A 72,089-nucleotide genomic window follows, 5' to 3' on the forward strand; every position below is an offset into this window, starting at 1 on the left:
CCTACGTGTCAACTGCTTGCATCCTTGAAGGGCTTGTGATGTGTGACATTGGTATGTTAGCCTTACAATGGGTAACCCATTATGACACTGTAATTGATAATACAAAGTTCCAAATCATAGACTGACTCCAGATTTTTTGGACTTTCAAGGGTGTTTATTTAAGTGCAAAAAAAATCAAGGAAGGTTGTAAAATGGGGATGGTTGATGGTGGAGGAATGTCCATGGCAGAGTCCAGTCTATTAGTCTCACAGGTGCACTGCCCATCTGGGCATTGGAAGTGGAGCTGGGGCAGTTCCAATCTGGACAGGGTGACAAAGTGGGACAGTGGGGGGACAATCAGGGTGGTCTCATTTCCTGGCGGTGGTCTTGCCATCTTGCTCTGTCCTGTTCCTGGATCTCAGGGCCCGCTTGCGTGGTGGTTGTCCATCTGCAGGGGGTGGGGTGCTGGTGTGTTGGTCCTGTGGCGGGGCGTCCTGTCCACTAGCGCCGGCGGAGGTGGTGGACAGTTCATCGTCCTGGCTAGTGTCAGGGGCCCCTTGGAGTGCGACGGTGTCCCTCAGGGTCTTTTGTATGTCCGTCAGCACCCCTACGATTTTGCCCAGGGTGGATCTGATGGTCCTGAGCTCCTCCCTGAACCCCAAATACAGTTCGTCCTGCAGACGCAGGGTCTCCTGCAACTTGTCCAGGACCGTGGCCATTGTCTCCTGGGAGTGGTGGTATGCTCCCATGATGGAGGAGAGGGCCTCGTGGAGAGTTGGTTCCCTTGGCCTGTCCTCCCTCTGTCGCACAGCAGCCCTGCCAGTTCCCCTGTGTTCCTGTGCCTCCGTCCCCTGGACCGTGTGCCCACTACCACTGCCCCCAGGTCCCTGTTGTTGTTGGGGTGGTGGGTTAGCCTGGGTGCCCGGTAGTGGTGGACACAACGCTGATTGACCTGTCCTGTTTAGGGAGGTTTTGGGCCCGCTGGGTGGGTGCTGTGCTGGTGTTACCAGAGGGTGGCAGCTCGGTGTTGGGCTGTGGCTGGGCAAGGGGTACCGACTGTCCTGAGGCCCACGATGGTCCGGGCTGGTCATCAGGATCCAGTGGGGCAGAGCTGGTGTCGTCACTGTGGGCCTCTTCTGGGGGTGGAGTGGTGTTGTCTGGACCCTCTGGTGTGGTGACGGTCCTTCGGGTTCCTGCAGGGGTATAAGAACATGATTATTGCATGTGTGTGTGTAATGGTGTGCAATGGGTGGGTGTTTGTGTACCCCAGTGCAGGCATTCCTGTGTGGGGGCTTGTGTGATGATGGTTGGGGGGGTGTACTGGGTATGTGCAGTGGGCATGCTTTAGTGAGGGGTGCCCATGCTTAGTTTTGTCATGCAGGGCTTAGTGTTGGGATGGGTGGTTGGTGTCATGGGTAGATTAGTGAGGATTTGGGGTGATAGGGGAGGGTGTGAGGGTGGGGGTGTGTGATAGCATGCAGGTAGGGTGGGGGATGTGATAGTTAAGATTTGACTTACCAGTGTCCCATCCTCCACCGACTCCTCCGAGGCCCTCAGGATGCAAGATGGTCAGGACTTGCTCCTCCCATGTTGTTAGTTGTGGGGGAGGAGGTGGGGGTCCGCCGCCAGTCCGCGGCACTGCGATGTTGTGCCTGGAGACCGTGGAACGCACCTTCCCCCGTAGGTCATTCCACCTCTTCCTGATGTCCTCCCTATTTCTTGGGTGCTGTCCCACGGCGTTCACCCTGTCGACTATTCTGCGCCATAGCTCCATCTTCCTGGCTATTGATGTGTGCTGTACCTGTGAGCCAAATAGCTGTGGCTCTACCCGTACAATTTCCTCCACCATGACCCTGAGCTCCTCCTCGGAGAAGCGGGGGTGACTTTGGCGTGACATGGGGTGGTGTGTGTGATGTGTGGGGTGGTGTATGTGGTGATGAGTGTGGTGAATGTAGTGGTATGTGGTGTTTTGTGCGTGGATGTAGTGTGGGTGATGGTGTTGTGTGCCTCTGTGTGATGGGGTTGTCAATAGCTGTGCTGTCTCTCTTGCCTTCTCTCAGAATTTCAGGTTGTAGGGGTTTGTGGGTGATGTGTGTGTGTGTTTTATATTGTGTTGGGTGTGTCGGAGTGTTGTTTGTATGTGTATCAGGTGTGTGTATTTCAAAATGTCCAATGTGGCGGTGTTTTGTAGATGTGTGTGTATTTTGAGCGCGGCGGTGTGTACCGCCAATGGAATACCGCGGTTGAAAGACCGATGCGTGGATTCGTGGGTCGTAGTAGCATGGGCGTGTTTCTGTTGGAGTGGAGGTGGAGGATGTGTTTCCGCCAGTTTATCGCTGGCCTTTGGTGTGGCGGTATTGTGTGGGTGTCTGAATTTCGGCGGATTCCGTGATGTGTGTCATAATAGCTGTGGGGGTCTACCGCGGCCGCTGCGGTGTATTGGCGGTCTTCTGCACGGCGGTAAGCGCCTTATACCGCCAATGTTGTAATGACCCCCTTAGACTTTAGGCTCTTGGTTACTTGGGGCACCCAAGTAAGTGTATTTATAATTCTGGCCCATCGGTAATTAAACTTTTTAACCAGACCCAGGAATGTTCCCTCTAGCTTTACTATACCCCAAAATGTCCTGTGTGGGTTAAAAATAATAAATTTAATTTTGAATATGTTAACTTCCAATCCATATCTTTCACATGAGGACAAAAACTGATTGAGTAGGTTTTGGAGCCCCATTAGAGTTTTTGATTCCAATAAGGTATCATCAGAGAATAGCAGGGCTGGCACAATGTTATCGGCTAACCAGTAAATTGCCATGACATCCAATTTATGTATAGGGTAAACAGAGTCAGAGCCCATAAAAATCCTTTGCAGACTCCTCTGTTTACCCTTATATGTTCAGTCAACTCGCCATTCTTTCCTCATCTCACTTGGGCATAGGTGTTACTGTGAAGTCCCATTATAATCTACTATAAATTACCCCCATTTCTTCAAACATTTCCCACATTTCTTCCCTAGGGATGAGGTCAAAGGTAGCGCATCAATCTACAAACACTGCATATATATGTGTCCCTCTTGATAACTTCATATTTACACGGTGTTAGTAAAAACCAAAATATTTGATCCACAGTGCTTATGTTTTCTCTAAAACCCAGCTGTAATGGGGACAGAACCTGTTCCTCCTCCATCGAACATTGGATCCTCACTGATAACTGTCAGCAAAATAACTTTTTAGAAATGTTTATCAAACATAATTGGCCTAAAGTTAGCTGGATCCTCTTTATTGCAGTTCTTGTAAATTGGGACAACTTCTGCACCCAACCAGGAATCAGGTATTTCTGCACCTTTTTCTTTCACATTAAAAGTTTGGTTTAGGATATATCCCCATATTACTGTCTCTGTGGCAAAGAGACACCTGCCACTTGTAAAGTCCTTGTGCTTCGCCTTTCTTTTTGCTAATAAGAGCCGCCATTGTGTCATCCATGCTGAAGTTGATCGGGCATTCCTCCCTATCCACCCTACCTTTGGTTCTGACTACCCACTCACTTGCCCCAGAATCTATGTCACCCTATTTGGAGTAAAGGGTGCAACAGTGGTTCACCAATGTAGATGGTTGAACGTGGAAGTCCTTTTCCTTAACCTGTTTTTTTCTCCCTTTAGATATCAAATTCCAAAATTGTTTTCTATCCTTTAGGGTTGCAACTTCGGCCAGGTCTATCCACATTTTCTCTTCCTAATTTGTTTTAGCTTTCACTTGGAAAGCTTTATATTTTTCCTTTTCTCAGCTATAATACCCTAGATCGACCTTTAATGGCAATCATCAACCCTTCCCTTGCCGCCTTACCTTGTTGGTCATACCATAGAGCCCTGCTTGCACTTACTGCCTTACCCTTCCACTCTTCATAACAGAACAATTTAATCCTAGCTGTTAATTCTGTAAAATCCCTACAGCTGTTTGGGCTCATGCTCATACTTAGTGATGTCAGTTGTCAAATACACTGAATGGGTATATATCTGAGATAATGTGTTTTCATTATTTTCTATTGCAGGCCATTTGACCCTTCTCCTGTTGTTACTGAGAATGACTGGAATATCAATTTGTAGCTTTATTTGGCCACAGGAAAGGTAGGCGTTTGTACCAAATTTATTGCCAGGGCATTAGAGTCGCTATCTAATCTTCAGATTACTATCATGTCTATTAAATGAGGCCAAAGGGACACACCCAAAAGGATATAATCACTTCTGGTCCTTCTTTAAATGAATATCTTGCCCCTTTGTAAAATATTGCAACTATTACATGCTCTGAGGCTGTATTTTAATGTTAGGGATGCAACCTGAATTGCAGTCGTAGGGGCATATTTATACTCCGTTTGCGCCAAATTTGCATCGTTTTTTTCGACGCAAATTCGGCGCAAAATTAACGGCATATTTATACTTTGGCATTAGACGCGTCTAGCGTCAAAGTAGGAGGAAAGAGCGTCATTTTTTTGCGTGAACGCCTTCCTTGCGTTAATGAGATGCAAGGTAGGCGTTCCCGTCTAAAAAAATGACTGCGACGCAAATGCGTCGTATTTATACTCCCGGGCAAAAATCACGCCCGGGAGTGGGCGGGGCAAAAAAACCCGCATTTGCGCCTCTTTTTAACGCCTGGGTCAGGGCAGGCGTTAAGGGACCTGTGGGCTCAAAATGAGCCCACAGCTGCCCTCCCATGCCCCCAGGGACCCCCCCTGCCACCCTTGCCCACCCCAGGAGGACACCCAAGGATGGAGGGACCCATCCCAGGGACATTCAGGTAAGTTCAGGTAAGTATATATATATATTTTTTTAATAATTTTTTTTGGCATAGGGGGGCCTGATTTGTGCCCCCCTACATGCCACAATGCCCAATGACCATGCCCAGGGGACAGAAGTCCCCTGGGCATGGCCATTGGGCAAGGGGGCATGACTCCTGTCTTTACTAAGACAGGAGTCATGTAAATGGCGTCTGGGCGTCGTTAAAAATGGTGCAAATCGGGTGGAGGCGATTTTTTTGCGTCAACCTGACTTGCACCATTTTAAGACGCCCTAACGCCATTTTTCCCTACGCCGGCGCTGCCTGGTGTACGTGGTTTTTTTCCACGCACACCAGGCAGCGCCGGTCTGCTAGCGCCGGCTAACGCCATTCAATAAATACGGCGCCCGCATGGCGCTTCAGAATGGCGTTAGCCGGCGCTAAACTTTTTGACGCTAAACTGCGTTAGCGCAGTTTAGCGTCAAAAAGTATAAATACGGGCCTTAGTATATTTGACAAACAGAGTAAAACGTAGGCTGGGAATACTCCGCTCCTCATCCTCCTCTTCAATCAATTTGGACATCACTTCAAGAAACTCAAATATTGTATTTAGATCACCTGCCAGAAGTAAATAACTTGTATTGTTAACTTGTTCCAGATAATCATTTAAAGTAACTAGAGTAGGAGAGTCCTGATTCTGTGATGGAAACCTATCATAAATGTTAACCAATATAATTGATTGGTCTCCATTCTTTGATGTAAGTCTCAAACCTAGTATATCAGTTGTAGTAATATCGATTTTTTTGATGGTGCAATTCATGGATGTATTAACCCAGAAGATAAGACCTCAAGATGGATGCCCTGCTGGGGAGGGGGATGCTTCTGTGCTAGAGTTCATAAAACATGCTCTTTAGAACACTGTATTGGTCCATGTCTCCGGTAAGAGGCAGATGTGAAAATATCAATAACATTTCCCCACTCCACACTATTTAGTCTGACCCTCAGTCCTGCTATATTCCCCAAAAGCATCTTCAGCTTTGTGGGAGTCTTAACAACCCTCGGTGCTTGTGTTGCAAGAGATTTCCTCCCCTAATTTCTGATCTGTGTTAAATTACTATGTGGGTCAGAGTATTTGGGAGAACAAAGTCTTAAGCTAGCCTGCTCTAAGCCAGGCCTCAGAATTTGGAGTGAAAATCCCTCGTCCCATCATAACTACCCTCTGGAATCAACTTCAGCAGCATTCCAACGAATGGGAACCCCTTGTTCTACTTGCAACTGATGCCCGGGGGACCCATTAACTCTACCGTTTTCTATTCAACTTCTTCCTAGTAAACTGAACTTGAACTGAATTTTAGACCCGTTGGATGGTGAGGTATGCTGGTCCAAGTTTACCAGGCTGACTTCAAATTTGTCATCAGCTAATTCAAGAATGATATAGTCCCATTCCTCATTATACTAGCAACGCTTCACAGCTAAGATGTCTGATCTAATAATAATACAGCAGTTTCTAACATGCCTAATCCGGTGTATGACTTTGTTGGTTAGATCTCACTATTCTCTCTTACTGTGCTAGAATTTTTGGGACATTGACCATATATAGTGTGAAGCACGTACCCCTCTGCACTCTCTTGGGCCCTATTTGAAAAACATCTCATGTTAATGGAATCCACCCTCAAATCTCCCCTTCCAAAATGAGTATTTCATAGTTCCCGTCCACCACTTCTGTTGTGATGCAGCTGTTTGATAATATCATTTAGTTGATTAGATTCTTTAGGGCAGTTACAATCAGTACATGCTATATTTTCAATTTACATGGGACATTTCCTCAGTCTGAGTGCCTTGTTGAGTGAAGCTTTTTGCAAGGCCATCCTCATTTTCCATTTAGAACCACAGACTGTATTGATTCATACATACAATTGCAGGGGAAACAATCATTCCCGACGGGTTCCGAACTGAATCGCTTACTAAAACAAGACTTGACAAGTTAGTATCCTACAGACTGACCCCATCTCCAATACCTTCTTTTTGTGCAGAATCAACAACCACACAGGACTCAGGATCAGGTGAAATTATAAGTGTGTTCCTTATTTTGGTAGATGTAAACATTTTCTTCTTTTTGAAGATATCAGCTACCTTTGGGCCAGATTCAGAATGGTTAGACATGTTCCCTTTGAATATTAATGTTTCCACCTCTTGTACAGGAGTATCAACCTCATCAATCAGACAGTTCTAAGCTGCATGAGGTAATGCTTTTTTGGTAACCTTTGCCACCCCCTGGGGCTCCCTCTAGCCTTCCTTTTCCCCATTGTAACAGAAGGGTTTACCAAGGAAATTCCTTACCAAAAATGATACCAAATCAGCTTCCAGTTCATCCAAGGTATCCAAAGTTGTAAATGTAAGAGGAGTGGCACTACCCTGCCTCTTCATGTCTCAGGCAATGATAAGACGGCCTGTTTTGACCTGGTCTTTGCTCAAGCACATGTCTGGGCGTGCCCCACACTGCAGGAGAAGTTCAGAGCTTGTGGAGTGCTTCTGCAGATTGTGGCCACTCCTAGCCCCTGTGGAAGCTGTGGGATGACGTCCCACCCCAGCAATAGGTCTTAAGTAAAGTGGGGCATGTGGGTAAGAGAAACCGCCATTTTTCACGTCCCATGCTGCAGGAGCAGTACAACTCTTAAGAAGTGCATCTGCAGGTTGTGGCCCCTCCTAGCCCCTGTGGAACTGGGGGATTAAGTCCCACCCTAGCAACAGTATTTAAGTAAAGTGCAGTGTGTGGGCAAGGGAAACCATCATCTTTTGCATCCTCATCAGTGAGGACACAAAGCTTGCCATACTTTCTGCATTTACCCGTTTGCCTACACTAAAGAAGTGCTCCTGATCAGCCTCTCTAGATCACCTCCATGTTCCCCCTCAGCATTATTTTCTAAGTGGTTTGAAATCACAATTGACCTCTAGGGAGTCATGACCCCCATTTTCACAATACCCCAATACTTCTACCAGATACAACTTCACAATAAAGGTGGCTGACATTTTAAATAAAGCAGGCCTATTGGCTTTGTCAGGCGGTCACCACGTCAATATATAAGGCAAGCCTATTGACTTTGGCAAGAGGTCATTGCGTCAATATATATAAGGCAAGACGTTTTGCTTTGTCAAGGTGTCACCACATCAATATATAAGGCAAGCCTATTGGCTTTGTCAAGAGGTCACTATATCAATATACAAAACAAAACTATTGGCTTTGTCAAGGGATCATGACATCAGTATATCAAATCACGCCTATTTGGCTTTTTTAAGGGGTCACCCAATTAGTGAAAACAATAATCACATATTGGGAATTACCATTTAAACAATGGACATAATAATGATTGAAATGCAGCAATGAAAACATATACATTGCAATGTTGATCAACAAAATTGTCAATAAAGCATTTAAATACAAAATAATACTAAACATGTGTTAAAGTGTCTTTAAACCACAGGCTATATATTCCAGCCATAGACCTAACCACTAGAGGTCCCCGCAATTGCCACCTGAAGAGCACCAACTCAGGGATGCTTAAAATATGTTGAAAATTCTCCTCAGGTCATACATTCTAAGACTAGGGAGACATAAGATTAATTTCCTAAATCAGTCCTGGAGGGCTGCTGCATCTTCTGCAGTCACCCGAAATTCCTTTAAAAATATGTTAGTTGACACTCTCTCTCTCCTTGGTGCATCATAAAGAAACAGACAACACAACAAAGCCCTCACAGTGCCGGAGTAATAAATATGTAAGTAGCAAGTCTCCTGTCACTTTCTCTTTTAAAGTGGCCTTGCAGTGTGCATTTCTGTTTCCTTTTCCTTTGAAACTCCCAGGGTGCCCGTGCCCACTTGGCACCCAAGTTAAGGCAGTGGGGCAGCACAAGGAGCCCACTCCAGGGTACAGCAGCCAGCTCACCATCAGGCCAACATCCTCTAATGGCAGCACTGCAGTCAGTAAACTCTCTTACACGGTTAGGTCACTGCAGTGCAGAGCCTCCTTCCTACCCTCACAGGCAAGGGGAGTGGAGAGGCGGCATCTATTCTAGGCAGCAGGGTCTATGGGTCCTGGACCCTCTCCAAAGTTGCCCCAATCACTGGGGAGATGAGTCTCCCAGGGGCAACTCTTAACTGGAGGAAGGGGCACTAGGCATGCTGTCTCCCAATAACAAACTAATCAGATGTGTAGCCAAGGCAATGAGCAACCCCTCTTCTTTGGTCACTCTAAACCAGTTATGGGGCTGCTTCTCCTCGCACTGGGTTTGGTGCCAAGCTGGCTAACAGGACAATAGAGACAGGCAGTCTCAGGTGTCAGCTACATCTGCCCGTGACAGGGAATGCCCCATTGATTTTCATCAAGTTATTTGACACAACCACCAGGCCATCTTGCCAAGGAGAAACTCCCTCCACACACTATCACAGAGCTCACTACAGGGGAGCCATCAGCACTCATGTGACACTGAACACTGGCCAAAAGGGCTTTTGGTTTTTACAGGAAAATGAAGAAAACTAAAAAAGTGTAATTTCCAAAATAGTAAATTAAAATCTGCCTTGACCATTAAGGATTTTAAATTACTATTAAAAATAGTCCTTGAAATATTTCTCTAGATGCTACCAATCCAAAGCTAGCATTTAATAAATGTAACAAATTATCCCAATGTTTCCATATGGAAGCAACCAACCTTACTACAGTGATAATAGCTTTTAGGGTTATTTCACTGTAAGGATGTGTTCAATATCAATTTGTACATGTCCTACTTTTAAATAGCCTGTACCTTGCGTTTATAAGCAAAACGGCCTACTCAGGGGTGACATATTAATATTTAAAAGGAAGGTTTAGGCCTATCAAAAGACTTGATTTTGACAGGTCAAATTTGCCATTTAAAACTGTCACAGGCATGTTACCCGCAAGCAGCTACCAGGCTGCGCACAATAGCAGTTCTCATATGCACTCTGCACAGTTGCACTCATCCGTATGCACACATGTTCAACTCTAACCAGCCAGGTGCCCCTTATCCCAGCTGTGACATTGCAACCTTTTCTTAAAAAGTGGAACCTGGTAGATGTGCTGTCCAATGACTGCAATTACTGTGACTGAGACTGAGGTAGGAAGAATCATCTACAGTAAACAGCCACAAACCTGGTGACAAAAAGCAAAATATTCCAGAGGACTCAAAGGGAGGAACTCATTTGCAACAAATACCTTAATAGTCTTTGTATCTTAAAAGATAAATATATGTGTATATATCCACTGAAAAAACTATAGGTTACATGGACGTTACAGTTAGGTTCCGAATTTATTCTCACAAAACCATAGAAATTCAGTTAGAGTTCTTTCAAGTAACTAAAACTTGCGCCCTAAGATAACTATAACTTCGGCCCTTGCCATGAACAGTTGTCTCATCAATAATTTAATTGCAAATGTTGCATTGAGAATATGAAAGATGGCATAGAATATGTCACCAATTATATAATATGTGGAGTAATTAGCTGTGCATGGCAAAGGCGCAAATTATAGTTTCCTTTGGGCGCAAATTTTAGTTACTTGAAAGAATTCTAACTATAGCTGCTGAATTTCTATGATTTTGTATGAGTAAATTCAGAATCTAACTATAACGTCCCTGTAACCTGTGGGTTTTTCAGTGAATTTCTTTGTTTTTCTTAATGCATAGTAATTTTCATTGCTATACGTTACGTGAATCCAACCACAGCTGACCAGGCGCTGAAGCCAATCCTCTATAAGCACCCAACCTTGCACTGTGCACGGCTTTCTCCAGTGCGCAGTAGGGGTTGTCCGCAAAGGCTGGCCTGCAGCCAGTCCCTGCCACCAACTCTCTTAACCACCCAACCCGATCCTGGGCACAGCCCTTTGCGCATGCACGGTGGAAGTTCGCCATTGCCTCTGGGTGTAAGAATAGGTGTGAGAGGCTGTATCTGGGGGTAAGAGTGGCTGTCAGACTGTCTGTCTGGATGTAAGAGTGCATACATCAGCATTTTAGTGGGTGTCTCAGTATGTGCGCGGGTCTGTGATTTAATGTATCAGGGTGTTAGTGGGTCTGTGAGTGGGTGTGTAACAGTATGACTGGGTGTGTGAGTGGGTGTGTAACTGTCTGATTGGGTCTGAGTGGGTGCATGAGGGTCTGACTGGAGCTGTGAGTGAGTGCATGAGTGTCTGAGTGGGTTTGTGAGTGGGTGCATGAGTGTCTGAGTAGGTCTGTGAGTGGGTGCATAAGTGTCTGAGTGGGTGTGCGAGTGGGAGAATTTATTGAAAGAGAGAGAGAAAGAAAGTGAGAGGGAGAGAGATAGAGAGATTTTAGGCTTTTATGCCTGATATGCTTACAATGAGATATCTGTGTATAATTTAAAAGAAAAAAGTATTTGTTAAAAAGTATAATAATTTGCACTTTAATATTATTATTAAAAAAAGGGTAACAAATCCAGTTGGTCTTGAATCCCCAATGCTCTGTATGGAGATCTGCGACCTTCACACTGAACTACAGCTTTTTCTTTTTGGTCTTATTATTTGTTTTAGCCCTTTATGGGCTATGTGGGACCGCGAGGGAGACCTGAGGAGCTCCCCCGTTGCCTCTACATTTTTTTTATTATTTCATTTAAAAAAAAATTAAAATGTCCTTAAGGGTTCCCTCGCAATGTCATTGCTTCAGCAAGCAGGGTGCTGCTTTAACAGCAGCTCCCTGCTTGCTGAAGTAGATGAAAGCTCTGCTGTTTGACAGGGAGACCTGATTTAGAGGTCCCGCTGTCAAACATCAGAGTGTTTGCTGCGGTTGCCACTAGGTAGTTATAGTTCGGACCTAGTTTCCATAGATGGAGCATTTTTTTGTTTTGCCTATAATTTTGGCTCCACTTGGCGAATCTTCAAGAAATGTTCAAAACTTATACTTTGGATAGTTCAGCTGCTGTCTTGAAAGTTTCAGGGTGATCTGTCGAGTGGGGGCTAAGGAAAAGGGGGGGTCCCAAAACACATTTCTCCCATTCATTTTTCCATAGGACCTTTAGACATGCTCAGAGCCCAAACTGCTGAACGGAATTACACCAAATTTGGCAAGAAGCTGGAACCTGTTGCGCAGATCATGCTTTTTGTGGCTTGGTGCAAATTCATTCAGTACTTTCTGAGATAATAGAGTTTTAAAAATATAGATATATAGGGACGTGGATCCTCTACAGATCTGGGAGGAAAAGCAAGGCCCTGATTGGCTGGTCGCAATCTGACCGAAAAGTTGCGACCACCATTTTGTATGTCACTTCAACTCAAGGGGTCAGGATACAGGTATCCTGACACCCTAGGACAAGGACCTCTCATGGGAAAAAAATACTCAATTCTTTTTTTTTGTCCGATACATGGAACCGCAGATCTGGACCTGCGGTTCCACTGATAGAACCACGGTTCCAGAGAAAAATTGAAAAAAAACCACACACTGCATCTAACCTCATTCAGCACACAGCCAAAGGCCATGTGCAGCTTGAGTTTGGGTGCATGCCGGAGTGGTGGCTGACGGGCCAGGCTATAGGCAGGGCCCTGCAGCCAACCCCTCCCTGCTTATATTTACTTGTGTGCATACTAAAAAAAACATAGAAATTCACTGAAAAAAAGGTTACAGGAACATTATAGTTAGGGTATGAATTTCCTCATACAAAACCATAGAAATTCAGCAGCTATAGTTATTGTTAACTCAAGTAACTATAACTCGCACACTAAGGAAAATATAACACATGCACCCGCCATGCACAGTTTTCTCATCAATAACTGCTGGATTGTTCTGGTTCAGGTAAATTCAGAACCTAACTATTACATCCCTATAGCCTTTGTTTTTTTCAGTGAATATATTCACTGAAAGAACACAAGTTACAGGAGGAATGGTATAGTTGGGTTCTGAATTTACCTGCTCAAAACCAGAACAATCCAGCAGTTATTGTTAGAGTTATTTCAAGTAACTATAACTTGCGGCGTAAGGTGACTATAAATTGCACCCTCTGCCTGTGGCCAGTCCCTGCAGCCAACCACCCAACCCCACACTGTGCACTGCCTTTGGCCATGTGCAGTGGGAGTTGGCTGCAGGGCCTGTCTCTCTGGGTGTGAGAATAGGTGTGAGAAGGTATCTCTGGGTTTGAGAGTGTCTGTGAGAGAGTCTCTCTGGGTGTGAGAGTGGGAGTGAAATGGTCTATGTGGGTGTGGGGGAGGGTGTGAGAGTGTGTGATTGTGCTTCAGTAGATGAAAGATGCATTCACCTCCACAAAAGATTTCCAATTGTTTTTCAACATGGAACTTCAGAGTAAACGCACTTGCCTTGCCTTCACCAAGCCGAGGATTTACGATAATTTGTCCTTTCCAGAAGTGGCCCTTCAACTTGGACACCTGCTATGTTTATGTTTGTAAGTGCTTCCTGTTGAGGTTTAATATCTGTGAAATGAGCATCATGACCAGAACTGAAGCTCTCCTGCGTCTTTATCCAAAAAGAATTCACAGTTTAGCAAAAAATATATCTATCAAACTGGAGCACTTTGTACAGGTCAGTTAGTAAGGGCTACCTCACTGGTGAAATGTGCAGAGTGTGGGAGGGGCCCACCACTCCCCAGTGGATCTTGGCCCTGGGAACCCTATCTCCCAGGGCCCCGTAGTCTGTCCTGAGTGCCCCGCAGGGCACCCATTGTGCAATGGGACCACTAGGGGTAAACATGCAGCTCCCTATCTGTGAGAGCAATTGTTTCTTATGTTTCCCTGCCCGCATGTCCCTGGGCAGGGAAGCAGAGGAAACCTCTACTTCCAGCAAGTGAGAGCAGTTTGACAGCTCTCACTTGCAGGAACCGGAGTGTTTGCTCTGACTTGGTGGGAGCTGTCAAAGCTCCTGCCAAGTCACAGCAAACAGCTATGTCACAGAAGTGGGCACCCTGGGACATAGCAGGAGATAGCCCTAGAAGGGCGGTGGTCCCAAGGGCCATTTCAGGCTCAACGAAGTGGGGTCCATGTGTCCCCCTTCCAACCTTAATCTTTGTCCCAGGAAGGTGGTGGTCCCAGGGACCAGAGGTCTGCAACAGACTACCTTCATTCTTTTATTTCAGCCCCATGGAGGTGGCAGTTGCCAGGGCTTTGGGGGGCTGTTTGACCCCCCCCTTTTCAGCAATTGCCCCAGGAAGGTGGTGTTCCCCAGGGCTGTGGGGGAACTGCACGGGCCCATGCACATTCACTGTTAGTTTATCCCCAGGGAGGTGGCAGTCTCTAGGGCTGTGGCGGGGCATTGTAGTCACCCATATTAATTGTTAGTTTAGCTCCAAGAACATAGTGGTCCCTGGGGCAGCGAGGGGCCCGCATTAATTGTTACTTCATCCCCAGGGTAGTTACTCAGGCTCCCTGTGTTAATTGTTAGTTTAGCTCTGGGGAGGTGGCAGCCCCCAGGGGCTAATTGTTAGATTAGCCTGTGGAGGTAATGGTCACCAGGGTTGCAGGGGGGACCACATGGGCCCCTGCTCATTAATTGTCAGTTTATCCCCAGTGAGGTGGCATTCCCCGGGCGGTGGAGACATGCAGGCCCCCTGTGTTAATTGTTCGTTTATCCCATGGAAGGTGGTGGTCCCGGGGGCTGTGGAAGGCTGCACCGCCCCCCCACATTAATTGTTAGTTTAGGCTCAGGGAGGTGGCAGCCCCCGGGCACTAGGGGGACATGTAGGCCTGCACGCATTAATTGTTAGTTTAGCCCTGGGGAGGTGGTAGTCCTCCGGGCATAAAATGCCCTAGAAAGCGGGTCACATGTACCCCTTCTTTATTTTATATATGCCTCCGCACCTGGCCCACCGGGGGCTTTAGTGAAATAAGCACAGGAGACCGCACTTGTTTAAAAAAAAAAATGTTGCCATGGATTCCCGCCCCCCTCACAACTTCAAAGCAATGTTTTCTTAAGAAGTGCTTTTTTGCTCTCGGGGTGGTCCCTTTGGGACCCCAGCACCAGAGCTAAAGGGTCAGGATGTCCATACACATTGCCCCTTTTTTTATCTTTTTTTCATGGACTCAGCTAACGCTGAGTCCCAAGATGGCTGCCAACACGTTTTTGTTGAAGTGCTGAAAGCCAATCAGATCTCAGCACTAGATCGGAGGGTTCACCAAGCCTTAGCGTCCCTATATACAAATTTGAATTTTTTTTAATATCGCAAAAACTACTGAATGGATATACACCAAATAACAAAAAGGGTACTTTCTGGACCAAGAGGTACATTTCTGCCAAATTTTGGTGTAATTCCGGGGGTCCAGGATGTAGTTGTGTTTGAAATCCCTGTGGAAAAATGCATAGGGAAAATGCGTTTTTGAAGCTCCCTTTTTTCTCAGCCCTGCTTGACGGATCACCCCTAAACTACTTGATTAAACTCTAACAGGTGAATTTCATGGTTTTGTATGTTTAAAATGTGAGCCTTGTCTCTGTAACCCTTGTTTTGTTAAGTAGAATTCCATGTTTATTACTTCTATTTCCTAGCTATAATGTCCCTGTAACCTTTAGTTTTGTTCATTGATGTTCAATTTGTTTTAAAACGTAAAGTAATTTTAATTACTATGGCCTTCATTTTGACTTTGGCGTCGATTTCTCTGACTGCCAAAGCCAAACCCGCCACCAGACTGTCAGTGCTGGCGGTCTGCAGACCGCTGTACTGCGAGTGCTGGCAGTCGTCCGCCATCTTTGTGGTGGAAAGTCACCAGCATTCATGATGGCATTCTGTGGTACAGAGGCGAATGCATCACCAGCACCAACACGCCAGCAGGACTCTGCCCACCATATTACAAGCCATAATACGGCTTGGTGGTGTCGTGGTCGTGCTGGCGATGCAAGACCGCCTCCTGGACGTCCTCCTCAATGGAGAAGGTTAGTGGGTGTCTGAAAGGAGGGGGGAGGATGCCCGTGTGTGTGGGTGCATGTGTGCATGTCTGCGGAGGGAGGAGGGGTGTGGTGAATCCGTGCATGAATGCGAGTGAATGTGAATGTGTGTGTGTATGTGTGCGTGTATGGGGGTGTCTGTGTGGCTGAATATGAGTGAGTGGGGGTCTGTGTTGTTGAATGTGAGTGAGTGGGGGTGTCTTAGTGCATGTACGCATATGGTGAATGGGTGTGTATGTGAATGCATGAACGTATGAAGGGGTTAAGGGGGTGTTTGTGAATGTGTGGATGGGTAAGGGGATGTGTGCATGTGTGGGGACATGTGTGCATGTGTGTGCCAGTGACGGGAATGGAGATTCCTGTAGCCAGGTGCATGACCATCAGGGTTTTCATGGCGGGGTGACCGCCATAGAAAGCCTGATAGTTTGCAGCCTCAGCAGGGTTGGAGGTGCTCCCCACCGGCTGCGGCGGTGAGATCGCTCCAGCGGGCCAGGCGTGGTTGTGGAGGCTTGGCGCCTGCCAAGCCCCACAACTCGTAATGTTGCAGTCCTCACCGCTGGCTCTGTGGTGGTAGGACTGCCACACACAGCATTCGGCCAAGCCCTGCGGCCAACCCTCTATAGCCACCCAACACTGCGTCACGCACGGCCTTTGGCCATGCATGGCAGGGGTTGGCCAACCACCCTATAATCACCCAACTCCACACCATGCACAGCCTTTGCCCATGCACGGCACCACTCCCTATAATCACCCAGCCCCATGCCAAGCAAGGCCTTTCTTCCTTGTAAAATGGAGGGGAACACTTTGCATACCACTAATATATATGGGGCAGTGCCAAAAGGGTGGGGCTTCTAGGTCATTTCACATAATTGTATTTAAAAAAAAAGGATAACACTGTATCTAGACTCAGCAGCAGATGACAAGAAAGAAACCACCCCTCACAGTCACTATATGAGATATTGCGCTCAAAACAAGCAAGGATTTAAACACCTCTATCAAGGTTTACAGATAAGTTTTCAAGGTGAAAATGCAGAGAAAGCACACTTGCTTTGCCTTGACCATGCACAAGAAATGTGGATACTTAGGGCCATATTTATACTCTGTTTGCGCCGGATTTGCCTCTTTTTTTTTACGCAAATTCGATGCAAAACGAACTCCATATTTATACTCTGGCGTTAGACGCGTCTAGCGCCAAAGTTCATGGAGTTTGCGTCATTTTTTAGCGTGGACACCTACTTTGCGTTAATTATATGCAAGGTAGGCGTTCCCGTCTAAAAAATCGACTCCGAGGCATGTGTGTCGGATTTATACTCCCGGGCAAAATTCACGCCCGGGAGTGGGCGGGTCAAAAAAAATGACGTACGGCCGCTTTTGCGCCGTTTTTTAGCGCCTGCAAAAGACAGGCGTTAAGGGACCTGTGGGCTCTGAAGGAGCCCAGAGGTGCCCCCCCATACCCCCAGGGACACCACCTGTCACCCATGCCCACCCCAGGAGGACACCCAAGGCTGGAGGGACCCATCCCAGGGACATTAAGGTAAGTTCAGGTAAGTGTTTTTTTTTTTTTTTTTGTGGCATAGGGGGGCCTGATTTGTGCCCCCCTACATGCCACTATGCCCAATGACCATGCCCAGGGGACAGAAGTTCCCTGGGCATGGCCATTGGGCAAGGGGGCATGACTCCTGTCTTTCCTAAGACAGGAGTCATTTCTATGGGGGTTGGGAGTGAAACAAAATGGCGCAAATCGGGTTGTGGCAAAAAAATTGCCTCAACCTGACTTGCCCCATTTCTTGACACCCAAGCCCCATATCCCCCTACGCCGGCGCTGCCTGGTGTACGTCGTTTTTTTTAACGCACACCAGACAGCGCCGGCGGCTAACGCTGGCTAACGTCATTCAATAAATACGGCGCCCGCATGGCGGTTCAGAATGGCGTTAGCCGGCGCTAATTATTTTGACGCAAAACTGCGTTAGCGCAGTTTTGCGACAAAAAGTATAAATATGGGCCTTTGTGCGGAATGTCTACCCAACTGGAGAACCTGCTAATGGCTAATTAGTAAATGCTATCTTCTTTGGCAAATTATAGTGCATCTCCTACACCACAGCTGAGTGGAGGAAGCTGAAGGAATGTCTCCAATGACCTTGTGTGTCTGTAACTCTGCTAATGTGATTGTTCCTCGAGCGTCTTCATCAGATATCTTTACAAGGTGGACCTGCAGACAAAACACCAAAATATGTTTTGTCTGCACATGCACATGGTAAATCTTTATTTTCATTTATCACGGGGTCCCAGCCAGCTCCTTGCCTCCTGCCGGAGCTGTCATTGCTCCCAAACATAGGGAGCTGCTTTAAATGCAGCTTGCGGCATGCAGGAGCAATACTTTTTTCTCTGATGAAATCTCCGCTTCCAACAAGCAGGAGGATTTTTACGGCTCCCACTTGCTAGAAGAGGAGGGTTTGCTTGGTGGGAGCTGTCACAGCACTCGCCAAACAAAAGGAAATAGCTTTCTCCTGAGGGTGTGTGGCTTAGGAAATAGCAGGAGATGGCCCTGGGGGGTGGCAGTGCCCATGGCCACATATGGCTCCATCTGGGGGGCCGCGCAGACCCCCTCCTGTGTTCAGCACCGAGTCAGCACTGAGGAGGTGGTGGTTCCAGCCCGAACTGCTAGGCCAGGTCTTCCCTGGACTGGAAACAAGCATCCTGGGACTGGTTTCGGGGTTTCACCTCTCATCAGCCAGATTAGCTTGAATCCAGTGGCATGGGAAGCACGGGACCCACGTCTGGGCATACCCTTCCCACTTAGGGAGACAAAGCAAAAACAACAAGTAATGGACGAAATGCTGAACATTGTCAAACATTCACCCCCAGTACAGTGATCTGGGCCTAAATCCATCGTTTTTTTGCTGCCCATGCCATTCCAGTTTGGACCCAGCCATATGCAAATCAGTCTTGACCCTGTTCCCCATGGGAACAGTCCAGCCCGAACTGCTGGGCCAGGTCTTCCCTGGACTGGAAACAAGCATCCTGGGACCGGTTTCGGGGTTTCACCCCTCATCAGCCAGGTTAGCTTGAATCCAGTGGCATGGGAAGCACAGGACCCACGTCTGGGCATACCCTTCCCACTTAGGGCGACAAAGCAAAAACAACAAGTGATGGACGAAATGCTGAACATTGTCAAACATTCACCCCCAGTACAGTGATCTGGACCTAAATCCATTGTTTTTTTGCTGCCCATGCCATTACAGTTTGGACCCAGCCTTATGCAAATCAGTCTTGACCCTGTTCCCCATGGGAACAGTCCAGCCCGAACTGCTGGGCCAGGTCTTCCCTGGACTGGAAACAAGCATCCTGGGACCGGTTTCGGGGTTTCACCCCTCATCAGCCAGGCTAGCTTGAATCCAGTGGCATGGAAAGCACAGGACCCACGTCTGGGCATACCCTTCCCACTTAGGGCGACAAAGCAAAAACAACAAGTGATGGACGAAATGCTGAACATGTCAAACATTCACCCCCAGTACAGTGATCTGGGCCTAAATCCATCGTTTTTTTGCTGCCCATGCCATTCCAGTTTGGACCCAACCATATGCAAATCAGTCTTGACCCTGTTCCCCATGGGAACAGTCCAGCCCGAACTGCTAGGCCAAGTCTTCCCTGGACTGGAAACAAGCATCCTGAAACTGGTTTCGGGGTTTCACCCCTCATCAGCCAGTCTAGCTTGAATCCAGTGGCATGGGAAGCACGGGACCCACGTCTGGGCATACCCTTCCCACTGAGGGCGACAAAGCAAAAACAACAAGTGATGGACGGAATGCTAAACATTGTCAAACATTCACCCCCAGTACAGTGATCTGGGCCTAAATCCATCGTTTTTTTGCTGCCCATGCCATTCCAGTTTGGACCCAGCCATATGCAAATCAGTCTTGACCCTGTTCCCCATGGGAACAGTCCAGCCCGAACTGCTAGACCAGGTCTTCCCTGGACTGGAAACAAGCATCCTGTGACCGGTTTCAGGGTTTCACCCCTCATCAAACAGGCTACCTTGAATCCAGTGGCATGGGAAGCACGGGACCCACGTCTGGGCATACCCTTCCCACTTAGGGCAACAAAGCAAAAACAACAAGTGATGGACGGAATGCTGAACATTGTCAAACATTCACCCCCAGTACAGAGATCTGGGCCTAAATCCATTGTTTTTTTTGCTGCCCATGCCATTACAGTTTGGACCCAGCCTTATCAAATCAGTCTTGACCCTGTTCCCTATGGGAACAGTCCAGCCTGAACTGCTAGGCCAGGTCTTCCCTGGACTGGAAACAAGCATCCTGGGACCGGTTTCGGGGTTTCACCCCTCATCAGCCAGGCTAGCTTGAATCCAGTGGCATGGGAAGCACGGGACCCACGTCTGGGTATACCCTTCCCACTTAGGGCGACAAAGCAAAAACAACAAGTGATGGACGAAATGCTGAACATTGTCAAACATTCACCCCCAGTACAGTGATCTGGGCCTAAATCCATCGTTTTTTTGCTGCCCATGCCATTCCAGTTTGGACCCAGCCATATGCAAATCAGTCTTGACCCTGTTCCCCATGGGAACAGTCCAGCCCGAACTGCTAGACCAGGTCTTCCCTGGACTGGAAACAAGCATCCTGGAACCGGTTTCACCCCTCATCAGCCAGGCTAGCTTGAATCCAGTGGCATGGGAAGCACGGGACCCACGTCTGGGCATACCCTTCCCACCTAGGGCGACAAAGCAAAAACAACAAGTGATGGACGAAATGCTGAACATTGTCAAACATTCACCCCCACTACAGTGATCTGGGCCTAAATCCATCGTTTTTTTGCTGCCCATGCCATTCCAGTTTGGACCCAGCCATATGCAAATCAGTCTTGACCCTGTTCCCCATGGGAACAGTCCAGCCCGAACTGCTAGGCCAGGTCTTCCCTGGACTGGAAACAAGCATCCTGGGACCGGTTTCGGGGTTTCACCCCTCATCAGCCAGGCTAGCTTGAATCCAGTGGCAGGGGAAGCACGGGACTCGGGAAGATATATATAGTGTCATTGTTCATATATGTGTTGTTAAGTAGTCAGTCAGTCAAATAACTTTATTCGGCAATTGCCATAAAAGTACAAACCAAGACACATTTACCGATCTATAAATAGTATAAAATAAAACTTAAAACCATTACTAAAAACACCACATGAGCATCCAATCTGAAACCCCTTGACATACATAGATAAATATACTAGACATGATTAAAAATCACAAAGTCAGAAAAGTACAAATATTTGCTTTAAAATGATATACTATACGTACATAAATTTTTAAAAAAGGAGTAGGCCTTTTCCTAATACTTAAAGAAGCTGTGACAAAGTCTAATACATGATGACAAATTTGAATATCAGGCAATCTCTGAAGATATAGTAGGGCTTCCTTATAATGAATGGGTCTAAGAAGGCGTAACGTGGGTAAAATAAAGGCCCCTCTAGGAGCAGCATATAAAGGGCAAAAAAGAAAAAAGTGCAAAGTGCTCTGAGTTGATTTGGAGTCACAGGGACAAAGTGGTAAATCCTTTTTCCAGAAACATGGTTCGGGGAAAGCTACCTTAAAATGAATTAGATTAAGTCTAAAAAGTGTTAAAAAGGAAATTATTCTAAAACTTGAAAACCAAGTCAAATAGGGTTCAATGCATGGAACAGTCACAATCCGAGAGTAGAAATCAAAAGATTTCATTTTCAGGGAACTATAAAATCTCAGCTCTGATATGTGCTTGGAGTAAGTAGACTTCAAAACAGACCTAGAGTTTGTGGTTAACAAATGAGGATCATCGAACATGTATCTAAGCCCTAGGTTCTCAAAAAAGTTTTGCAGAAACATAAGCCAGGGAATCCTATTTGAATTTTCCAATTGTAGACAATCAGAGATACAGTCTTGGACCAAACTTGCCATAGGGTTTGACCAACATCTGATGTTGTTAAGTATATATTGGTGAGCACAGATGTATGATTTCTAACTCCACATTTATGTACATTAAAGAAATATAAATATATATATATATATATATATAAATACATATGTGAATCAACCAACAATGCCCGGAATGCGGAAGCCTTAGCACAGCAGTCCTGGTCGGGCTCCAAGACGCCCAAAATCTTCACAGCAACAATCCTTTCAATCCAAGGATGACCAGGACACCTCCATAGTGTAAAAGTTGCAATTTTTATTCAGAAACTTAGTAACTCCAACGCATTTCGGCCGTAGCCTTGGTCACGGATGGAGTGGGTGTGTAACATACAGGTTTAAATAACCAGTGAAAATAAAAAACGGACAAACATACATCTCCATAAAATGTTAACTCAATAGCAGCGGCCATCTTAGAATGTTCAGGTCATAATAGTTGGGCATTGACTTTTCAATAATAATATTCTACAGGGAACTGTGTTCAATTCTCACTCCACTCATCTGGTAGTTCAAGTCTGACATTTCAACAATATCAATTCCTTTACACAAAATATAATACTTGTTCAATCGTCAACCATCAACACTATGATAGTGATTAAATGCCTTATCTGAAAGCCCTAGTGGGCATAAATCATGGTTCGATGTTAAAATTACACACCACACATGAGTGTACTATATAAAACCCTGCAAAAATTCTCCATATTTAAAACCCTATGTCCAACCAACCGCCTACAATTTCTGCCTCAATGAAGATTATTCCTCAGCCACTATTGTTGTTACATATAATACCCCAAAAGAAAAAACACCCACACTCCCTGAAAACGTAAGAAAGGAACGAAAATCCTCACTTATCCCAAATGTATATTCATCTCCTCATTTGAGTTCAACCCTACAGGATCCAATGTCTCGAAATTTATTAAATATTTTGATTCGAAAATTCTTAAAATTCGTTCCCTGTTTCCTCCTCGATTATTCAGTTTTACCTGGTCAATCACTGCAAACCTTTGTTCCTTTTTTACATTTTCAGTGAGGGTGGGTGTTTTTTCTTTTGGGATATTATATTTAACAACGATATTGGCTGAGGAGTAATCTTCATTGAGGCAGAAATTGTAGGTGGTTGGTTAGACATAGGGTTTCAGTTATGGATAATTTTTGCAGGGTTTTATATTGTATACTGATGTGTGGTGTGTGATTTTAACATCGAACCATGAATTATGCCCACTGGGGCTTTCAGATAAGGCATTTAATCACTATTATAGTGTTGATGGTTGACGATTAAATAAGTATTATATTTTGTGTAAAGGCATTGATATTGTTGAAATGTCAGACTTGAACTACCAGATGAGTGGAGTGAGAATTGAACACAGTTCCCTGTAGAATGGTATTATTGAAAAGTCAACGCCCAACTATTATGACCTGAACATTCTAAGATGGCCGCCGCTATTGGATTAACATTTTATGGAGATGTATGTTTGTCCGTTTTTTATTTTCACTGGTTATTTAAATCTGGATGTTACACACCCACTCCGTCCGTGACCAAGGCTACGGCCGAAACGCGTTGGAGTTACTAAGTTTCTGAATTAAAATTGCAACTTTTACACTATGGAGGTGTCCTGATCATCCTTGGATTGAAAGGATTGTTGCTGTGAAAATATATATGTGTATTTACATATGTATGTATATATGTGTGTGTGTGTGTGTGTAAATATATATATATATATCCATATACACGTATATATATATAGATATATATATATATAGCAAGAGAGAGAGAGAGAGTCATGGTTCATATATGTGACGTTAAGTAAAGTGATCTCGTACTTACTTTGTTGATATTTTGATCATCAATATTTTTGCTATGATATTTTTGTATCACAATATTAAAAACCCGATATTCCAGTACAATACCTTAAATACCTAACTACCTATGACTGATAATATGCCACTCAGACAGCCTGAGCTAAGCGTACGCAGTCAGAAGTAGCTACTGACTGCAACCTTTAAAATTGTCTGCCCCAGTGAAAAATTATTATGATCTGTATCAAAGACCGGTAGGGGATAAAGAATTGAGTGTGTGGTGACTGAGGGGACTTAACAGATGTAAACTAGTTCTTTATAAATCTTAACGTTCAATAGTGGCCTGGTGAGAGTAAAATACTCAAGTGGGCTGATCAAAGACTTGAATGATGATGTCTAAAGCTAATGGTTGAAATGTCCCGAACCAAAGAAGCCAGTATCTGAAGGTGGATGACCCAAGCCCCACTATCCATCTATTACATTTTTTGGATCAGTAAAAGGTCTTTCGCTATGCCAGACCTAAAAAGAAGAGGTCACAAGTGACATACTTATTATTCACTGATGCGTCATTGCATTGTTTGATGCCGCATTATTATTGTCTTATCATGTCCATCTCTCCACACAGTCCTTATTTTGGCAGGTAACCTTGAAGAAGCAGTTCTTGCAGATTTCACAAGGTGACATCTAGAAAAATCTATGGTAATCAGGTGTGCAGACTCCATTGACATATGTTACCCCTCATTCAAACCTCTTTAAAATGGGATGGGACTGTAATATGCCAAAGGATAAAACCAGATAGAGTGATATCTAACCAACCCTAGGGTAAACTTTTCAGACAATACAGCCAGCGAGCTGAGTGGCTATGTGTGAAATTTAGTTGGCCACAGAGATTGCCCTAGCAAACTTGTGGTATGCATCATAACATGTCAAGGTAGTTTGTTCTAGATGCTGAAACGGTCAAAAGGTAATTTAATCAGGCTACTTCAACATACAAACTACTACGTTAATTAAAATCACCTTCATCTAGAATTCTCTGGAATCCACATTATCTAGAATTCATAAATATGGAACGACCATCCAGTCCCATTCTCAAATTACATTTCTTCACCACACAGACCTGCAGAGTCTGTGACCTACGCCCAAAAGCTTGGACATGGGTTTCATACATTATAGCAGGGGTGTCCAATGTTGGTCCAGGTGGGCTGGATTTCGGCCAGATTTTTAGCGTAATCCGTAAATGAGATTTAGGTGAATTGTATATACATTTATCTCCTGGGGACAGCCTGAGAAATTGGCATGAATTTGACTCTTGCAAACAGTGCAGGACATAGTTGTGCTTAATCTTATGATCGCAGGTCATTCTATGAAACCATAATAACATATGTAACAAACAGCCGGATACCAGTGTGAAAATAAAAAAGTCCCCTATTAGCATACACTGAAATTCGGGTCTAATGCTCAAGTGTTTATTCTACCTCCTAAAGAAGCAGCGTGTATTGCCCGTGATTCTGCAAAGCCTCCTCCTGAGATACAGGCCTTTGGAATAATGCATGTCTACATCTGCTGTTCGGTAGGCCCCAAAAAACAATTAGGGAACCTGACTTTCATGGCTTGATATGCTTTTAGTAAAAAATATACAGGATCAGGATAAAAAATGAGTATCGTGAAAGCTCTGGCTATATTTGCATATTATGCTAAATGTCTTGAAAAGCCCAAAATGAGCAATTGCAGTTTATGAAGCTCTGAACCGCGTGATGCCTAGGCAGTGATCCCATGGATATATACGGCATCATCATCTCTATGAACTGTGTTTCCTTAGAAAACAGTTGCTAAATGAGAGAGTTGACGTTGATGGCATAATATTAATAGCTGACTGTCATTGCTGTGGCATATATTTAACCTCCCCCCTTGACGCTTCCCGCTCAGGGCTTGTGTGGAATCGTTCTCGCAAAACCTTTCCAGCACAAATTGAACCAAGGGGAATTGTCTAATGTATACAGAGAAGAATGTTCAACCATTAAAACGAAACACTGGTGTGCCCTTACCGCCTAAGTTTGGAAATATTAACTTAGGGACAGAGGCGCAGATACTTTTTCATACAATTTAATCAAGGTAGAATGGCTTTTTCTATTTTCGTTTTAATTTAACCAAATTAATTTACGTTTGAAAACAAAGGATATTTAAGAGACAAAAATATTGCAGCAACTGCAGGGCGAGGCGACAGGAAATAATGACCACAAAAGCTAAACGAAAGTGACATTCTCACTTATTTCTACCATCTGTCATTTGTATTCACTTACATTCGTTTAAACTGCGTTGTTACATTTTCTTTGATATGTATGGCTGTTTTGGGGGATGTGTGCCATAATTATTTACGTTTCAGAAACGTTCTGTCAAAATCAGTCATGAAGATTGATAACCAATCGAATATTTTGAAGCTGCAGGAATCAAAGCTGTCAGAATGGTGTATGCTTAGGGTTCGACTCAAAATCTAAATTCAAGTTTACAACTTTAAGCCAATCTGAGCCTATTGCTATTGCAGAACTTATGTTATGTATATTACAGGCACAGTGCTGGGCCCAACACATCATCTGTGAAGAGGTCAAGAAGTTTGGTGAGGCTGAGGCACAGAGGACCAGAGAAGAGAACAGATATTCAATAATTTGATCTTCGAACACTGCTTCTGAATAATCAGTAGCATTAAAACGATGTATCCTGCTAACAGAGCAGGGGAGTAACTTCATAATAGAAGAAAGAGATAGGGAAAACTGAAAGACTAAAAGCCAGAACAATCATTGATACCGAAATTACCTCTCCCCTTGATATTGATATCATCTTTTTGTTCCAACTAGTTGTTGTGTAGTAAAAATAAGGACGTAGATTTATGGCTCCATTTGAGTGTACTTAGAGTTTTTTTTTTCTTTCAAATTCCCAATCATTTCCAGAAGTAAATTTTCACCAGGCACAAGTTTCCAGGCACGTTTCTGGGCATGGCACATGGCTTCCTAAGGCAGGAACTCAACGCAGAAGAATTGAGCTACTTGTGCAAGTGCACTTTTTTCTCTGCTGGGATAACATTTTTAAGTCATTGAGAAAGTCATTTTCTGACACCCCACTGTGCCCGTGAGTGTTCTATTCCCCTTTCCAGCCTGCAAGGTATCTATCTACTACTATTTCCAGGATGGAATAGGGAAAATGCTGATAAACATACGCTTTATGCATTCCAAAATCCTTTAAGACAAACCACGATCTTGAATTCTAAAAAAGATGCATTTGGTAGTAAACTTAAGTTTATAAATGAATTTGCATTTTGTAATGGGTTCCTGATGTATATGATACAATTTATATCAGGTTTATATGTATTATTTATTTAAATTTCTTTAAGTGATCACTCAAAAATACAACGAAAAGTGGCACCCCTCTTAATCAGAAGAGACACAGGGCCTGACTGCGACTTTGGCAGTCCGACTGTGAGACTGCCAAAGTCACAGGAAGGAGGCCGTCGTCAAGCCTGGAGCCTCACCACTGTCGCATTATGATATTTCCACGAGGCTGACCTGCGGAAATGTTACAATTACAATGTTTCCACCAGTCAGCCCAGTGGAAACAATGCAGCGGCGCCGAGGTCAATGTCATTGCACACAGCAGAGCAGACAGTGCATAGTTTGAGGGTGCTGACAGGGAGGTCCCTGCACTATTCATGACATGGTTGTGGGCATTGCGGGGCCCCCCAGCACTGGAGGAAAGGAGAGTCATGACCAGCACTGCAATGCCGAACTCGGCACCGCCATGGCTGACCCCGACTCCGACCGCTGTTAACCCGTCAGGATCTACGATCCTGGAGGTGGCGGCGGTCTCCTGGCCTTCCGCCCGCCAAGATCGGAACCTGGTGGTCAGACCGCCAGGGTTGCGGCGGTCCGACCACCACCACGAGTTTGGCCGTCCTTGGACCACCAAACTCGCAATTGGGTGCACAGTCCTGCCATTGAAAGATTAAAAATATGACTTTTTTAAGGAATTCATGAAAACTCTACATCTGTTTCTAGTTCCTTAGGGATTGTTTTCAATTTGAAATAATGTAAATGCACAGTGATTTACAGCCGAAGACATTTTCTTAACTTCTACCATAATTATTTTGTTCATGGCATTAATCCTTTCACTTCCAAACTGTTTAAGAATTTCAAGTTGGTGCTTTTTCACATTTTCTCAAATGACACATGTAAACATTTTATTACTAGTTTATCCAAAAACCACGAATATACATTTCCGTTGCACAATACTAGATGTCCAGTCACACAATCCATCATGAAACAGACTGTTGATGAACAATGTGGCAAAGATTACAGACACAATCCACTACCTTCCTAACTTAAGTGAGAGAAATCAGAAGAGGGTAGTCTCCTGCATCTACCATCACCTCATAGGAGATTGGGACTAGAGAGAGAGACAAAAACACTGAAGATGGTCCCATTGATTATTTTTATTCATTTATCACCAAACCTCTATTATCTCCTCCCCTGAGTTCATATTAGGATCTGGTATCTCACCGTTGTAACTCTTGAGAACTGCAATAAACAAACATATTAGTGTTATTGTTCACAGATTTGTGAGCATATTGATAACTGTACTGATCCTCATCACTCAAATACCTAATGCTACACTGAAGGGGCAGTTGATGACTCCTGAGTTGATGGCCCGTAAGATAGAGTAGTGAAGAGATGGAGGGGCTGTTGGGAGATGAGACAGTAAAGAAGCCAATGTCTCTGAGAAATTTATGGGGACTGTGAGGAGTTGCTGAGGGTGCGGAGGCATGGGGCAGCAATTTTATGCAGACTGCTGTAGAAAGATGGGGGTGAACAGACATGATGTGGAGAGATTAGACAGTTATGAGTTTCATGTTTTGTACAGAAATGTATAGGCAATGCATAAATTGTTGAGAGACAAGGCTGTGCAGTGTTGCTAGGCTGTAGAGAGAGGCAACAGTGAAGAGAAACACATGCTGTGGTAGAAATGGGGAAGTGAAGATATATGTAGGCTATGGAGCAATGAATGGGTTCTTTAGAAAGATGCTGGAGCAGTGGAGGGATATGACAGTGAAGAGAAGCAGGAGCTGAAGATAGATAGGCTAGTCAAGGACTAAAGAGGTTGTGCAGAATATAGAAGTGAAGACATTCAGGGGCTATTGAGAAATGTGGCTATGAAGAGATGTAGAGCCTGTGGAGAGAATGGACAGCAAGGATTGCAGTAGCTCTGGGGAAAGTATGCAATGAAGAGCTGCAGAGGCTGTATATGGAGGAAAAGATTGCAAGAGCTGTGCAGAAACACAGCAAAGAACAGGTGCAGGGGTTGTGGAAAGATGGCAAAGTGAAGAGATTGCAGTTTGAGAGAAGACAGTTCTTGGGTTTTGATTGACAAGAGTGTGAGTCTTGGTCAAGCAGCAACCACAATCCTAGTCAGGGTAATGTACCAGCAACATTCAAAAGAATCTGCGCTCACCCCCTGGGAGCTTGGTACAGAGCCATCAGGCTTGAAGGCAATGGGTAAAGATTTTGTGCAACACTTCAAACAGTAAAACAGTGAAAACACACAAAAAAGGATCCCACACTAAGTAAGAAAAATAGGAATGTAATTTAATAAATAAAAAGAGACCACAGGGACAAAAACTCAATAAGTACAACTTGAGTTATGAATTTTTAAAGAATAAACTGTAAAACAGTGCTTAGAAGCAAGAAGCGCGAAGCGGAGATATTTGGTCGCACTGGACCAGGATATATTCAAAAGTTCAGATACACCACGATGGAGCGTGGGATGGTTTCAGGTGCCCAGTTGGGCCAGCTGAACCAAAGTAAATTAAATCCTGATTGCGGAGCGTTGGTTTCTTCAGAAACAAAGATGTGTTTTTCAGCCGGGGTGATGCATCGGTCAAGAGATGCAGGGTAGCAGAGGTTCGAGATCCTGATACATCAATGTTGAGGATTCTTTTGACAGGGCTTGTGATGCAAAGTCTGGTGTCAAGGATGCGTGATGCAGTCAAGGTGATACACTAGTTCTGATCCAAGCAGAAGCAGCCATGAGGATGTTCATTGTCATAATCAAGGCTGCTGTCAACAAGGTATGCAAGAAGCATGTGCCAGGGAAAACGTCACACAGTGGAGGTTCTGGAGGCAATGCACTGGTCCAAAGATGTGGCAACGCAAGTCTGTTGCGTCCGTTCTGACCTAAGCAGTAGTGTTGATGAACCAGTGCTGTTCCATGCAACAGAGGCAATGTGTAGGTTAGGCTGCCGCAGCAAAGGATGTGTCAGTTCCACTGTAGCAGTCACCTTAGGCTCATTTCAAGTCTCTAGGACTAGGGTGTCATCACTTGGCAGTCCAGGTGCAGGAGCAGGATGGTTGTAAGTGTTTTATGTCCCTGAGACTTCAGATCAGGAGGCCAGCAAACTAGCCTTTAGATTCTCTCTGGGTTGGAGAGATTCAGGTCCAGTCCTTCTCACTCCCAGGCAAGAAGGCAGCAGGCAGCAGGTCAGCACAGCAAGGCAGGAGTCCAGCAGAGTAGCAGTCCAGCAGAGTGGAAGTCCTTCAGCAGCACAGTAGCCCTTCCTTACAGAATGTCCATAGGTCCATAAGTGTAATTAAGTGGTGGTGTTTGAGGTCCAATATTTCTACTTTGGTGCCGTTGTTCTGGAAGGTGGGTGAAGCTTCTATACAGTGGCTTTGAAGTGTAAGGAATTCTCTTTCCCCCAAGCTCGGGCTCCAAGCTGGCTGGAGTGACAATACAGGGTTGTTAAGACCTTTATATGTGGACAGGACACAGCCTATAAAGGTGTAAGTGAGGCTGTGCCCAGCTCCTCCCTTCCATCCTGCCTAGAGTGACCCATTAAGTCACATCTAAACTCCTGAACATTGTGTGTGGTTATCTGGGAAAAATATACAAAGCCCAACTGCCAACTACACCCAGTCAAGTGACCAGAGACAGGTTGTAGGCACCAAATGCTAAGGCAAGAAAATGGCAACTTCCAAAACATGGCATTTTCAGAACTGAAATTTAAAATCCTACTTCACCATAAGCTAAGATTTTGAATTATAATTCCAGAGACTTCAAGCATGAAGGGGTCATCTCTCCCCATTCGGAAGCTACACCTATAAAATGTAATAAGGCTTCTCCAATGTTATCCTATGGGAAAGATAGGCCTGCAGTAGTGAAAACTGAATTTAGGAGTTTTTACTACCAGGACATGTAAAACGAACAAGTACATGTCCTACTCTTTGAATACACTATACCCTGCCCGCTAGGCTACCAGTGCCTACCCTAGGGGTGACTTATATACATTAGAAAGGAACGTTTGCACCACACCAGGCACAGTTTTTCTTCATTAATTTGACTGGTAATGCTTCATTATGTTTTTAATAACACTATGTAAGTTGTCATGAATGCTGTATTATCTGGGGCAATTAGCAGTGCATTGCAAGGGCGCGAGTTATAGTTACCTTAGGGCGTAAGTTATAGTTACTGGAATTAACTTTAACCATAACTGCTAAATTTCTAAGGATTTGTATGAGTAAATTCAGAGCCTAATATGATGTCCCAATAACCTTTGGTTTTTTTCAGAGAATTTCTATGGCTTTTTTGTCTATTTGCTAACTATAACGTCCCTGTAACCTTTGTTTTTTTTAGTGAATTTCTATGGTTATTAACATAAAGTCATTTCAATTACGGTATGTTAATCAAATCACCGCCATGCATGGTGTGACTGGCCGAAGGCCCTGGAGCCAACCCCCTATAGCCTCCCAACCCTGTGTGGTGGGTGTTGGCTGCACAGCATGTCTCTCTGGATGTGAGAATATGTGTCTCTGGGTGTGAAATAGGTGCACAGTGATTGCCTGGGTGTTTGAGTAGGTGTGTGAGGCAAACTCTGGGTGTGAGAGTGTGTGTGTGTGAGTGTCTCTGTGAGGGGTGTGTGAATGTCTGTGTGGGTCTTTGAGTGGGTGCGTGAATGTCTGAGTTGATCTGTGAGGGAGTGCATGAGTGTCTAAGTAGGTCTGTGAGGAAGTACAGGTCTGTAAGTGGGTCTGTGAGTGGGTGTGTGGATGTCAGAGTGTGACTGTGAGTGGGCACTTGTATCTGAGTAGAGCTTGAGTGAGTGAGTCTCTTAGTGGGTTTGTGAATGGGTGCATGATTCTTTAAGTGGGTCTGTGAGTGGGTGTGTGAGTATCTAAGTGGTTCTGTGAGTGTGTGCATGATTGTCTGAGTAGGTCGGTGAGTGGGTACAGGAGACTTGAGTGCATCTGTGAGTGAGTATATCAGTTTCTGAGTGAGTCTTTGAGTGAGTGCATGAGTCTCTGAGTTCATCTGTGGGTGAGTGCATGGGTTTCGGAGTGGGTCTGTGAGTGGGTGTGTGATACTCAGTGGGTCTGTGAGTGTCTGTCTGGGTGTGTCAGTAGCCGTGTGAGTGACTCAGCCACAAAAGAACCACACCTGCCTGTCTATCCAACAAGAGTCAACAGTTGTGCACAAAATGTCAACCCAACTGAAGTACGTTCTACTGGTTTGGGTAAAAGTCCTGTGTATTCTACACTACAGCTGCATAATGGACCATGAGGAAATGTCTCCAGGCAACGTGTCTGCATTTAGCAAGGTGATTGTTCCTCGTGCATCTTTCCCCAAAATTCTATGAGAACATGAATCCTGCTATATGGATGTTAACAAGACTACAAATACGTAAATCTTCACCAAACCAGGGTCCTTCCTCTTAGCTAAATAATGTAAGTGCTTCTTTGTTTTGCAGAGAAATCCTCCTATTCCTTGGCAACAAGAACGCACTACCAAAGTTGACAGAAAACACACTGGGGGGCTATTGGTGAGCTGTACATCAGCCTTCTAAAAGGCAGGAGACCTTTGCATGCTACTAAGGTGGACAGTGCGGAGCAAAGCGGACAAACCTATCAGGTGATTTGCACATTTGCATACTTGTTGTAATTTAAAGGGAGGCCCATGGACTCTAGCGAAGGGAGGCTGTATGGTTGAGTGAGTAGTTGCATTAGTGGTTGTATGGGTGAGTGAGTGGGTGCATGAGTGACTATGGGTGAGTTAGTGTGTATGTGTCTGTAAGGGTGAATGAATGAGTTTATCAGTAGCTGTCTGGGTGAGTGAATGGGTGCATGACTGACTGGGTGAATGACTGAGTACATAAGAGGTTGTATGGGTGAGTCAGTGGATGCATGAATGGCTATATAGGACAATCACTGGGTGTGTGAGTGAGTGTATAGGTGAGTGGATGGATGGGTGTGTGAGTGGCTGTATGGCAGAGTGACTTGGTGTGAGAGTGGTTGCATAGGTGAATGACTGGATGAATGAATGACTGTATGAGTGAGTGAATGGGTGCATGAGTTGCTGAACGGGTGAGTGAATGGGTGCATGACTGCCTGGAAGGGTGAGTGACTGGGTGCATCAGTATATATATGGATTATCTATTAATAAAGCAACATTTATTTACTTATCTGCATTACTGCTAAAAGATGTCATTTGATTTGTATTTAAAAAGAAAGAAGACAAATAATAGTTAAACTTTGATATACATATTATTATATCTATTAAAACTTGTTAATCTGTAATATAAAATATAGTATTATTAACAAAACACACACAATTTTTGTTTTTTTACATTGCAATTATACATATTATGTAGACTTGTTATGTTCCCTTGTTCACTATTCTCAGCTTCAATACTTTTTCACTAAAATAGATGTGTGTGTATAGCTTCTCATCACTGAACAGTGGGGGGAAGAAACGGTCACATGGACTTGAAAAAAAAACCCATAGCACATAGCACGTTATTTCAAATTAACATTACTATGCATCACAGTTGTAACTTCATAGTATTTCACTCCAGATAAGTGTTACTGTGAATTGCACTCACTACAATTGCTAAAAAATACTTAACCTACTATTACTAGATTAAAGAAAAGTACAGATGCTAACAACTCGTTGCTTATTATTTTACCTGGTACAAAAGTATGAACAGATATAGGCACTCATTATGACTTTGGCAGTCTACAACATAGACCGTCAAAGTCCCGCTAGCCACAAGACCGCCAGTGATGGCAGTCATCAGTCGCCATATTATGACTGCTGGTATCTGTCCACCATAAAAGAGCCGCCAGCAGCCATACTGGTGGTTGGCCGTGCAGTGGAGGTTGCTCCGCTGGCACCGCCACATCAACACAACACCGCCACACCTAATATGACTTAGTAATAGGCGTGGCAGTGTTGTCTTGGTGATGTGCTGGCAGCGGAGCAAGCCCAATGGACCCGTTCCCTCCAAGACGACCACCACGACCGCCAGGTAAGGTGATCGACCGTCAGGGGAGGAGGCGAGGAGGAGTTTGAGTGTTTTGTGCGTGAATGGGTGTGTGTGTTTGTATGAGTCCTGAAATCTTTATGAATACATTTCCTGCACACATCACTTTTTGACATCTTTTTGAAGACATCACCCTTGTTAGGTCGAATGATATCTTAAGTAGTAATGATGCACATAGAAAGAAGACTGTTTCCAATGTTATCCCACTCATCCACCTTAGAAGTTTGATTGAATTAATAATAAATAAGAATTAAGAAGTTTGAAAGGTAGCTTTTGTTTGAATTGCAGACTGCTATAATTGAATTCTGTCCATCCACTTTGAGTATTTAAATATACAGTATAATAATGTCCAGATGTAATAACAAAGCCATTATGGAAGATAATAGCCAAAGTACAATATGTTCTACCAGAAAGTGATATCTGTCCAACTTTGTAAACTCAGTATCAAATTTTGTTCCATCAGCTCTGCATCGTTGAAACATTTCTATAATGTATTTACCACTCCTCTGTATAACCAATGAAGATAATACAATTGATTTACAGGCTATACAGGTCATATTTTGGTCACTCGTTTTTACTTATTTATCAAAAGACACACTTTTAGTATCCTGCAGAGTTAAGTACAGAAATCGCTCAGATCGGATTTCAGTGGTAGAAGAGAAGGAGCAATCTTAACACTCATGGTACCATGTGTAAGTCAATCCAAATATGTCATCGATAATTATATCTTCTTCTCCTAAAACTCCAAGGATCATCATAAGAAATTCCTGTGCAACCTATTGAGCATTTAGAGTAAATATTACAGATCCACTATATGTATATGCTAGTTCTCAACTGCCTGAAGCAGGATGTATTACACTTTCTGTCATGCGATATTTGTTAAAGGCAATGAAATAGTGCTGTGCACAATGTGTTCTGTGGTGTTTCTTGGATTGCATTTGCAACATGTGGTAGATGGAAGAGAACATTGAGAACAACATTAGCATAGCAGTTAACACCACTAGTGTTATCCAACGGATAACCTACAATATCTCCATACTCCATTCCAGTTTCCTTTTCTTCATACCTTCTTCATTACCTTTGATTTCTGTCTTTTCCATAATCTTTTTTGATACTTTTGTCTGTTTTTGCTTAGGACATAATACCAGTTTTTCAGAAACAGGAAAATGTCCTAAATGAGGAGCATATTTACTTATTAAACTGTTGTACTCTCTCACGTAATTAGCATCTGCACTAAGCTTCTTCTCCTCAAAATCAACCAAAAACAAACCAGTCAATGTTCAAACTCATGACAATTCTACATATGACCTTCCTTCTTTAAAAACTGTACGTCCGATATTAAGAAATGTAGCATCAACACTTACCCCTTGAGACTTGTGGATCATTAGGTCAAGACAAACTGGAAACTGTTTTCATTGGACATACAAATCTTTCACAAGCAAAACGTGTACAACACATCATCCGATTTGCTTCACGCCACCAATCTGACCAAACTTTATAGCTAACAATTCAACACTGGTCACAGTCAGGAAAATTAATTAAATCAGCAACTTTACACATTGCACCATTTACCAATCCTTCTTCTACATTTAAATTACTTCTTAAAATTACTCAACTGTTTTTACAGACATTTATACACTTCTCTAGTCCAGCAGTCGTAGAAACAGATTTCTCCAAAGAGTTCAATTTATCTTGTGATTTTGCACTCAGAAATACAGTTACTCCTTTGTGTTCTATTTTTTCAATAGCAGAAATCTCTAAAATGTCTTCAGTCTCAGGTTTTAGTAATTCTTCATTAAATGAAGCACACTCATGCAGTGCAGGCATCAAAGAAACTATGGCCCTCCTTATTACATTGGCGGTAAATCCCGCTCACTGCCGCGGTGACGGCCGTCAACATACTGCAGCGGTGGTGAATATCCGTTTGCCATATTATGACACACACACCAATCTGACAGAATACAGCCACATACACAAATCCGTCAGCCCAAAGGTCAGTGCTAAAGTATCGGTACCAACACCCATACCGTTTACTCCCACAGAACAACGTCCACCACATTCTTGTATTGTATTGTAATAGTATTTATATAGCACTTACTACCCCTTACGAGGCGTCAAAGTGCTTTTCGGCGAGTAGCACCCTACTCCAGAACCCAAAAGGAATTAATGGTGGATTAGTATTAGGGAAATATGAGTACAGTTTTAGTATTATTATGAGTTAAGTTGAGCCGCAGGTATGTGAGTTTGTTAGTTGGATTGACTGGAGTAATGGAGGGGTAGAGGAGGGAAGAATCCAGAAGTGTAATTGGGAGTTTATAGTAATAGGATTGGGCTTGGGATGAGTAAAGGGGGCATGGAGGAGGGAAGAGTCTGTGGAAAGGGTTAGGGCGATTATAGTAGCAGGAGGGGTTTTGGGTGAGCAAAGATAAGATAAATGAGGAAGAATTTAGTAGGGTTGTTTGAGAGATCATGGTAGTAAACTGAGGTTTGAGTGAGTTACATGTGGAAGAGAAGGAAAGAGCTTAGGCAGGGTTATTTAGGAGATGAAAGTAGTAGAATGGGTTTGGGATGAGCACATTTCTCCCATTTACCGGCATACCAACACAGCTATAGTTAAGGCTCACAAAGTGCTTGTTAAACTGGCGGGTTAGGAGGCTTTGAAATATGACATTATAATGTAGTGTATTTACAACGAGAGTAACACATAAACCGGTTGAATAAAACCACACATACATCCAAAATCTAGGGTGGCGTGGACGTCCGAGCTCAGAGCACACAGGGAGGAAGAAATGCAGATGAAGAAGAAAAACGAGGCATTGTCTATTAAAAAGTTAAAGCTCAAATGTGCTGTCACGGAGGGGCATACCTGTCCCAGTATGCCTCTATTGCTACCAAACGCGCACAAGGGGACATAAACATCTCTCCCTCCTTGGGAAACTACTCACTAGCTCAGCCATCTTCCCCCGCTTCCCTGGGTCGAAACACTAGGAGATTAAAAAACAACAGAATTATGCTTGACCGTCCGAATGTCCAATTCCCAATCTTCTTTCTGTTCCTCTTTTTGTTGTTGGTTTTTTCCTCTCACTTCCCTGTTATGTTTCTTTCACATCAACATCACTACAAGCTATCAAGGCCTCTAAGTGCCAGACAGGACAGGGGAAGGTTGTGTATCTGGGCTAACTGGTAGGTAGAGGCCATATACAACCACTGCAAGGGAAGATCCAACCTTTTTTAGATTGGACTCCCCTACTACTACTACTGCTACACACACACACACACACACACACACACAGGTGAGAGCCTTCCTATGCCTCACTAGGTACTACAGGAGGTTTATTAAGAAATATGGCTCCATTGTAGCCCCTCTTATTGACCTCACCTCTAAAAGAATGTCTAAAAAGTTTTTATGGACAGCTACCTGTCAAAACGCTTTTGAGGACCTCAAACTGACCATGTGCTCTGCACCTGTGTTAAAAAGCCCTGACTGCTCCAAGAAGTTCATAGTTCATACTGATGCTTCAGAGGGAGAGGTTGGGGCAGTTCTTTCACAACTTAACAATGAGGGCTAGAACTAACCTGTTGCTTTCATAAGCAGAAGGCTGACCCAAAGAGAGGCATTGGCCAGCTATACAAAAGGGAGGCCTTTGCTGTAGTCTGGGCCTTGAAGAAGCTGAGGCCATACCTCTTTGGCACTCGCTTAATTGTCCAAACAGACCACAAGCCCCTTCTATGGCTCAAGCAAATGAAAGCAAATGAAAGGAGAAAACCCCAAATTGTTGAGGTGGTCCATATCTCTACAGGGAATGGACTATACAGTGGAACATAGACCTGGAAGTAACCACTCCAATGCAGATGGACTCTCCATGTATTTCCACTTAGACAATGAAGACTCATCAGGGCAAGGTTAGCCTTCTTTTCCTTTGTTTTGGGGGTTAGGGGGTTGGAGGGGTTGGAGAGGTTTGTGTAGGAAAGTCCACTAGGATCCTGCTACCCAGAACCCAAGTGGTTATGCTCTCTCCTGTAACTTTTGGTAACTAAACCCATTTACTCCCACAATTGGCATACTGGTCCCCCCATTTAACTCCATAGTACATGGCACCCAGGGCATTGGGGTACCAGGGGATCCCTTTGGGCTGCTGCAGTTATTCTGCCACCCATAGGGAGCTCATTTAAGGGTTCTGCAGGCCTGCCATTGCAGTCTGCGTGAAACGGGTGCATGCACTCGTTTTCACTACAGGTCATGGCATCAAGTCACTATAAGTGACCCCTATAGCAGGCTCTCTCAGCCCAGAGGGCAAGGTGCAAGTACCTGTGTGTGAGGCACTCCTGCACTAGCAGAGGTGTCCCCACAAACTCCAGGCCTATTTGTCTGGACTTTGTGAGTGTGAGGACGCAATTTTACGCGTGTACTGGACATAGGTCACTACCTATGTCCAGCTACATAATGGTAACTTCAAACCTGGGCATGTTTGGTATCAAGCATGTTGGAATCATACCCCAATACTGTTGCAAGTATTGGAAGTATGATTCCATTCTTAGAGGACCCCCAGCATTGCTACCACCAGCCTTACAGGGTTTTCCAGGCACCCCAAGGTGCTGCCACCCCTCATACAGGTTTTTGTCCCTCGTGCTGCTTGATCTGATCAAGCCCAGGGAGACAGAACCAATGATTTCCTTTGGAAGAGGGAGGTAACAACCTCTCCCTTTGGAAATAGGTGTGACTGGCTTGGGAGGGGTAGCCTCCCCAACCCCTCCCCAACCCACTGGTATGCTCTGAAGGGCACATTTGGTGTCCTCCATGCATAAACCAGTTCACACCGGTTCAAGGACCCCCAGTCCCTGCTCTGCATGAAACTGGACAATAGAAAGTCCATCACCACCCCAGGGGTGGTCTTCAGAGCTCCTCCAGAGGGTCCCTGGGTTCTACCATCTTGTTTCCAAAGTTGGCATGGAACTATGGGAGCATCTGAGTGGTCAGGCCAGGCAGGTGACATCAGAGCCCCCTCCTGATACGTGGTTATCTGGCTAGGTGACTGTAGGAAAACACCACTGTTGGTATGGTTACCCCCTAAAGTTTTGCCTTTTTTGGATGCTAGTTATGATTGAAAGTGTACTGGGACCCTGCTAACCATGCCCCAGCACCAGTGTTCTTTCCCCCAAACTGTACCTTTTTCTCCACAATTGGCACAGCCCTGGCACACAGATAAGTCCCTTGTAAACGGTACCCCTGGTACTAAGGGCCCTGTGGCCAGGGAAGGTCTCTAAGGGCTGCAGCATGTATTATGCCACCCGGGGGACCCCTCACTCACCACATGCACATTGCCTCACAGCTTGTGTGTACTGGTGGGGTGAAAAAGACTAAGTTGACATGGCACTTCCCTCAGGGTGCTCTGTCCCCAGTCCACTGCCTGTGGCATAGGTAAGTCACCCCTCTAGCAGGCCTTACAGCCCTAAGTCAGGGTGCACTATACCACAGGTGAGGGCATAGCTGCATGAGCACTATGCCCCTACTGTGCCTAAGCCAATTTTTAGAAATTGTAAGTGCAGGGTAGCCATAATGATTATATATGGTCTGGGAGTTTGTCAAACACGAACTCCACACTTTCATAATGGCTACACTGAATACTGGGAAGTTTGGTATCAAACTTCTCAGCACAATAAACCTTCACTGATGCCAGTGTGAGATTTATTGAGAAATACACTCAGATGGCATCTTAGAGATGTCTCCTGCATGCCAGCCCAACTGCTAGTGCTAGGCTGACCAGTTTCTGCCAGCCTTCCACTTACAGACTAGTTGCTGGCCACATGGGTTGAGTGCCTTTGTGCAAACAAAGCCTGTCCTGGCTAGAGGTGCCTCACACCTCCCATTGCAGGAACTGTAACACCTGGAGGTGAGCCTCAAAGGCTCAAGCCTGATGTTACAATGCCCAAGGGCACTCCAGCTAGTGGAGATGCCCGCACTCCAGATACAGCCTCCACTTTTGGCGGCAAGTCCGGAGGAGATAATGAGAAAAACAAGGAAGAGTCACCCTCCAGCCTGGACAACCCCTAAGGTGTCCTGAGCTGAGGTGACCACTTCCTAAGAGAAACCTACATCTTGCTTTGTAGGATTTACCCCAATAGGATTAGGGATGTGCCCTCCTCCCCAAAGGGAGGAGACACAAGGAGGGTGTAGCCATCCTCAGGGACAGTAGACATTGGCTACTACCCTACAGCCCTAAACACATCCCTAAATTTAGTATTGAGGGGTGACACTGAACCCAGAAAAACAGATTTTGTGACGACCTAAACAAGAAGAAGGACTGCTGACCGGAAAGCCCTGCAGAGAAGATGGAGATGACAACTGACTTGGCCCCAGCCCTACCGGCCTGTCACCAGACTCAAAGAACCTGCTACAGCGACAACCTCCCTGCACCCCCACGGCAACGCCTGCAGAGAGAATCCAGAGGATCCCCCTGACAGCGACTGCCCAGTAACAAAGAACCCGATGCCTGGAAGAAGCACTGTACCCTCAGCCCCCTGGCCCGAGAGGAACCAACTACCGGTGCAGGAGTGACCAGCAGGCAGCCATCATCTTTGCCCAGTCTGTGGCTGGCCGGAGAAGCCCCCCTGTGCCCTACCTGCATCCCAAGAGTGACCCCGGGACCCTCCATTGAAACCAATACAAAACCAGACACCTACTTTGCACACTGCACCTGGCTGCCCCTGTGCCGCTAAGAGTGTAGTTTTTGTGCCTGTTTGGGACTCCCTCAGTGTTCTACAAACCCCCCCCGGCCAGCCCCCCGAGGACGCAGGTACTTACCTGCTAGCAGACTGGAACCGGAGCACCCCTGGCCTCCATAGGCGCCTATGTTATTGGGTACCTCTTTGACCTCTGCACCTGACCGGCCCTGTGTTGCTGGTGCTGGGTGTTTGGGGTTGACTTGAACCCCCAGTGGTGGGCTGCCTATGCCCCAGAGACTGAACTTGTAAGTGCTTTACTTACCTGCTAAACTAACTTGTACTTACCTCCCCCAGGAACTGTTGAATTTTGCAGTGTCCACTTTCAAAATAGCTTATTGCCGTTTTCTGCTAAAGTGTGTACGTTACTGTTTTGATTCAATGTTCTATATTTACCTACCAAGTACCTTACAATGTATGTACTTACTTGAATTCTGAATCATGTGGTTCTAAAATAAATTAAGAAAATAATATTTTTCTATATAAAAACCTATTGGGCTGTAGTTCAGTCTTTTAGTGTGTGTTCTCATTTATTGCCTGTGTTTGTATAACAAATGCTTAACACCACCGTCTGATAAGCCTACTGCACGACCACACTACCACAAATAGAGCATTAGTATTATCTGTTATCAACCACTAAGGGGAACCCTTGGACTCTAAGCACACTATCTCTCACTTTGATATGGTATATACAAAGCCAACTTCCTACAGTGACAATCCCCTTTTCATGGTTATTTAGGGTCTCTCTCTCTCAGTGAGTCATTTGGCTTGCAAGATTCCAGCAGGACTCCTCTGCAACCTCCACTTCATCTTCTGACCTCTGGAACTGACTGGAACCTCCGGGACCAGACAAGCTGACTTCCGCAACATTGTTTCCAGGGCTCCTGCCAGCAACTGCAACGTTTCCACCAGCTGTGCACATCCACTGAGGGCGGTGTGTCTTTAATCTGCTCTAGAAGAAAGAAAGAATCTCCCTTGGTGTGAAGCAGTCAATCCCCTGCATCCGCAGGCACCTGCTGCAATGACGACAGACTGCGTGGATCTCCCCTCATCTTGAGCTGCGTGGAGCCTGCATCTTGGGTGGTGGTACGAAGTAGTCCTCTTGGTCCTCTTTACAGGCTGTCCAACTTTGCTGGAGGTAAGCCCTTGCCTTCCCACGCAGGACAGCACCCCCTGTGCACCGCCTCACTTGCAGCTGCCAAGGCTAGTTTGCATATCCTTCAAGGGATCTTTACGCTACATGTAGCTCCAGTCCCCAGCACTCCTTCCTGTAACGCACAGCCCTCTGCGTGGTTCTCCTATGGAGTGGGATCCCTTTTTGTAGTGCTGTGTGAGCTCCTTCTGTGTCCCTGTCCTGTGGGTGCCGCCTCAACTCTTGTGGACTCTCTGCGACGCTGAGGGTCACCTCTGACTCACACTCCTGGGTTGAGTCCTCCAGGGCCTTGCTGGTCCGCGGCAGCTCCACTTTTCCACTAACTGCAAATTTGCCTTTGCCAAGGCTTGCTAGTGGAATTCCTGCACTGACATCCGTCTGCAATCTTCAATCCAGCATGGATGATCTTCTGCAACTATCAGGAACTCTTATTCAGCTCCAGGGCTGCACTGCTAACTTGTTCTTCCTCACCGTCAACCAACTCCTGCAAGTTCAGGTGGGTCGGTAGTAGCTCCTACTTTTTCTGGACTCCACTGAGACTTTTGGACTTGGTCCCCTCTCTCCACAGGTGTTCCTCTCCAGGAATCCATCACTAGTTTCTTGCAATCTTGCCTGGGTGTCTTGTTTTCTTCTTTTCCTTCCTTTTGTGTGGTTTGGAAAACTTCCAGTGGTTTACTCCTGACTTCCTGGTCACTGGGGGGTACTGTGTTACTTACCTCTGTGGTTTTCTAGTACTCCCAGCTCTCCTCTACACATTCCACTTACCTAGGTGGGAGTCCTGTGTTAGCATTCCATTTTTTTAGTATATAGTTTGGGCTCCTTCTAGGGCCACTATTGGTTGTTGCTATTTGCACTGTTTTCAAACCTTTTCTATGCCTATTTCTGTTTACTAGTATATATAATTTGTGTATTACTTATCTCCTATTGAAGGGTTGTATTTCTAGTATTTTGTGGTAATGTGTTCCAAAAATGAATTACTTTTATCTTTGTAAAACTGATTGTTTTCTTTTATGTGTGTAAGTGCTGTGGGACTACAGTGGTTTTGCATGAGCTTTGCATGTCTCCTAAATAAACCTTGGCTGCTCATCCACAGCTACCTCTAGAGAGCCTGGCTTCTAGACACTGCCTACACTTCACTGATAGGTGATACCTGGACCTGGTATAAGGTCTAAGTACCTTAAGTACCCACCACACACCAGGCCAGCTTCTTACAAACCTCCTCTACCTGGCCTCACCAGTCAAATGCTCCCAGGTGCCTCAGCCCATCTTGTTTTCAAGATGGCAGAATCAAATGGCCACTTAACAGAGCACTGTGCGCATCCCTAAGAGAGGAGCTGGACAGAGGGGTGGGTCACTCCCCAGTCCTTTGGGCAGTTTCACGCCAGAGCAGGAACCAGGGGTTCCTGAACTGGTGAAAAACGGATAATGCAAGGAGAGCACCAAATGTGCCCTTCAAAGCACTCTAGTGGTGCTCAGCGACCACCCCAGCCCTTAGACACCTAATTCACAGGGGAAGGTGGTCACATCTCTCCCTTTCAGGAAATCCTTTGTTCTGCCACTCTGACCTGAGCCAGGCTTGTCAGCAGGAGGGCAGAACATTGTCTGGGGTCAGCAGCAGCGTGGGCTGGCAGCTAAACCTCATAAGGCTGCACAGGCAGAACTGGGGGATCCCCTAAGAAACCCCCAGAGTACTTGGTATCATGAAACTAGCACTGCAATCAGTGTATTTGCATGATTCCAACATGTTTGATACCAATCATGCCTAGCTTTGGAGAACCCATTATGTAGTTGGACCACTTGTTTTGATCAGTGTCTACTACATACCTTAAGGTGGCTGTCCCGCACTTAGGGAGTCCAGGAAATGGGGGCCTGGGGTCTGTAGGGGCACCCTCCTCAAGCAGGGGTACCCTCACACTTAGGGACATGCACCCTGCTCTTGGGCTGAAGGGCCTACCAGAGGAGAGACTTACAGTGCCTATGTGCAGTAACCAGGCTATAAGGCAAGCATTATACCTGTAGTGAAAGGATGCATGCACCATTTCATGCATGCCGCAATGGCAGACCTGCAGACACAGGTTGCATGGTACCCTCATGAGTGGCATAATATATGATGCAGCCCATGGGGGACCCTTGGTGTACAAATGCCCTGGTACCTACCTACCATATACTAGGGACTTACATAGGCGCACCAGTATGCCAATTGTGGGTGTAAAATGTTTACCAGCACCAAATTTAGAGGAGAGAGCACAGTCACTGGGATCCTGATTAGCAGGATCCCAGTGAACTACAGTCTAAACACACTGTCTCAGGCAAAAGGTGGCGGTAACTATGCTAGAAATATGCCACTTTCCTACAGCATGGCAATACAGGATTGTGGAGTCATTCTCAAAGTAGGTGGTGGAGGTAAATGTTCTGGCGATCCAGGTGCTGGTGCAGCTGATTGCGTTCCAGCTAGCATTGGGAAACACTTGTAGTAGTTTAGGAGGCTGGACTGGCTTGTAGTGAGTACCAAGGGGTACTTACACCTTGCACCAGGCCCAGGTATCCCTTATTAGTGTAGAGGGGCGTCTAGCAGCTTAGGCTGATAAAAAAGGTAGCTTAGCAGAGCAGCTTAGGCTGAACTAGGAGACGAGTGAAGCTCCTACAGTGCCACTAGTGTCATATGCACAATATCATAAGAAAACACAATACACAGATATACTAAAAATAAAGGTACTTTATTTTTATGACAATATGCCAAAAGTATCTCAGTGAGTACCCTCAGTATGAGGATAGCAAATATACACAAGATATATGTACACAATACCAAAAGATGCAGTAATAGCAATAGAAAACAGTGCAAACAGGGTATAGTCACGATAGAATGCAATGGGGGCACATAGGGATAGGGGCAACACAAACCATATACTCTAGAAGTGGAATGCGAACCACGAATGGACCCCAAACCTTTGTGACCTTGTAGAGGGTCACTGGGACTGTAAGAAAACAGTGAGGGTTAGAAAAATAGCCCACCCCAAGACCCTGAAAAGTGGGTGCAAAGTGCACCTAAGTTCCCCAAAGAGCACAGAAGTCGTGATAGGGGAATTCTGCAAGGAAGACCAACACCAGCAATGCAACAATGATGGATTTCCTGACAAGAGTACCTGTGGAACAAGGGGACCAAGTCCAAGAGTCACGATCAAGTCGGAGTGGGCAGATGCCCAGGAAATGCCAGCTGTGGGTGCAAAGAAGCTGCCACCGGATGGTAGAAGCTGTGGATTCTGCAAGAACGACAAGGGCTAGAAACTTCCCCTTTGGAGGATGGATGTCCCACGTCGTGAAGAGTCATGCAGAGGTGTTTCCGTGCAGAAAGACCGCAAACAAAGCCTTGCTAGCTGCAAGGGCCGCAATTAGGGTTCTTGGATGCTGCTGTGGCCCAGGAGGGAACAGGATGTCGCCAATTGCGTGAGGAGACAGAGGGGGCGTCCAGCAAGACAAGGAGCCCACTCAGAAGCAAGCAGCACCCGCAAGAGTGCCGCAACAGGCACTACAAAGTGGAGAGAACCAGAGCTCACCCGAACTCACAAAGGAGGGTCCCACGATGCCGGAGGACAACTCAGGAGGTCGTGCACTGCAGGTTAGAGTGCCGGGGACCCAGGCTTGGCTGTGCACAAAGGAAATCCTGGAAGAGTGCACAGGAGCCGGAGCAGCTGCAAAACACGCGGTTCCCAGCAATGCAGTCTAGCGTGGGGAGGCAAGGACTTACCTCCACCAAACGTGGACTGAAGAGTCACTGGACTGTGGGAGTCACTTGGACAGAGTTGCTGAGTTCAAGGGACCACGCTCGTCGTGCTGAGAGGAGACCCAGAGGACCGGTGATGCAGTTCTTTGGTGCCTGCGGTTGCAGGGGGAAGATTCCGTCCACCCACGGGAGATTTCTTCTGAGCTTCTAGTGCAGAGAGGAGGCAGACTACCCTCACAGCATGCACCACCAGGAAATCAGTCGAGAAGGCGGCAGGATCAGGGTTACAAGGTCGCAGTAGTCGTCTTTGCTACTTTGTTGCAGTTTTGCAGGCTTCCAGCGCGGTCAGCAGTCGATTCCTTGGCAGAAGGTGAAGAGAGAGATGCAGAGGAACTCTGATGAGCTCTTGCATTCGTTATCTAAAGAATTCCCCAAAGCAGAGACCCTAAATAGCCAGAAAAGGAGGTTTGGCTACCTAGGTGAGAGGATAGGCTAGCAACACAGGTAAGAGCCTATCCGAAGGAGTCTCTGATGTCACCTGCTGGCCCTGGCCACTCAGAGCAGTCCAGTGTGCCAGCAGCACCTCTGTTTCCAAGATGGCAGAGGTCTGGAGCACACTGGAGGAGCTCTGGCACCTCCCAGGGGAGGTGCAGGTCAGGGAAGTGGTCACTTCCCTTCCCTTTGTCCAGTTTCGCGCCAGAGCAGGGCTGGGGGATCCCTGAACCGGTGTAGACTGGCTTATGCAGAAATGGGCACCATCTGTGCCCATGAAAGCATTTCCAGAGGCTGGGGGAGGCTACTCCTCCCCTGCCTTAACACCTTTTTTCAAAGGGAGAGGGTGTAACACACTCTCTCTGAGGAAGTCCTTTGTTCTGCCTTCCTGGGCCAAGCCTGGCTGGACCCCAGGAGGGCAGAAACCTGTCTGAGGGGTTGGCAGCAGCAGCAGCTGCAGTGAAACCTCAGGAAAGGCAGTTTGGCAGTACCCGGGTCTGTGCTAGAGACCCGGGGAATCATGGGATTGTCTCAATACCAGGATGGCATTGGGGGGGCAATTCCATGATCTTAGACATGTTACATGGCCATGTTCGGAGTTACCATTGTGAAGCTACACATAGGTAGTGACCTATGTGTAGTGCACGCGTGTAATGGTGTCCCCGCACTCACAAAGTCCGGGGAATTTGCCCTGAACAATGTGGGGGCACCTTGGCTAGTGCCAGGGTGCCCACACACTAAGTAACTTGGCACCCAACCTTTACCAAGTAAAGCTTAGACATATAGGTGACTTATAAGTTACTTAAGTGCAGTGGTAAATGGCTGTGAAATAACGTGGACGTTATTTCACTCAGGCTGCAGTGGCATGCCTGTGTAAGAATTGTCAGAGCTCCCTATGGGTGGCAAAAGAAATGCTGCAGCCCATAGGGATCTCCTGGAACCCCAATACCCTGGGTACCTCAGTACCATATACTAGGGAATTATAAGGGTGTTCCAGTATGCCAATGTAAATTTGTAAAATTGGTCACTAGCTTGTTAGTGACAATTTTTAAAGAAATGAGAGAGCATAACCACTGAGGTTCTGATTAGCAGAGCCTCAGTGAGACAGTTAGTCATAACACAGGTAACACATACAGGGCTCACTTATGAGCACTGGGGCCCTGGCTGGCAGGGTCCCAGTGACACATACAACTAAAACAACATATATACAGTGAAATATGGGGGTAACATGCCAGGCAAGATGGTACTTTCCTACACAACCCCCCCCAAACGAAGGACAATAAGACTAGCCATGACCTGATGAGTCTTCATTGTCTAAGTGGAAATATCTGGAGAGTCCATCAGCATTGGAGTGGGTACTCCCAGGTATATATTCCACTGTATAATCCATTCCCTATAGGGATATGGACCACCTCAACAATTTAGGGTTTTCACCTTTCATTTGTTTTAGCCAAAGTAGAAGTTTGTGGTCTGTCTGAACAATGAAGTGAGTGCCAAACAGGTATGGCCTCAACTTCTTCAGTGCCCAGACCGCAGCAAAGGCCTCCCTCTCTATGGCAGACCAACACTTTTCTCTAGGGGTCAACCTCCTGCTGATAAAAGCAACAGGTTGATCCTGGCCCTCAGAATTAAGTTGTGATAAGACTGCCCCTACCCCTAATTCAGATGCATCAGTTTGGACAATGAATTGTTTGGAGTAACAGGGGCTTTTCAGGACAGGTGCAGAGCACATGGCCTGCTTCAGCTCCTCAAAAGCTTTCTGACAGCTAGCTGTCCACACAATACCTTTTTAGGCATTTTTTTAGATGTGAGGTCATTAAGAGGGGCTGTAATGGAGTCATAGTTCTTTATGAACCTCCTGTAATATCCAGTGAGGCCTAAGAAGGCTCTCACCTGGGTCTGAGTTGTAGGGGGAACCCAATCTATAATAGTTTGGATTTTCCCCTGAACTGGTGCAATCTGTTCTCCACCTACCAGGTGTCCCAGATAAACCACTTTGCCCTGCCCTATCTGGCACTTTAAAGCCTTGATAGTGAGGCCTGCCTTTTGCAGGGCCTCCAAAACTTTCCATAGGTGGACCAGGTGATCATCCCAGGTGGAGCTAAAGACAGCTATATCATCTAGATATGCTGCACTAAAAGCCTCCAAGCCTTGCAGGACTGTGTTCACCAACCTTTGAAAAGTGGCAGGTGCATTTTTCAATCCAAAAGGCATTACTGTGAATTGGTAGTGCCCTCCAATGGTTGAAAATGCGTTTTTTGCTTTTGGATCCTCTGATAATTTGATCTGCCAATACCCTGCAGTCAAATCAAAGGTGCTTAGATACTTGGCAGATGCCAGTGTATCTATGAGCTCATCTGCCCTGGGTATAGGGTGAGCATCAGTTTTAGTTACCTGGTTGAGACCTCTATAGTCTACACAAAACCGCATTTCCTTCTTTCCATCTTTGGAATGAGGTTTTGGTACAAGTACCACAGGAGAGGCCCATGGACTTTCAGAGTGCTCAACCACTCCCAGTTCAAGCATTTTCTGCACCTCTTGTTTTATGCAGTCTCTGACATGGTCAGGCTGCCTATAGATCTTACTTTTGACAGGCAAGCTGTCTCCAGTATCTATAGTGTGCTCACACCAAGAAGTGGTGCCTGGCACAGTAGAGAAGAGTTCAGAAAACTGACCCAGGAGAGTTATGCAGTGGTCTTTCTGCTCAGCAGTAAGACAATCTGCCAAAACTACACCTTCCACTAGAGCATCCTGCTCTGTGGAAGAGAAGAGATCAGGGAGAGGGTCACTCTCTTCTTCCTGTCCTTCATCTGTTGCCATGAGCATGGTGAGATCAGCCCTGTCATAGTAGGGTTTCAGGCGGTTGACATGGAGCACCCTAAGGGGACTCCTGGCAGTGCCTAAGTCAACTTAGTAGGTGACTTCACCCTTTTTCTCAACAATAATGTGGGGTCCACTCCATTTGTCTTGGAGTGCTCTTGGGGCCACAGGCTCCAAGACCCACACTTTCTGCCCTGGTTGGTACTGAACCAAAACAGCCTTCTGGTCATGCCATGGCTTTTGGAGCTCTTGGCTGGCCTGAAGGTTTTTACTGGTCTTTTTCATGTACTCAGCCATTCTAGATCTTAGGCCAAGTACATAGTCCACTATGTCTTGCTTAGGAGCTTTTAAAGGTTGTTCCCAACCCTCCTTTACAAGTGTTAGAGGACCTCTTACAGGGTGTCCAAATAGGAGTTCAAAGGGGCTGAAGCCCACTCCTTTTTGGGGTACCTCCCTGTAAGCAAAAAGGAGGCAAGGTAACAGGATATCCCATCTCCTGCGGAGTCTTTCAGGGAGTCCCATTATCATACCTTTGAGAGTTTTGTTAAATCTCTCCACCAGTCCATTTGTTTGTGGATGATAGGGTGTGGTGAACTTGTATGTCACACCACGATCCTTCCACATGGCCTTTAAGTAAGCAGACATGAAATTGCTTCCTCTGTCTGATACCACCTCTTTTGGGAAACCCACCCTGGAAAAGATTCCCAGGAGGGCCTTTGCCACTGCAGGAGCTGTAGTGGTCCTTAGAGGAATAGCTTCAGGATATCTGGTGGCATGGTCCACTACCACCAAGATAAACCTATTGCCTGAAGCAGTAGGAGGGTCAAGGGGGCCAACTATGTCAACCCCTACCCTTTCAAAGGGAACCCCAACCACAGGCAGTGGAATAAGGGGTGCCTTTGGAGTGCCACCTGTCTTGCCACTGGCTTGACAGGTTTCACAGGACTTACAAAATTCCTTTGTGTCCTCTGACATTCTAGGCCAATGAAACAAGGGGACAAGCCTGTCCCAAGTTTTCATTTGCCCCAAATGTCCAGCTAAGGGAATGTCGTGGGCTAGAGTTAGGAGGAACTTTCTGTATTCCTGAGGAATCACCAATCTCCTGGCTGCTCCAAGTTTTGGATCCCTTGCTTCAGTATACAAAAGGTTATCCTCCCAGTAAACTCTGTGAGAGTCACTGACATCCCCATTTGCTTGTTTGACAACTTGCTGCCTTAGACCCTCTAGTGTGGGACAGGTATGCTGTGCCGCACTCAGCTCCTCCCTGGCAGGCCCCCCTTCACCCAAAAGCTCAGCAGTGTCTGCTTCCAGCTCCTCTGGTATAGGTTCTGCACAGGGTGGAAATTCTTCTTCCTCAGAAGTTGAATCCGCTGTCGAGGGAGGGATAGTAGGTAGTGTTTTACCTTTACTAACCCTAGCTTTAGGGAGGACTTGGTCCATTCTTCCAGGATCCAAGTCACCCTGTCCTTTTTGCTTTTTGGCCTGAGCCCTGGTTAAAGCAAAAATATGCCCTGGAATGCCCAGCATTGCTGCATGAGCCTCCAATTCCACATCTGACCAAGCTGATGTCTCTAAATCGTTCCCTAGTAGACAGTCTACAGGTAAATCTGAGGCAACCACAACTTTCTTTGGACCAGTAACCCCCCCCCAGTTGAGATTTACAACAGCCATGGGGTGGCTAAGTGTGTTGTTATGAGCATCAGTCACTTGGTACTGGTGACCAAGTAGGTGTTGTTCAGGGTGGACCAGTTTATCTATTACCATGGTAACACTGGCACCTGTGTCCCTGTAGGCCTGAACCTCAACACCATTTATTAGGGGAAATTGCTTGTTCTTATCCATATTAAGGGGACAAGCAACCAAGGTGGCCAAATCAATGGCCCCCACAGAGACTAACACAGCCTCTTTGGTCTCCCTAACAAGACCAACCCCAACTAAATTACCAAAAGTGAGCCCAGCTACTCCCTTGCATTGGCTATTAGTAGGTTTGCTCCCACCACCACTGCTATTACTAGGGGCACTAGGTGTAGCAGCAGGGGTTGTAGTGGTAGGAGGCTTGGTGCTTTTCTGTGGACAACTGGGATCTGTTGTCCAATGGCCTTTTATTTTACATAAATAGCACCATGGTTTATTTTCTTTGTTTTGATTTGAAGAGGATTTGGGCCCACCACCCCCACCAGAGTGTTTTTGTGGGCCTGATGAAGACTCATTTTTAGATTTGTCCCCACCCTTGTCAGAAGACTTGCCATCCTTCTTCTTGCCATCCTTGTTACCCCCTGTATGAACTTTTCTGTTCACCCTTGTTCTGACCCATTTGTCTGCCTTCTTTCCCAATTCTTGGGGAGAGGTCAGATCAGAGTCTACCAGGTACTGGTGCAACAAATCAGACGCACAATTATTAAGTATATGCTCTCTCAAGATTAAGTTATACAGGCTTTCATAGTCAGAAACTTTACTGCCATGTAACCACCCCTCCAAGGCCTTCACTGAATGGTCAACAAAGTCTACCCAGTCTTGTGAAGACTCCTTTTTGGTTTCTCTGAACTTCATCCTGTACTGTTCAGTGGTTAAGCCATAACCATCTAGGAGTGCATTCTTAAGAACTGTAAAATTATTGGCATCACTTTCCTTCACAGTAAGGAGCCTATCCCTACCCTTTCCACTGAAAGATAGCCATAGGATAGCAGCCCACTGCCTTTGAGGGACCTCCTGTACAACACAGGCCCTCTCAAGTGCAGCAAACCACTTGTTAATGTCATCCCCCTCCTTGTGTAGATTCCTAGAATCATGCTCCTTTGCAGGATGACTATTTGGAATACTGCTGCTGCCACCATGGGGTCCTAACCCCAACCTCTGCCTTTCTTTTTCTAAATCAAAGGACTGCCTATCTAAATCCAGCTGTTGCTTCTTGAGCTTCAGCCTGGATTGTTCCACTCTCAATCTATTGAGCTCCCTTTCCAACATCCTGTCTTCAGGGAGGGTGGGTTGGGCATGCCTTGACACAGAAGAATGGTGAGAATGAACAGAGGGAGACCTGGCCCTAACAGATGGCACACTAACATTCTGGCCTACAGAAGTAACACTCCTACTGTGATGAGAAGCAACACTATTACTGTGATGTGAATTCACATCAGTACCAGCTATGCTAGGTGGCCTGCTAAGGGGCAGGTTGGAAAGATTCCCTCCCAAATCTTTTGCTAGGGGTGCCCCAGGATCAGATTGGGAACCATCAGCTAATTTCTCACCAGAAGTGCCAACTAAGGTCTTATCTTGTTCAATGAGCATATTAACTAACAGTTGTCTTGAGGGATTCTTCCCTACCCCTAAACCTCTATCTATGCAGAGACTCCTTGCTTCCTTCCAGCTAAGGTTGTCATAAGCTATGCTGGCCAGATCAAGAGTTTGGCCTGTACCAGACATGATAGAAAAGGTTTAAGGGACAGAAAAAGAGATAAAAAGTTTTCAGATCTTTTTATAGGACAGAAAAAAAAACTTTTAAAACTTTTTAAGAACTTTTTGAAAGTTTAGAGGTACTTTTCAGCACTTAGCAAGAAGAGTAAGAGAAGAAAAGCAAAACTTGTTGGTTAGGTGTACATACACTGAACTTGGACAAAAAGAAAAAAGGGAGCACACTGCATCACACTCCAGCAAAAAGTTAGCCCCAATGCATCATGGTAAATGCAGTCACTTCGTTTTGTGTTGAAAAAGTAATCAAAAGTCTTTCACCTTAGTGGGTGCAGCAAGTGCTGTGTATCTCTGGAAACGTGTTTCTGGGTTTAGCCCGTCATCAGCAGAGAGCAGCCAAGTCTGTGGGGTTGCATGAAATGCCGCCAAAAGTCTTCTCAGGTTTATGTACCACTCACTGGCGCACAGGTGCCTCACCAGAGCTCGTCAGCTCGTTAGCTCAAGGGAGCAGTCATTGGACAAAAAGAAAAAAGGGAGCACACTGCCTCACACTCCAGCAACAAGTTAGCCCCAATGCATCATGGTAAATGCAGTCACTTCGTTTTGTGTTGAAAAAGTAATCAAAAGTCTTTCACCTTAGTGGGTGCAGCAAGTGCTGTGTATCTCTGGACACGTGTTTCTGGGTTTAGCCCGTCATCAGCAGAGAGCAGCCAAGTCTGTGGGGTTGCATGAAATGCTGCCAAAAGTCTTCTCAGGTTTATGTACCACTCACTGGCGCACAGGTGCCTCACCAGAGCTCGTCAGCTCGTTAGCTCAAGGGAGCAGTCATTGGACAAAAAGAAAAAAGGGAGCACACTGCCTCACACACCAGCAAAAAGTTAGCCCCAATGCATCATGGTAAATGCAGTCACTTTGTTTTGTGTTGAAAAAGTAATCAAAAGTCTTTCACCTTAGTGGGTGCAGCAAGTGCTGTGTATCTCTGGACACGTGTTTCTGGGTTTAGCCCGTCATCAGCAGAGAGCAGCCAAGTCTGTGGGGTTGCTTGAAATGCCGCCAAAAGTCTTCTCAGGTTTATGTACCACTCACTAGCGCACAGGTGCCTCACCAGAGCCCGTCAGCTCGTTAGCTCAAGGGAGCAGTCATTGGACAAAAAGAAAAAAGGGAGCACACTGCCTCACACTCCAGCAAAAAGTTAGCCCCAATGCATCATGGTAAATGCAGTCACTTTGTTTTGTGTTGAAAAAGTAATCAAAAGTCTTTCACCTTAGTGGGTGCAGCAAGTGCTGTGTATCTCTGGACACGTGTTTCTGGGTTTAGCCCGTCATCAGCAGAGAGCAGCCAAGTCTGTGGGGTTGCTTGAAATGCCGCCAAAAGTCTTCTCAGGTTTATGTACCACTCACTGGCGCACAGGTGCCTCACCAGAGCTCGTCAGCTCGTTAGCTCAAGGGAGCAGTCATTGGACAAAAAGAAAAAAGGGAGCACACTGCCTCACACTCCAGCAAAAAGTTAGCCCCAATGCATCATGGTAAATGCAGTCACTTTGTTTTGTGTTGAAAAAGTAATCAAAAGTCTTTCACCTTAGTGGGTGCAGCAAGTGCTGTGTATCTCTGGACACGTGTTTCTGGGTTTAGCCCGTCATCAGCAGAGAGCAGCCAAGTCTGTGGGGTTGCTTGAAATGCCGCCAAAAGTCTTCTCAGGTTTATGTACCACTCACTAGCGCACAGGTGCCTCACCAGAGCCCGTCAGCTCGTTAGCTCAAGGGAGCAGTCATTGGACAAAAAGAAAAAAGGGAGCACACTGCCTCACACTCCAGCAAAAAGTTAACCCCAATGCATCATGGTAAATGCAGTCACTTTGTTTTGTGTTGAAAAAGTAATCAAAAGTCTTTCACCTTAGTGGGTGCAGCAAGTGCTGTGTATCTCTGGACACGTGTTTCTGGGTTTAGCCCGTCATCAGCAGAGAGCAGCCAAGTCTGTGGGGTTGCTTGAAATGCCGCCAAAAGTCTTCTCAGGTTTATGTACCACTCACTGGCGCACAGGTGCCTCACCAGAGCTCGTCAGCTCGTTAGCTCAAGGGAGCAGTCATTGGACAAAAAGAAAAAAGGGAGCACACTGCCTCACACTCCAGCAAAAAGTTAGCCCCAATGCATCATGGTAAATGCAGTCACTTCGTTTTGTGTTGAAAAAGTAATCAAAAGTCTTTCACCTTAGTGGGTGCAGCAAGTGCTGTGTATCTCTGGACACGTGTTTCTGGGTTTAGCCCGTCATCAGCAGAGAGCAGCCAAGTCTGTGGGGTTGCATGAAATGCCGCCAAAAGTCTTCTCAGGTTTATGTACCACTCACTGGCGCACAGGTGCCTCACCAGAGCTCGTCAGCTCGTTAGCTCAAGGGAGCAGTCATTGGACAAAAAGAAAAAAGGGAGCACACTGCCTCACACTCCAGCAAAAAGTTAGCCCCAATGCATCATGGTAAATGCAGTCACTTCGTTTTGTGTTGAAAAAGTAATCAAAAGTCTTTCACCTTAGTGGGTGCAGCAAGTGCTGTGTATCTCTGGACACGTGTTTCTGGGTTTAGCCCGTCATCAGCAGAGAGCAGCCAAGTCTGTGGGGTTGCTTGAAATGCCGCCAAAAGTCTTCTCAGGTTTATGTACCACTCACTGGCGCACAGGTGCCTCACCAGAGCTCGTCAGCTCGTTAGCTCAAGGGAGCAGTCATTGGACAAAAAGAAAAAAGGGAGCACACTGCCTCACACTCCAGCAAAAAGTTAGCCCCAATGCATCATGGTAAATGCAGTCACTTCGTTTTGTGTTGAAAAAGTAATCAAAAGTCTTTCACCTTAGTGGGTGCAGCAAGTGCTGTGTATCTCTGGACACGTGTTTCTGGGTTTAGCCCGTCATCAGCAGAGAGCAGCCAAGTCTGTGGGGTTGCTTGAAATGCCGCCAAAAGTCTTTTCAGGTTAATGTACCACTCACTGGCGCACAGGTGCCTCACCAGAGCCCGTCAGCTCGTTAGCTCAAGGGAGCAGTCATTGGACAAAAAGAAAAAAGGGAGCACACTGCCTCACACTCCAGCAAAAAGTTAGCCCCAATGCATCATGGTAAATGCAGTCACTTTGTTTTGTGTTGAAAAAGTAATCAAAAGTCTTTCACCTTAGTGGGTGCAGCAAGTGCTGTGTATCTCTGGACACGTGTTTCTGGGTTTAGCCCGTCATCAGCAGAGAGCAGCCAAGTCTGTGGGGTTGCTTGAAATGCCGCCAAAAGTCTTCTCAGGTTTATGTACCACTCACTGGCGCACAGGTGCCTCACCAGAGCTCGTCAGCTCGTTAGCTCAAGGGAGCAGTCATTGGACAAAAAGAAAAAAGGGAGCACACTGCCTCACACTCCAGCAAAAAGTTAGCCCCAATGCATCATGGTAAATGCAGTCACTTCGTTTTGTGTTGAAAAAGTAATCAAAAGTCTTTCACCTTAGTGGGTGCAGCAAGTGCTGTGTATCTCTGGACACGTGTTTCTGGGTTTAGCCCGTCATCAGCAGAGAGCAGCCAAGTCTGTGGGGTTGCTTGAAATGCCGCCAAAAGTCTTCTCAGGTTTATGTACCACTCACTGGCGCACAGGTGCCTCACTAGAGCTCGTCAGCTCGTTAGCTCAAGGGAGCAGTCATTGGACAAAAAGAAAAAAGGGAGCACACTGCCTCACACTCAAGCAAAAAGTTAGCCCCAATGCATCATGGTAAATGCAGTCACTTCGTTTTGTGTTGAAAAAGTAATCAAAAGTCTTTCACCTTAGTGGGTGCAGCAAGTGCTGTGTATCTCTGGACACGTGTTTCTGGGTTTAGCCCGTCATCAGCAGAGAGCAGCCAAGTCTGTGGGGTTGCTTGAAATGCCGCCAAAAGTCTTCTCAGGTTTATGTACCACTCACTGGCGCACAGGTGCCTCACCAGAGCTCGTCAGCTCGTTAGCTCAAGGGAGCAGTCATTGGACAAAAAGAAAAAAGGGAGCACACTGCCTCACACTCCAGCAAAAAGTTAGCCCCAATGCATCAGGGTAAATGCAGTCACTTCGTTTTGTGTTGAAAAAGTAATCAAAAGTCTTTCACCTTAGTGGGTGCAGCAAGTGCTGTGTATCTCTGGACACGTGTTTCTGGGTTTAGCCCGTCATCAGCAGAGAGCAGCCAAGTCTCAAGCAACCCCACAGACTTGGCTGCTCTCTGCTGATGACGGGCTAAACCTAGAAACACGTGTCCAGAGATACACAGCACTTGCTGCACCTACTTAGGTGAAAGACTTTTGAATACTTTTTCAACACAAAACAAAGTGACTGCATTTACCATGATGCATTGGGGCTAACTTTTTGCTGGAGTGTGAGGCAGTGTGCTCCCTTTTTTCTTTTTGTCCATACACTGAACTTGTTTTGTATATTTTTCTCTTATGAAAAGTACAATATGACAAAGTGGTAAGTAGTTGCAAAGTACTTATCCCACCGCTGCACAACCAATGTAGGAGGCTGGACTGGCTTGTAGTGAGTACCAAGGGGTACTTACACCTTGCACCAGGCCCAGGTATCCCTTATTAGTGTAGAGGGGTGTCTAGCAGCTTAGGCTGATAGGAAAGGTAGCTTAGCAGAGCAGCTTAGGCTGAACTAGGAGACGAGTGAAGCTCCTACAGTGCCACTAGTGTCATATGCACAATATCATAAGAAAACACAATACACAGATATACTAAAAATAAAGGTACTTTATTTTTATGACAATATGCCAAAAGTATCTCAGTGAGTAACCTCAGTATGAGGATAGCAAATATACACAAGATATGTGTACACAATACCAAAATATGCAGTAATAGCAATAGAAAACAGTGCAAACAATGCATAGTCACAATAGAATGCAATGGGGGCACATAGGGATAGGGGCAACACAAACCATATACTCTAGAAGTGGAATGCGAACCACGAATGGACCCCAAACCTATGTGACCTTATAGAGGGTCACTGGGACTGTAAGAAAACAGTGAGGGTTAGAAAAATAGCCCATCCCAAGACCCTGAAAAGTGGGTGCAAAGTGCACCTAAGTTCCCCAAAGAGCACAGAAGTTATGATAGGGGAATTCTGCAAGGAAGACCAACACCAGCAATGCAACAACGATGGATTTCCTGACGAGAGTACCTGTGGAACAAGGGGACCAAGTCCAAGAGTCACGATCAAGTCGGGAGTGGGCAGATGCCCAGGAAATGCCAGCTGTGGGTGCAAAGAAGCTGTCACCGGATGGTAGAAGCTGTGGATTCTGCAAGAACGACAAGGGCTAGAAACTTCCCCTTTGGAGGATGGATGTCCCATTTCGTGAAGAGTCGTGCAGAGGTGTTTCCGTGCAGAAAGACTGCAAACAAGCCTTGCTAGCTGCAAGGGTAGCGGTTAGGGTTTTTGGATGCTGCTGTGGCCCAGGAGGGACCAGGATGTCGCCAATTGTATGAGGAGACAGAGGGGGCGTCCAGCAAGACAAGGAGCCCACTCAGAAGCAAGCAGCACCCGCAGAAGTGACGGAACAGGCACTACAAAGTGGAGTGAACCGGAGCTCACCCGAACAAAGGAGGGTCCCACGACGCCGGAGGACAACTCAGGAAGTCGTGCACTACAGGTTAGAGTGCTGGGGACCCAGGCTTGGCTGTGCAAAAAGGAAATCCTGGAAGAGTGCACAGGAGCCGGAGCAGCTGCAAAACACGCGGTTCCCAGCAATGCAGCCTAGCGTGGGGAGGCAAGGACTTACCTCCACCAAACTTGGACTGAAGAGTCACTGGACTGTGGGAGTCAATTGGACAGAGTTGCTGAGTTCAAGGGACCTCGCTCGTAGTGCTGAGAGGAAACTCAGAAGACCGGTGATGGAGTTCTTTGGTGCCTGCGGTTTCAGGGGGAAGATTCCGTCAACCCACGGGAGATTTCTTCAGAGCTTCTAGTGCAGAGAGGAGGCAGACTACCCCCACAGCATGCACCACCAGGAAAACAGTCGAGAAGGCGGCAGGATCAGCGTTACAAGGTTGCAGTAGTCGTCTTTGCTACTTTGTTGCAGTTTTGCAGGCTTCCAGCGCGGTCAGCAGTCGATTCCTTGGCAGAAGGTGAAGAGAGAGATGCAGAGGAACTCTGATGAGCTCTTGCATTCGTTATCTAAAGAATTCCCCAAAGCAGAGACCCTAAATAGCCAGAAAAGGAGGTTTGGCTACCTAGGTGAGAGGATAGGCTAGCAACACAGGTAAGAGCCTATCAGAAGGAGTCTCTGACGTCACCTGCTGGCCCTGGCCACTCAGATCAGTCCAGTGTGCCAGCAGCACCTCTGTTTCCAAGATGGCAGAGGTCTGAAGCACACTGGAGGAGCTCTGGGCACCTCCCAGGGGAGGTGCAGGTCAGGGGAGTGGTCACTCCCCTTCCCTTTGTCCAGTTTCGCACCAGAGCAGGGCTGGGGGATCCCTGAACCGGTGTAGACTGGCTTATGCAGAAATGGGCACCATCTGTGCCCATGAAAGCATTTCCAGAGGCTACTCCTCCCCTGCCTTAACACCTTTTTCCAAAGGGAGAGGGTGTAACACCCTCTCTCTGAGGAAGTCCTTTGTTCTGCCTTCCTGGGCCAAGCCTGGCTGGACCCCAGGAGGGCAGAAACCTGTCTGAGGGGTTGGCAGCAGCTGCAGTGAAACCCCAGGAAAGGCAGTTTGGCAGTACCCGGGTCTGTGCTAGAGACCCGGGGAATCATGGGATTGTCTCCTCAATACCAGGATGGCATTGGGGGGGCAATTCCATGATCTTAGACATGTTACATGGCCATGTTCGGAGTTACCATTGTGAAGCGACACATAGGTAGTGACCTATGTGTAGTGCACGCGTGTAATGGTGTCCCCGCACTCACAAAATCCGGGGAATTTGCCCTGAACAATGTGGGGGCACCTTGGCTAGTGCCAGGGTGCCCACACACTAAGTAACTTAGCACCCAACCTTTACCAAGTAAAGGTTAGACATATAGGTGACTTATAAGTTACTTAAGTGCAGTGGTAAATGGCTGTGAAATAACGTGGACGTTATTTCACTCAGGCTGCAGTGGCATGCCTGTGTAAGAATTGTCGGAGCTCCCTATGGGTGGCAAAAGAAAAGCTGCAGCCCATAGGGATCTCCTGGAACCCCAATACCCTGGGTACCTCAATACCATATACTAGGGAATTATAAGGGTGTTCCAGTATGCCAATGTAAATTGGTAAAATTGGTCACTAGCTTGTTAGTGTCAATTTTGAAAGAAATGAGAGAGCATAACCACTGAGGTTCTGATTAGCAGAGCCTCAGTGAGACAGTTAGTCATAATACAGGTAACACATACAGGGCACACTTATGAGCACTGGGGCCCTGGCTGGCAGGGTCCCAGTGACACATACAACTAAAACAACATATATACAGTGAAATATGGGGGTAACATGCCAGGCAAGATGGTACTTTCCTACAAGTAGCATCTGCAAGCATACTCTGCAGATCTTGCACCAGAGCAGCTGGAATCTGGACTATGCCTGGTGAAGGTGGAAGAGGAGGAGTATATTGATGATATTGCTTTGCATAATGAGGGCTTTGGTAAACAGACTCATAATAATCTTGTTCTTCTTTATCCTGATATTTAATGTGTGACTCAGAGGGACTGTGAGCTGTACTAAACATCCTCTGGTCGTCATTGGAGTCCTGAATGTCTAATAAATGACTGAGTATAAGTTGAGACACTCCAGCAGGCGACGTGAATTCAAGATGGAAACCTTGAGGTGAGCAGTCGTCGACTGTAGTGTCGACGATGAGTGCAACAGTAATGTGGACTGTCTCTTTCTGGGTTTTGCTGATGCAGAGGAGTCGATGAGGTGGCCGTCAACAGTGTAGTCGACAAGGTGGTCTTTCATGGCAGCACTGGCGATGCAGTCGTTGAAGTGGGGAATGTCTTCGTTGATGCAATGGATCTTGTCGATGGTGTGGTGGTTGCCTTAGATGAGGTAGTCTTAATTAATGCAGATACCACGAATTACCACAGTGGACATTCAATGGCAATAAACACACCTGACACTCATACACACACCACTCCCACCCACCCAAAGCACTATAAAACACACACCCACATTACCCACAACCCTTTACAAACAACAATTACTGTCAGGAGATTGACACGGACAGCACAGAGACAACTAGACACCCACACCACACACACCACCCATACATCCCTCATGCACCCCACATCACAAACCCCACCACATTACTCTACACACTCTCACAAACTCACACCACACAACACCCATGTCCCCACAAAGGCACCCCCGTTTCACTGATGAGGTGTTAAGAATCATGGTGGAGTAAATAGTCAGGGTAGAGCCACAGCTGTTCGGAGCACAGGTACAGTAGATATCCATTGCCAGGAAGATGGACCTATCACGGAGAATTGTGGACAGGGTAAACGTCAAGAAACAACATCAGGAAGAGGTGGAATGACCTACGGGGGAAGGTACGTTCCGCGGCAGAAAGGCACCAGCTCACCATACAGAGGACTGGCGGTGGACACCCACCTCCTTCCCCACAGCTTACAACATGGGACAAGCATGGCACTACTGCATCCTGAGGGACTCGCTGGAATAGCCAGAGGACTGAACACTGGTAAGTCAACATTTACCACTTATCACCCCCATACCTGCATTTCATCACACCCCCTCACCCTCAGTCCCATCACTCCACTCCACCCCACACACTGCACCAACGGAAATGACTAACCTCAATGCCAAGCTCTGCATGCCATACCAATGCATGGACAGAACTCCCAGCCCTGCATGCTCACCCATCACCAAAGCATGCACAGCATAGGGAAACCAACAATCACACAATACATCACCATACACAAACAAAGGTGGCAGGGCAACAGCAATGACAGAGGGGAAGCAAGGGATGTACAATATGTCACAGACATGAAGCATAATACATCACTTACATCACCACAGATGCCCCAGCCAATGTCAGCAGAAGGGAGGTACCACAACTATCCAGTCCCACAACAGAAGATGCCCCCAGTGATGACAGTAACTCTGGACTTCAGGATCTGGATCAATAACCTGGCCCATCAGGGACCACTGGACAGTTGGTTGCCCAAGCCCACTCACAGTCCACCACAGAGCCTCCCCCATCAGTATCCAACACCACAGCACCCACCCAGTGTACCCACACATCTGTCCTTAGGACACATCAATCAGCAGTGTGTCCACCTGTACAGGGACCCCAGTTCACACCTCCAAGACAATCAGGGACCTGGGGTCAGTGGCAGTGGGCATACCGTTCAGAGGACAGAGGCACAGGCCAACAGGGACACTGGGTTGACCACTGTGCACCAGGGGAGGACAGTCCCAGGGAACTGACTCTCCAGGAGGCACTCACCGAGATCCTGGGAGCCTACCAATATTCACGATGGGCCAGATCCTTGACATGCAGGAGAACAGGCAGCTGTAGGAGGAACAGTATCAGGGGATCAGGGAGGACTTGCAGGCAATTAACACCACCTTGATCTCCATAGCAGGGGTGCTAGCAGACATGGCCAACATAATGAGGGAAGCAACAGCACGCCAGCGGGCCCCTACCACTAGCCAGTCCATTAATCAGCCCTCCACTTCCGCTGCAGCTAGTGGGCCGGAGGCCCCGCCACAGGACCCAAAGGCCACCAGCACCCCTTCCCCTGCAGAAGGTGAACCACCCCGCAAAAGTTCCCTGCGACCCAGACAGAAGCCAGAGACACTTGCCAAGACCACCACCAGGAAATTAGACTCTCCTGATTGTCCCCCTTGTGCCCAACCCTGTCACCTTGTCCACTTTGAACTGCCTTTGCTCCCCTTCTTATAGCCCCTTGGACACAGGACCTGTGCTACAAACAGACAGGAACAGTACCCTGGACTTTCCTCCATCATCACCCCATTCCATTGTACTTTTACCTCAATTTCATAGCACTACAATAAACACCCTTGAACACAACTTGACTACTAGTATTTTATGTGTTGAAAATGTGCATTTATGGAAACAGTCACATCTAGTGCAAATGATCTGAACACTGTGAGGGCATATAAATAATGATCTGTAGCTGTCTGTAGTCATCACATCAGTACACAGTTCTTAACTTACCAACATCTGTAAAATGACAAGCCATAGGTGACAGTAAGTTGAGATGCAATGGAAGTTAATGCCATCATGCTACAGCCACACAGAAAACATCAATAGTCAGAGGAATGGTCAGTTCCACTGTCTCACCTGTGTGACATTGGAAGTATTAACGTATAGCTGATGTTCTGTTGTCCTCATCCTCATCCTCTGCCTCCTCATCCTCACTGCCCTCAGGGTCCACTGCTGCCACAGGGGCAACTCCAGTCTGCTCCTCCTGCAGAAAGGGTACATGCCGTCTGAGGGCCAGGTTTTGCAACATGCAGCATGCCACTACGATTTGGCAGACCTTCCCGGTTGAGTAGCACAGGGATTCATCTGTCAGATGGAGGCACCTGAACCTGGCCTTCAGAAGCCCGAAGGTCTTCTCGATTATCCTTCTGGTTCACCCATGTGCCTCATTATAATGTTCCTAAGCCCCTGTCCTGGCATTGCTCACAGGGGTCAGCAGCCACGATAGGTTTGGGTAGTCAGAGTCACCTGAAAGTATTGAGGGACAACATTTATCCTCACACAATGATTTGGGGATGACACCTGAAGGCATACACTAACATACATTGGGTGGGGACCATGGCTCACCTATTAGCCACACCCTGTGCCTCTGTAGTTGGGCCATCACATTTGGGATGCTGCTATTCCTCAGAACAAAGGTATCATGCACTGATCCAGGATACTTAGGATTGACATTGGGGATGTACTGGTCTGCCAGGGACACCATTTGCACATTCAGTGAGTGGAAACTCTTCAGATTCCTGAACACCTGTTCATTCTGGTGGGGGAAACTAACACAATATGTGTCGCGTCAATGCCCCCAACAACATTGGGTATATGTCCCATTGCATAGAATCCAGCCTTCACAGTGGCCAGATCTTCCTCCTCCACCTGGGAGAAAGCTATGTAGCTGCACATGTGTTTCACCAGGGCAGACAAAACTCTTGTCAGCACGATTGAGAACGTTGGCTGTGACATTCCTGCTGCCAAGCCCACTGTCACTTGAAAATAACTAGTTGCCAGGAAATGGAGCACTGATAGTACTTGAACAAGAGGGGGGATCCCAGTCGGATTACGGATAGCAGATATCAGGTGGGGCTCTAATTGGGCACATAGCTCTGTGACTGCGGGCCTATCCAGTCTATAGGTGAGGATGATGTGCCTGTCATCCAGTGTAGCCAAGTCGCCAAGGGGTCTGTACATAGGGATATGTCTTTTCCTCCAATTAATCTGCAGCGGTTGGTATCTAAGGGACACAAGAGTAGGCTGTCACAATTTGAACAATGGAACCCCAATCTAGTCTGTGACGCAGTTAAGGTTGATATGACCATTGTCCACCACCATGAAATGGCGACCACCTGTCCTGTATGTTGGGACAGGTAGAAGTGAGGTAAATCTGCGTTGTGGCGGAAGGCAGTCATGCACTGCTGTGCAATTCCTCATTGGATAATATGGGGCTCTATGGAGTACAGTGGCCAATGGGGATCTGCGCTGGCAGTGACGGTGTACACCGCCGCGGATGTGACCGCCATTTTCTATCTGATTCATCACTTGTTTCCTGACCTTCAACAGGAGAACACCTACACTGCATGTGCTGCTGTGACCTGGGTATGGAGCCTACCATCGCCTGTGTGACTGGGGAAAGAGCCCCTGCCTTCACCTCGGAGCAGTTGGAGTGTTTGGTGGATGGGGTTCTACCCCAGTACGGACTGCTTCATGGGCCTCCAGACCAACAGGTGAGTACACCTTGGGCACGATGCATGTGGGAAGGATGCATGGAGATGTGTGTACAAGCATCGTTTATCAGGTGGGGGAATGTCATGTGGTGGTGTACATGGTGTGCGCCGGACGATGTTTGTGCCAATGGTGACGGAAAGGGGATTGGTGGCCCATATGTGTGAGGCTGGATTGTATGTGGAATGGTGTCCTCCTGTCTGTATTACGTCTGCAGGTCAGCGCCCATCAAAAGAAGGGATTATGGTGTGCCATTGTCAAGGACTTGCAGACCCTGGAGGTCTATGGCAGGTGGAGCACCAACTGCTGGGAACAGTGGGAGGACCTGAGACTCTGGGCACAGAAGACCGCAGAGGCCCAGCTGGGAATGGTTTCCCAACAATGAATGGGTGCCCATCGGAACCTGACCCCCCTGATGCCCTGCATACTGGTGGTGGCCTACCCAGAGCTGGATGGGCACTTGAGGGCATCACAGCAGCCACAAGGAGGTGAGTACAGTGGGCATCACTACAATAATTGGCAGGTGGCATGGGATCCGGGTGGTAGATGTGACTTAGTGGGTGCCCCTAAGCCCAGGCCAAACATTGCAGCGTGATCCAGCTCAAGGTTAATGGGTGTATGGCAATGCAGGCAACCTAGCTTGTTACAATTCCATGTCAGTCAGGGCTTTGTGGGTACCAGGAGGGGTGCAGGTGGTGGTGTGTGGCCCTCATCTTGCAGTGGCATCTAGCCAAATCACTGGTAGGGCAATGCATAGTGCTCAAGCCTGATCCCTGTGTGTGACGGTGCTGTGTATGCCAACTGTGGTATTGGTGCAGTAATTAACCCAGTGTTTCCGTTCTCTCTCTCCCCCCCCTTTTTTTCATCTGCCATCTGGTCCATGTGTGCATTAGCATCATCTGGTGGAGGAGCAGGGGCAATGGCAACAGAGGAAGCTGCATCACCACAAGACCCAGGAGGCAGAGTTTAACGATGCTGAGGGAACCAGTGGGACGGGGGCGAGGGGAGCACCACAGCAGAGACAGGAGGTGACAACACAGACTCAGATACCTCCTCCAATAGAGGCTCCCTGGTTGTGGCAGACACCTCTGGGACCTCCCCAGCTGCAGGTACAGCCACCACCCCCCTATCAGCACCACCCTCCCAGTAGCCCCTCAGCAAGCAGCCCGTGCCCGCTCACCCAGAACGGTAGGCATCTCCTTCACCCCAAGCAACTCAGGCCCTGCCCCAGTCAGCCCTGCTGCCCTGAGTGAGGAGGCTATTGACCTCCTGAGATTCATCTCTGTAGGGCAGTCAACCATAGTGAATGCCATCGAGAGGCTGGCATCCAGATGCAGCAATGCAATGCAGTCCTGGAGGGCATTCACAGTAGATTGGCGGTTTAACAGAGATTGATTCAGGCTCTGGCCTCCTCTCTGATGACAGCCATTGTCCCTGTCCCTATCATCCCCTTCCAACAACCACTTCCCAGTCTCCTCAACTCCAATTCATCCCATGCACACATACAGAGAAACATGCACACAAGACAACACACAAGAGTGGCACAGTCAAACACAGGCACCATACTTCATCCCACAAGCACTCACCCAAACACCAAACATTTGCAGACACAACCACATCCACTGCCTCCACTGTCTCCCCCTCCTCCTCCTCCTCCTCCCTCACAATCTCGTCCACACTCACACCTGCATGCACTGCATCAACATCCACCACCAGCATCACCACACCAAGCAGCACACACGCCTCACTAGCAGACACCTCCACAACTATCCATGCACGTGTCCCCTGTGTCCTCTCTCACCCTGTCTGTCCCTCCTAAATGACACAAACGCAAGCACTCACACACTCAACAGTCATCCACTTCACATTAGCACAATGCCCATGAACCTGCACCCAAGTCCAGCAGACATACACCTCATACAACCATTCCCTCAACCTCCACTCCCATCCCTCCCCCTTCATCCCACCCCACTGTCCCTAAGAAGCTTTTCCTTGCCCAACTTAACCTCTTTCCTTCCCCTTCCCCCATCTGGCCCATGAGAGCAGGGTCCCAATGACCCAGCCCAGCACCTCAGCCAAACAATCCGCGTGGACAGTGGTGACAACACCTAGTTGTGGTGGCAAGTCAGTGAAGGATCCCACTCCACCAGCCAGGAAGGTTAAGGATCCCACACCTTCTTCCATGAAGGGGAAAGAGCCCGCACCTCCTGCCATGAAGAGGAAGAAGCCCTCGACTCCTGCCCGGAAGGCTAAGGAACCTGAACATCCTGTCATGAAGGGGAAGAAGCCCCCAAACCCTGCCAGGAAGGGTAAGGATCCAATGCCTTCTGCCATGAAGGAGAAGAAGCCCTCGACTCCAGCAGAGGCTGTCAGGGTGACACCACCACCAGTGGTCACAGACCCCACCGCCAGCTGAGGAAGTACATCCCTCACCTCCAGCAGAGGCTGCCCAGGAGGCACCTCCACCTGCCAACACAGTTCAGCCCTCACCTCCAGCGGAGGCTGTCAGGGTAACACCACCACCGCAAGTGGTCATGGGGCCCTCACCACCAGCTGAGGAAATGCATCCCTCACCTCCAGCAGAAGCTGCACAGGAGGTACCTCCACCTACTGAGACAGTGCAGCCCTCACCTCCAGCAGAGGCTGCCCAGGAGGCAACTTCACCTGCTGATACTGTGCAGATGACAAAGTCTAGCCATCACCACCAGTGGGAGCTATGTAGGCCACCCTCCAGGACTGCTGTAAAAGGGGCCCCCTCCAGGAGCAGTGGGCATGTTCCACACCTGAGAGATTGTGATCTTGCACAACCCCAGGACAGAGAAATGGGCATGGAGCCCCCTCCAGAACCAGTGGGAAAGTCACCCACCCCAGATACTGTGGCCTTTCAGTCCCCAGCACAGAATAATGGGCATGGAGCCCCCTCAAGAACCAGTGTGAAAGTCACCCACCTGAGAGACTGTGGCCCTGCACTCCTCAGCACAGAGATGTGGGCATGGAGCCCCCTCCAAAACCAGTGGGATTGTTCCCGTATTTGGCTGAGGTGCCACCCCCCCACCCCCATCACCCTGAGGTGCATGGCCACTTGCAAACTGATGCACCTGCAGAGTTCTATACAGATGAAGTCAGGATTCTAGTTGGGCCTGGGACTGTGCCCTGTGGCCATGTGGGCCCTTATTACTTTGGACTGGGAATTGGCCCTTTGAGTACATTTATACATATCTGTTTTTCGTACAATTGGTTCATTTGGTAGCTGTTTATATCAATATATTTTCATTACTGCATTCTTGTCCTTGCATTTTTCTGCTGTGTATCGTGTGCCATTGTTTTTCGTCTGAAGCCGATTGTGTGTATGGCGTGTGTGTTTGGTGTGTGTTGTGCGTGTGTGTGTCACTCTCATTTTCCTCCCTCCCTCCCTTGTGTGCTAGGCGGCTGTACTCACCGTCTTCGTTGGCGTTTGTGTTCCAGGTGGAGCATGACGTAGATGTCCATCAGGAATACTTAAAGTTCCTGTTCCTGGCGGCGTTGCTCTTCCCTGTGTCTCCGATGACGAGTCTTTGCTCTTCTGTGATGTGTTTCCGCCAGGCTTATGATGATGTTGGTATCGCCCTGGAAATCATGGCGTATTGAAGGGTCAAAATTTGGTGGGCGGTACTTTGTCTTCCGCGTAGCTGTTGTTGGCTACTGCCGGGGTCAGTGTTGGTAACGTCCTGGCGATTGGTGTGGCACATGGGCAGTCTATGGGAGTTTTCTCCGCCATGTCATAATGTGACAGTAATTCCGCCAGCCTGTTGGGGTTATTACCGCCACTTTCTCATTCACCACCAGGGTCATAATGAGGGACTATATGTTTCCCCTCTTCACAAACATACCACATTAGCTCTGTTGCCATCTTCTCAGAGAAAAATAGTTGACCTTCCTACATGAGTTTTCCCTCCTTTGTCAGAACTTCTACTCTAATGTCCTCTAGAATGTTTCCATACTCCATGTCAGAAGCTTGACGCATATTTTTCACAAGTTTCTTGTATTTAACATATTGCCAAATTATGACATTGTCAATACTTTCCAATAAGTTTCGAGTCTCTTCATCTGAGTTTTGAAAACAGGCTGTCCTTTTACAGAAGTAAAATTTAATAGGTCTCCAAAAACAATCAAATGCTTTCCTCCAAAATAAGACATTGCATTCAGTTTTTAAAATCTCTTGCATGAGCAGGTGAACAAAGGTAAGCATTAGATTTTAAACCATGCTTACCTCAACAATAATCAAAAGCTTAATTTTCTTCAAAGTTCTTGCTACGTCATAACAAGCTTCACCAGATAATGTCTGGTATTTCAGTTTATTGTCATGTTCTACTGGTAGGACTAGTCTATGTTATGTTATTCCCTTGATATTTTGTGCAGCTAATCCAGTAGGTGCTGTTACTACGCAAAATAAGTTTGAATCTGAAGGTTTATGCAAATAAGTGGAGATAACTTTGATTAAAGAGCTTTTTCCATTACCAGCTTGAACACTTATATGTAATAGTATTGGCTAGAATGATGAGCGATTGCACTCATTTTTCTCATGTTGTAATCCATGTTCTTTCTTTTTGTTGTTCAGTTGTCCAACTAACTGCTCCAGATCTACCAATTTCTATCTAGCTTGTTCCATGGCAGTTAGAATTATCATTCATAGTTATTGCAGCGTCATTTTCAAAGGTAGGTTTTTCAAGAGGGACCTGACTTGAAGGTGCTGGATTCTGGCTGCTTTGAGAACTATGCTTAGCTACCTCAGCAGCAATAATTTCTTCCTGGTGTATATCATCATTTAACATTTGTAAGTAGTTTTTGAACATGGGACATGGAATACTTTCCTAAACAGCATTAAAAGAATCTTTGAAGGAGTCATAATCCTCAAGTAATTCCAATTCAGTACACCAAGGTTTGATCAGCTGAAGAAATGCTTAATAGATTTAACAGCTAAGTTTTTGATGGTTAATTCAATCATGTTTTTTCATGTTTCAGTGAGCATCCATTACATCCACAAGCTACATATTTTCCTCTTATATGTTTTCTCTTGCATTACTTCTATATCTGTGATTTTGAAGCATTTAATAAAGACACTTTTCTTCTAGATGTGGACTTCTTGGATAGTATGTATCCAACATATTTGATTTTACAATATATGTACTTTCTGGGTCAAACTCTGCCAGGTATTGAATTTCAGGAAAATACTTCAGTACTGTGTTTCTTGTAGTAGATATACCAAGACTTACCCAGACAACTCCTTTTGATTTTGAAAAGAAACTTGCTGAACTCAATCTGTCACAGGCTTCATAGGACCCCATTTCCCTGCGGGAAAGCATTTTCAAGCTGAAATAATACAGGCCCTCATTATGACATTGGCGGTAAATCCCACTTACCGCCATGCTGACTGCGCCAACATACCGCCGCCGCAGTGGATATCAGTTCACCATATTATGTCACGTACACCAATCCGTCACTATTCAGCCACAGACACAAGTCTGCCACACCAAATGTCAGTGATAAACCGGTGGTATCCAAACCCACACCGTTACGCCAACAGAACTACGCCCATCACATTATTACCCACGAATCACCACAGCGGATATTCAATCATGGTAAACCATTGGTGGTACATACCGCTGCGCTCAAAATACACACACATACAAAACAACAATACATTAGTCAATTCAAATAACACACACCTGACACCCATACACACACCACACACCCCCACTCACACCACTATAAAACACGCACCCACAGTACCCACAACCTTCTCCGACTACAAATAATTGCCACCAGAGACAGCAAGACCACTGACACAACCAGAGCCACATACCACTCACACCTATACACCACTCACGCACCCCACATCACACACCCCAACACATTACCATACACACCCTCACCTACACACCTTACATAGCAACCGTGGCACCACAAAGACACCCCCGATTCTCAGTGGAGGAGTTAAGGGTCATGGTGGAGGAAATCATCAGGGCAGAGCCTCAGCTATCTGGAGCACAGGTGCAGCAGATATCTATAGCTAAGAAGATGGAGCTATGGCAGAGAGTAGTGGACCGGGTCAGTGCCGTGGGACAGCACCCAAGAACTAGGGATGACATCAGGAAGAGGTAGAATGACCTACTGGGGAAGGTATGTTCCATTGCAGCAAGACACCAGCTCGCTGTACAGAGGACTGGCGGTGGACCCCCACCACCTCCCCCACAACTAACAACATCGGAGAAACAAGTCTTGGCAATCATGTATCTTTAGGGCCTGGCTGGAGTAGGAGGAGGACTGGACTCTGGTAAGTCAACTCTATACTACTACTACCCCCGACCTGCATGCCATCACATACCCTCACCCTCACTCCCATCACTCCACCACCTCCCACACACCCCACCATCACATCCCACTCATTCCAATGCCAAGCCCTGCATGCACTACCAATGTGTGGACATCACTCACAGCCCTGCATGGACACCTATCACCAAAGCATGCACACTAGAGAGAATCAGCTAGCCCACCATTTACCAACTTACACAAGTGAAGGCTGCCTGGGCAAATACAACCAAATAGGGCAACCCATTGATGCACAATATGTCACACATAGAAACAATAACACATCATTTACATCCCCACAGGTATCCCAGCCAATGTCACCGGAGAAGAGGTGATAGCACTATCCAGTCTCCCAACTGAAGAGGCTCACAGTGATGACAGCAACTCCGGTCGCCTGGATCTGGATGATCAACCTGGCCCATCAGGGACTTCTGGACAGTCGGGTACCCAGTCCCAGTCACACACCACCACAGAGCCTCCCCCATCTGGAAACACCACCACGGCACCCACCCAGCTTACCCACACCTCTGTCCCCAGGACACGTCAATCAGCAGTGTGCCCACCTCTACAGGGACCCCAGGGCACACCTCACACCCAAGACAATCAGGGACCTGGGGTCAGTGGCAGTGGGCACACGGTTCAGGGGACAGAGGTGCAGGGCAACAGGGAAACTGGGAGGAGTTCTGGGTGCCAGGGGAGTACAGTACTCTCCAAAAGGCACTCACCGAGATCCTGGGAGCATATCAACATTTCCAAGACACAATGGGCCAGATCCTGGACAACATGTAGGAGAACAGGCAGCTTCAGGATGGACAGTACCAGAGGATCAGGGAGGACTTGAAGGACATTAACCCCACCCTGGTCTCCATTGCAGGGGTGCTGGCAGACATGGCCAACAATATGAGGGAGGCAGTCTCACAACAGCGGGCCCCTGCCACTAGCCAGACATCTGAACTGCCTTCCACCTCCGTTGCCGCAAGTGGACAGGAGGCCCTGCCACAGGACTCACAGGCCAACAGCACCCCTCCCCCTGCAGAAGGAGAACCACCCCGCAAACATTCCCTTTGATCCAGGCAGAAGCCAGAGACTATTGCCAAGACCCCCGCCAGGAAATGAGACTCTCCTGATTGTCACCCTTGTGTCCCACTCTGCCATCCTGTCCACCTTGAACTGCCATTGCTCCTCTTCCTATGTCCCCTTGGACAATGCACCTGTGCTACAAATAGTCTGGAACTTTACTATGGACTTTCCTCCATCATCACCCCATCCCAATGCACTTGCCCCTCTTTTTCTTAGCACTTCAGTAAACACCCTTGGAAAAAAAACAAGTATGGAGTATGTTACATTTTTTAATTATGTATTTGCTTAGCCAGGTTCAAACACTGCAATTCAACTGTACAGTAATTGTGCACATAGGAAAGACCTGTATTTGGCTGCAGTGATCACACCAGGAGCGATAGTGGGGCACCAACATCCGTAAAATGAATTGCCAAAGGGTACAGTAAGTGGGCGAAGACGTGGGAAATAACAGCATGCCAGTGCCAAAAATATACAAAATAATGACAAAGAAATGTGAAGTAACACTGTCCTACCTGTGTGTCATTGGAAGCATTGTCGTATCACTGCTGTTCTGCTGTTCTCATCCTCATCCTCTGCCTCCTCACCCTCACTGTTCACAGGGTCCACTGCTGCCACACGGGCATCTCCAGCCTCCTCCGCCTGCAGAAAAGGCACATGGCGTCTCAAGGCAAGGTTGTGCAACATGCAGCATGC

The sequence above is a fragment of the Pleurodeles waltl genome, chromosome 2_2 (genome assembly GCF_031143425.1).
Source record: "Pleurodeles waltl isolate 20211129_DDA chromosome 2_2, aPleWal1.hap1.20221129, whole genome shotgun sequence".
In the NCBI taxonomy this organism is placed as follows: domain Eukaryota; kingdom Metazoa; phylum Chordata; class Amphibia; order Caudata; family Salamandridae; genus Pleurodeles; species Pleurodeles waltl.